The sequence below is a fragment of the Haemorhous mexicanus genome, chromosome 4 (assembly GCF_027477595.1).
Source record: "Haemorhous mexicanus isolate bHaeMex1 chromosome 4, bHaeMex1.pri, whole genome shotgun sequence".
NCBI lineage: Eukaryota > Metazoa > Chordata > Aves > Passeriformes > Fringillidae > Haemorhous > Haemorhous mexicanus.
In genome coordinates this window covers 33,740,256-33,802,767 of record NC_082344.1, presented here as the reverse complement: position 1 = coordinate 33,802,767, position 62,512 = coordinate 33,740,256, and the positions used below count along the sequence as shown (strand labels likewise).

The 62,512-nt window shown below is 44.2% G+C and overlaps 1 protein-coding gene across 2 annotated transcripts; it reads right to left on the bottom strand.

The window, feature by feature from the left end:
• Positions 1–25,651: 25,651 nt before the first annotated feature.
• Positions 25,652–62,312, bottom strand: FHDC1 (FH2 domain containing 1). Of its 2 annotated transcripts, none has more exons than XM_059844393.1 (12): positions 62,216–62,312; positions 57,279–57,910; positions 50,426–50,487; positions 49,812–49,914; positions 41,694–41,779; positions 41,512–41,612; positions 38,801–38,871; positions 38,576–38,683; positions 37,619–37,689; positions 35,213–35,330; positions 32,818–32,982; positions 25,652–29,692 (listed from the first exon to the last, which is right to left on the bottom strand). In XM_059844393.1, exons 2-12 carry the CDS (start codon positions 57,759–57,761, stop codon positions 27,650–27,652), a joined length of 3,411 nt encoding a protein of 1,136 aa, XP_059700376.1. In that variant the 5' UTR covers positions 57,762–57,910; positions 62,216–62,312; the 3' UTR covers positions 25,652–27,649. The 2 variants fall into 2 exon arrangements, with proteins under 2 accessions (XP_059700376.1, XP_059700375.1); XM_059844392.1 differs by lacking the exon at positions 62,216–62,312 and adding an exon at positions 60,456–60,575.
• Between the last annotated feature and the right edge of the window lie 200 nt (positions 62,313–62,512).

Here is a 62,512-nt window from a genome sequence, read left to right as displayed (position 1 = left end):
GCCATGTGAAGGAAAAAAAAAATATAGTAAACCATGGGATGAATCTGCAAACATAGTGTTTCTGTCCAAGTCTAACTGTATTATCCAAAATAAGCCTATTTTTGCATTTACCTAATCAACTGCAAAGACAGAGTGTATCATCTCTTATTTTCTTTATTCCACGTGTGCCATAACTTTTCAGTTTAAGATTAAAATGAATGTTTCCTGCATCCCAGCTCTTTAGGTGGCAAATGTCTGCAGGCAGACACTACTGACATGTTTTAACCTTTCATTATGCCGAGCAGGTCGTACAGCAGTAGGTTTCTCCAATGGGAGCCAAGCAGCTAAGCAGTTGGAAGACCACATGCTAAGGTGCTTTGCAGTCAAGGTGTGTTAAAACCTGCAGGAAAGGGTGTGGTACGCTCACAAAAGTGTGTCCCTGGCCAAGGTGTTCCCAGGAACGTGGGGTGAGTCACCGATGTCACATTGCTTAGCTGCCTGTGACAGGTGACATTTGGTAGCTGCACTATTACTAAACAGAAGTATGAGTGAGCCTTGCTACATGCAGGCACTGAAGTATGATGTGAGCACCTGATCCTTTACAGAAAAACTCATAGAGCAGGACTAAAGCTGTAGCATCATAGCCTGATAGAAAAAATGGGCCCTCTGTGCCTGGTGAGCAGCTGTGAGGAGATTAATAAATTTGAAGAGTCTAGCTATATATTACCCCACTGTAATTAACAGAAATAGCTTTTAAATATTTTCAAAGCTAATTTGATATTTAATTTCAGAAAGCAAATCAGTATCTGCTGTAGTTGAAATTTGATGTTGGGAAGCTGTAAAAATAAAACTTTTTTTTCCTTACCTTTGGCTTTAGGCAAACTTAGATGGCATCCTTGGCCAAGGGTAATTCATCCTTTGACTTCAGCTGTGCTTTGCTGACATGCAAATGGGAGCTGTGATGTGTCACTGTCACATTAAAGCCTCCTTGGCTGTACAGAGGTGCTCCGTTTCCCAGGTCTCACATTGCACCATTCCCTGTGCCACCAAGGAGTTTTCCCCTCCAGACCTGCCAAGGCTCATCAGCCACCCAGCCCGCTTGCACACCGGCCTCCGGTCAGGACTCCCAGTTCTGCTGCGGCACCTTTTGGAGAGGGAAAACTCAGGTACCTTTGTGCAAGCCCAGCCCATCACATCTGTGGTGCTGGGGAAGCTGGACATAGATGGCTCTGAGCCCCATGCACCCTGGCTGGACAGCCCTGGTGACTCTGCAAGAGCAGGTGGGTGACAGGGCTAAGCATGCCAGAGCCTGCCTCAAGCACAGCTGTGGCCTGAGAGGGTTTGCAAGATTTGCCTCTGCCCTGTAAGAAACACGTGGTCACCTTGCACTTTTGGGGGTCCTCTCTGGCTCCTGAATTCCCCAGTTTTATGGGGCCCTGGAGCAGCTAGCACATGGAACCTCACTGCCCAAAAGCCCAGTCCAACTGTGGCTTAGGGTGCATATGGAGAAGACACCCCTTCATCCTCACAGGCACTAGGGGATGGTGGCAGCATGGCACTGACCCAGAAGCAGAGAGCCATGTGAGTGTGTCATCAGAGCATCCCCAGCTCCTATCCCCTCGTATCCTGCACATCCTGGCTGCAGAGGTGACAACAAGCACTTTCAGCCACTGCTGGCCTGCTTGCTTCCCAGTACCATGGACCCCATGTTACTGACATAAATCCAAGCTGAGTAGAGCCTCAGGCTTCAAGTCACATTAATCCTACTACATGTTCATACAGTGTGGTGCAGCCAAGGAGCTCCATGCAAGAAATGAGAAAAGGTGGAGAGAGAAATAAAAAGGGAGTGGGGGCGGGGTTGGCACCTGTGCTAGGGACGTGGCGGAGACCAGTTGGAGGGTTTCTGACGGCAAGTTTCAGACCACCTTTCATTTCAAAGGCAATCCTGTCCATGAGCTGCAGCACCTTACCCTGAGATGTTGCATTTAAAAAAAATCATTAATTAGTTTTGCTGTTCAGGGATCTTGCACCCCTGATGGAGAATGAAAGAGGAGAGATGGTGAATCACAGCATGCAGGGAGAGGTGCAAGGGAACCCGATGTCTCTGTTTCCACCCAGAGCCCCTCACATTACAGCACAGCACAGCGCAGCACAGCACAGCACAGCTGAGTACAAATCTTACTGATAGAGTAAGCTGAATGCAAGTACTTTTTTCTCTGAAAGGCAGTGGTTTGTGTTGTGAGCAAAAGGGAGAGGGTCTCTTTCAGCTGGGAGAAGACTGCTAACGCCACCAAATCCCTGTCATATGGCCATAGTTCACAGCACCTTCCAGTTAGTTACAGAATTGGGAAATAACCAGGCTAAACTTTCCCACTAGCTGGTGTGAGGAGGAAAAAAACTAAAAAAATCCCTTGTCCTCTGACAGGTTTGCACTGGTCCAAACTGATGCATGGGCTCAAGTAGCATCTCTTGAGTCCACCCACTGATGGGGATAACTGGGGCACAGTAACCCTATAACCACTGCCTATACACAGGCAGCTGGGACAGGGTGATATAAAAGCAGTCTCTGCCCCATGGTAGTCACTGGCCAAAACTGTAAGCCCAGCTAGGCACAGGGGTAGCTGTGTGCCAGTGCCAGACTGCTGCCATACCAGTCTTCTTGGATACCAGAGTTCAGCTGGGAAAAGCACTGCTCCCTGGCTGGGAGACAGGAAAATTTGGCTTAAAACTGCTGGCACATGAGAAGGCTCAGCAGGATGAAATGGCAAAGCTTTGCTTTGACTCTGCTGCTGAACTTACAGGTGACACTGAGGAGAGTTGAACAATCTGGAGACAGAATGACTTTTTAGGTCTTTCAGAAACAACAGTTTTGGTCTTAGTTTTTCTCTTTGTCTGCCAAACTCCAAAATCAATTCTTCAGTCAGGAAACATCCAGCCAGGAAAGATGTGAGGTGAGGTGTCTTTTCTCTGCCTCTATATTACCATTGGCACTGTTCACCACAGGTTTAGCACTAAACATGGTGGATTTTTTCATCCCTGCCTCTTCTACTCTGCTTTATAATCCCCACAACCTGTTCCTGCACTTACCAAGGAGCTGTGTGTCCTCCTAGGACAGACAAGAGATTGGTTTAAAGTACAACATCTGCTAGTTATTGTTTACAGTGAAAGCTTCAGCTTTGACCTCAGACCAATGCAATGGCTCTGAGTGTTGGAGAACGATGAATTAACATAAATCTCTCAGTCATTTCCTTGTGTTCATCTGCTGTACATGCAGGCTCCAGGCCACAAGCTCCAGTAAAGCCTTCAGAGACAGACAGCAAAGGGAGACATGGATGACACACACACCCAGTTATGCCAAGCTGCTAAAATTAAAGCTGGTAAGAACAGTGTGAGATGCCCTGCAGGTAGCAGGATGGTGTCTTTTTCCTAGGACCCTTTCGCTGGGTAACAATGAAAAGGCAACAACTGTCAGGGAGGCTTCTTGATGCCCTGCCTTTGCATGTGAAAGCCTCATTTGCTTTGCCAAAACAAAGCTGGTGCCTCTCAACAGCAGAAATACTCATATCTACAAGAGGCCTGCCTGGCCTAGCACAAGGTCTCTGTTGTGGTCACATCCAAAGACCCCGAATCAAGATTGGAGTGGTGGTGCGGTATATGCTGCAAAGCAAAACACTGGTGCAGGAAATCCCACACCCTGCCACAGTTTCCATGCTGGTGTGGAACAGGACAGGGATACCAGCAACTGGCTGCATGGTCACGGCTAATGTCAACTCAATTAGCCAGGAAAGCATGTTCTAGGAACAATTCATAATCACTCGTAATGGAAACCAAACAAACCCTTGTATGAATAAAGCCAGTAAGCTTTAAAGCTATTCCAGTCAGTTCTCACTGTCCCTCATGGGCTCACGCAGGCTGTCACAGCCTTTGTGGCCCCACTCTGTGTGGTCAGGGTGGCACAGACTGCTCTGAGCAGCCAGGAGGGCTGTGAGAGCAGGGCAGGTAACACTGCAGAGCTGCCCCATCCTCTGCCACAGAGCACATGCCTGCTGGTACCTCACACAGGGCTCCTTATGCCTTCAGTAACTCTGCCCCCGCCAAAAATTGGGTGGAGGGAGCCTAACCCCACACAGCTGCAAGGCAGTTACAATGGGAACGCAAATTAAAGCCACCCATTTATGTAAACTACCTCAAAGTACTGAATACAAAAGCAGATGCATGGAAACAGAATTGCAATACCAGTTTCAGGCAGGATCCACTGGAGCACAAGATGAATTATATACATATAGGATTTCAAAGGAGAGCATTAGGACAGACTGAGTTCTGCCCACATCTTAATGACCTGAATAGATTAGCCTCTCCCTCCTCACTACCTTATGCTATCTGGCTGAGGATTGACACTGCAGAGATTTTCACCTTTGCTTCAGGCCTTAAAGCAGAGCTTCAGCTTTGGGGAGAGGGCAGGGGGCAATGGTTTCTTGCTGCATCCCAGGGAGCTCCCACCCCCACAACGGCTTCTGGCTTGCTTGCAGAGACAAACCCTGGGGCCAGTCTCAAAGTAGGAAACAGGCAAAATGAAAGGAGACAGAGCCTAGCTGAGTGCACTTGGGGTGGGCAAGCAAGAACAAGGGTGAATAGTGTCTAAAATGAACCTTTCTCTGGTATTTCTCAGGCATCAGTAGAGGAAAGTGAGAGAAAAGACAATAAACAAAGGAAAGAAACAATAAAGGAAGAAGTATGATGTTAAATGGATGGAGAGTTTAAACCAAAAAAACACCAAACCATCCAAGGGATTAATGAAGAGTATACAAGATGCCTCTGCACCTTGCAATTCCTTCCTTACAAGCTTCTCCCAGTTCTGTGGAAGAAATGCCTGCTGTCTGGTGGGGGAAAGGCTGAGCACAGCTCCTCACAGCCTGTGCAGGGCGCGCTGCCCATCCCTGTGCCGAGCAGCTCTGCCCTTCCGGAACACAGGTAAATAATCCCACGCGCGCACGCCTTGGGCGAGTACATTTCTCCTGGGTGAATACAGTTTTTCCAAGTGATTAAGATAGGATAACCAGGAGTAAAGGACCAGTTTATACAGTAGAGCTCACAAATTTTCATGGAAGGCCAGGAATGCTCTGCCACAGGTAAGCACTGCTGTCACCTCTGTTGTTTTTCTAGACCAGTTTCCAAGGGTAATTTTTGGTTTGCGATAAACAGCCTTGGAGTTGCTCCAGATTTATTCTCTGTAGATCACATCCATTGACTGTCCCCTTGTCAGGGTGGTCGGTGTCCTTATGACCCCAATTAAGGAGGAAGTTTTTCACAGAAAGAGTGGTCGAATACTGGAATCATCTACCCAGGGAAGTGGTGGAGTCACCATCCCTTGATGTGTTTAAAAAAAGACTGGATGTGGAGCTTGGTGCCGTGTTCTAGTTGAGGTGTTGGAGTGTGGGTTGGACTCAATGATCTTAAAGGTCTCTTCCAACCTAGAAATTCTGTGATTCTGTGATTCGGAGGGAGCCCTCCTGCAGCTACAGCAAACACTCCATCAGGTCTCCTATGTCCTGCATGCAGCACAGAGGGTCTGGATGCCTGCATACAAGAGCCCACCCCAAACCTCCTTGCAAAGCAGCAGAGGCTTTTGGGTAGGGCAGACCTAGGGCAATGTTAGCATCGCTTAACCCAAGCAGGCAGGTTCAGATGAGGCAACCTGACACAATCTGTGTTTTACCTCTCTCTATGCCAAGAAAAAAGTGCAGCTGTTTGGGTTCCCATGGCATTTATTTTATACCCTTTTATCCTAAGCTCTGTGTTCTTTCATGTAATAAACAAATCACAAGCCTTGTTTTACATATCTTCGCACATGAAATCTCTTTCCAATTCTTCTTATGCTTGTCTGAAAAGTGCCTAGCAAACAGCTGCATTAAACAAAAATTAAGTCAAGGTTGGGGCTCCTGTACCCAGAGCCCTGAGGTTTTATAGAGCTTTCTTTGTGCAGCTTCTATTTCTGTCTGATTAAGCTAATTCTCAGAGGTTAAGCTATCTGAACTGACTGGGTACTGAAGCATTTAAAATGTAAATGCACTGAGCTTTAATCACAGTCTGCAGACTACACCTCTCTCTCCATCTGTATATATGTGGAAGCTTTTTCCTTGCAATATCTTGATGTTACACCTGCATCTAGTAGCATCTCACATGCAACAACTGCAATGCAAGAGTGTGCTGGAGTGAAGGACAATGTGTCCAGGTGTATGGAAGTGAAGCTAAACATGCAGCTACAGCAGCTAAGTTGACCATGTCTCCTCTCTGTGTCCTGCTCCCCTCACAGCATCTTCTGTGTCGGTACCCACACCACTGACTTGGTAAGGAAACACTGCTGCCAGCATGAAAGTCAGAGAGGGGGACAAAGGCAAAGACACAGCTCCCACAGTAATGCATTTCAGACAAGTGAGAGCTGCCAAGCTCTCCTCCCTCCCTCCCTGTACCCCACTGTGATATTTAGAAGTCCTTTGATTTTTACATTTGAGAAAAATCCTTACAGAGGGAGTATTTCCAGTCTGGCATGGTGTGCCCTGGGAAAAGAAGACACACTAGAGCTGTTCTGCAGCTCTGGCCCATAGGGGTTATCAGGGAAGAGTGCAGTGAGCCTGATGCAACCCTCCAAATCCCAGCACTAGGCAGCCCAGGGACTTCCCAGGCCACAGGCAGCATCTGCAGCAGCAGCAGCTCTAACAGGCCTCCATAGCCTGCTTTCCCATTAATTTGCCTAATTGCTTTTTGAACCAATGTATAGTTTCAGCACCTGAAGCATCCTATGACAACGAGTTCCACCAATTAATTATGGTTGAGTGAAAAAAAGACTTCCTTCTCCATGCTTTAAAAAAAATATCTGCCTGATGATTGCATTTAGCATCCCTTGGTTCTTGCTTACGAGCAACTGCAGCCATTCCTCCTGCTGTTCATCACGTTGCAGACCTGTCGCAGCCCTGAGTCCTCCCTTTTCTAGGCATTTCTAAATCTGACATTCAGTCTCTTTTCATACTGATAGCATTGTGCATCTCTGATCTTTCCTGTCATACATCTCTCTGCCTTTTCCCATTCAAGTACAGCCTGATTTTCAAGAGTGCCACATGCCCACAATCCCGAGGTTGCTCAGTAGGAACCAAAGGCACTGTGCCCTGCATCCTTTAAAAAATCGTATTTGCTTCTGTGGGTTGTGCTTCAAAACTGACTGCAGCCCTCTCAGCAGATGTCCTGGAGGCATTCATCACTAACCCTGTGTTTGGTGGAAAGGTGGTAGCACCATGCCTGGCTTCCAGGGCTTCTGCAGAGATCAGCTCCAAAGCACCAGCCATGGCCAGCTCTGGCATTTGCTTCTTGGTGCCTCTGTCACTAAGTCCACAAACAAGAGGTGATTGCCACAACATTTGTATTTGAGATCACAGGGACAATAGAGGTAATATGTTCATTGAGCAATTGTGTCACCTCAATGAAACGTTTATAGGCACTTGCAATAGAAATATTGCAGATAGGATGAAGAAATTACTTCAGACAGGATCAAATATGCAAAGCTAACTGTAGCTGTGGACTTCTCCCACAAGATAAACAAGTGGCTAAGGCCTCGAGGGAAATAGCAGGAAGGGGAATCCCAGCAAGCTATTCTTGTGCCAGGTATTTTTTTGCAGGGCTTTAGTAGGAACTGTGTCTGGGAGTCCCAGGATGGCCTTGCCCCTGCCTGCCTGCCTGCAGGAGCCCTGCCTGAGGACAATGCTGCAGGATCCCCACTTCCCCAGAGCCCCTCTCCCCAAGCCCTGCACACCACAGGCAGAGCAGGATTGCACTTTGTGTCAGCAGTTGTTTGGAAACTGGACAGGACACAAATATAGGCACAGGTTTTGAAAGGAGAAGGGGAACGTTTACAAGAGCCTAACACTTAGGATGACTTCCTCTTGCTCCTGAGATGCAAAGGTGATTAGAGTGTTCCATCCCCTCCAAGACAACCACAAGGAAGAAAGACAAAATGTGGGGCAGAGAAAAAGCTATGATTCAAAGCACTATGCACACTTCTTTGCATCTCTTGGAATAACAACCCACCAACCTCTTCTCCAGGCACTACAATTCCCAGGGGGCTGCAGTGGGCCAGCTCAGAGATTATCTTTGCATATCTTGGCATTTTACTGGCTCAGTGTATAATCCATTTTTCTTTAAGTACTCTGTTTTTCTCAAACAGCGTTGCTATTCCCTTCAAAACATAACTCTGTTTATCCAAAACAAACAAGGGCTGGTATCACACCCTGCCAAATGGCAACCGTGTTTGTTACTGCTGGGTGGCGCTTGACAGTGCTGAGCTACAGGTGACAACTCCTTTTTCCACTCACTGAAACAGGCAAGGGTATGCCCATATTGAACCACCACTTATCTGTTGAGGCAGAGATTTTTTTTCCTCTGGTTGCCAACATGGATTACAGTCTGAATCTTCCTTTTCTTTATCAAAAAGCATTTACAGACATTTCCACCATTCCTTCTCTGAAGTTATTCTGCAAAAGATGAGCAAAACAATTAAATCACTGGCTTAACAGGAGTGAGACAGCTCTTCTTTTAAACAGGGGATTTTGATTGCACCCTGTTACTTCATCTCTTTAGAATATTCACTAGACAAAGTAATTTTCCTGTCTCTGAACAGTGCTAAGCTGTCAGACTCCTTTTCTCTGAGCAAAAGGTAGTGCAGCATCTTCTCCTGACAAGAGTGCTTTTTTGGAGAACAGAAAAGAAAAGGAGAAAGAAAAACACCCCCACCTCCCCAGTGGTCACTTTGAGGCAAGAGGAAACCATGTCTGATCATGTAAAGCCCCTGCTAGGGCTTCTGCTAGGAATCCCTCCTAGCAGAATTGCTACCCCAGGAGAGCCAGCCCCACCTGCAAGCATCATATTGGGAGGCTCATTTAGCAGCTAAAATAACCCACCCTGCAAACATTCTTCCATGTAGTTTTAAACAGCAGTGGGGGCTGAAATTCAACCTCAAACAGGATGGAGGCATGTGGAGGATGAGAGATTGGGGCAGGGCAAAAAGGGACTACCCAGAGCCCTCCCTTGCAACCAGCACAGACACTGCCCATGTTGTTTGGTCAATTGGGGAAACAATGTCCTCTTTCAGGGGCTGCAGGTGGCTCGGGGCATTGCAGAAAAGGGACATTATAGCTTTCTATCATAGCGTGGTTGAAAGGTTTGGAGCCTATGTACAAAAAAGCCTTTGCTGAGGGTATTGCTGCTGCATCAAGTATCAATGAAAGCTGCATCTCTGCTGCTATGAATCCAATCACCACAGCAAATGAATGGGAAGCATTACAAGTGGCAAAATAGTATTTCAAGCTGCAATGAACAGCACCCAATTCATCAGTGAATAGCAGGCTTGGGTCAGTGAAAGAATAGCTCTGATTGAAAGAAATATGGAAGAGCCTTGAGCGGTCTGCAGGAGCAGATGTGTGAAAGAAGTACCAAAACTACAGGCACTTCTGAGGTCTCATGTATAGCCAACTCCAAGCCAGGCAGTCTGATTGGGCGTAGGGTCTGCAGCTCCCCACATGAACCAGTTTACAGGGCCTTTAACATCACCACTCCCTTGTCTTTGGAAATAAGCTTCTCTAGAGAAGAAAAACAACCTGTATGTGCAACAGGATTTTATCCCTGCAGTTTACCTCCAAATATCATGGCCAATCTTTCAGAAGCCAAACTGGCATGAAAAACATGAAGGCATTAAGAACATTTTCACAGTTAGGCAAAGTAAGGGCATGTAGTAAAGCAAGAAGCAGAACTTGGATGTTCCAGTTTCCCATCCCTAATCCTGACCATGCTGCTCCACCAGCCCCTGCTCATTTCTAGGATGCTGCAGTGATGAGGGCTCCAAAACCCAAAAGCAAGCCCTGCTTTTTTCCCACCACTGCAGCAAGACAGCCCAGCCTCAGGCTGTTACTGGGGGGTGCCAAGCACCCCTTGTAGGACTGAACATCTGCTTGCCAGCAGCCTCAGCCCAGCTTTCCCCCTTGCCAGGGCTCAGCAGCCCATGTGCAGTCTTTTCCTAGGTGAGTGGCATAAACCTGATGCTGGTGAGACCCTGCTGATGGCATCCTGCCCACATCTACTGCAAACTAAAGGGAGGCCTGAAAGGCCATGTTTTTGGCAGGGAGTTAATAGAGACTTGGGCTCCTGGCCCAGTGACTACTAGTCCCTGACCTGCTGGGATGCCATGGGGCACTAATGCCAGGACATGTCCCTCCAGTTTTGTACTGCTTTGGTGTGCACACTGGACTTTTACCCAGAGGTTGCTCTGGCTGACCTCTCTGTGGCAGATGCTGTCTTCAAAGAGTGGTGACACAGGCATAGCAAGACAGCTGATAAGGTTTGATGGCTCTTTATTTAGGGGAAATCCTCCTAATGATTGCCCAGGGCAAATAAGGCTCAGAGGCTTGAATTCCCAGAGGAGGCATTGATGCACCAGATCAAAGCCTACTTCCCAGCTGTCACCACAGAGGCATCACCTCCAGCCATAACAGGAGGTTATAAAAACAAGGTCTCTCCCTGACACAGCCCAGGCTGCTCAAAGAAACCACCTCCATAGAGAGGAAGGTGAGAGAGACCCATCTGCAAGTGCTTTGTGGATTTTGAGAGCAAGGGGCAGGCTCCCAGAAACGCTGTGATGGGGGTTCCAGCCCCAGGGATGCACCAGGGCCATGCAGGAGCTGGGGCAGGGCAGCGTGTGTTGCTGGGCTCTGCCTGTTTCTTGCCTTACCTCCTGTAGGCAGGGATGCATCTGTTTGCTTTTATTGGTGCATTCTCATGTAAGGGAACTTAAATCCAGAGCAGTGGGAGAGTTTTTGTTCATTTTCCAGGAGATAGTTTTTAAACCCATGGGGCCACAGATGATTTCTCTAAGGTGGAGGCTTTCCAAAAAGCCTTGTCACTGCTGATACCTCATAAGGAGCCTGACTCCAGGCACGGGCTACATCAGCCCACTTGTTGTAACAGACTTCCAGGGCACTGTGTGTTCTCATGATGGTGGCTGCCTCTTGGGGATGGGCTGCCGGTGCTGCTGGCACAAATCATGCCAGCCTGGTGTCAGGAACAGCTGGCTGCCCTGTAGAAAACTTGCCTAGTGCAGAAAAGGCCAAAGAGTTGTGTTAGTTGACATTGCTTTAACAATTCATATCACATTTTATAGCTGTTGAAGTTACAACTCCTTCAAGGTACTTCAACATGAAAGACAGCAAGGTCCCTGCCTGGGAGACCTTACAGTCTAGTACAGACAGGTAAACATAACAAGTAGAAACATTAAACTCTAGGTAGGAGTGGGGACAGGTTGAGGGAGTATGTACAGAAATTATCTTTGGCACATCAAAGAGCTGGAAGAAGTCCATCAGAGGAACCTTTAGGCTATTTATGTATTTCAGGTAGCAAGATAAAATCATGAATAATTAGTTCCTGCAACCTCTTTGCAGAACCAGGACTGAAGCAAGGCTTACAGAGACACTTCCCTGCAAAATGTATGGCTTATGGAAGGGGAACACTGAATCCTCCCCATATTTATTATACATTGCTCTCTTTTAACCAGTAATGAGAAAAGAAGTAACACGCAGCACAAGCACACCAGCATCCTTCCAGGTGTTGATCTCTGTCTGTGACTATAAGATCACATTGTTTATTAGCCCAGCAACATTCTTAGCATCTTTCTTTTTTTCTTTCTTTTCACCACAAACTGCATTTTCTGAACTTCCAAGCTACCTACCTCCCCAAAACACCCTATTTTGAAGCCAAAGTTCCCGCTCTTTAATCCTGCCCTCCCTCATCATACCCAAGCCACGTTGTCTTCACTGAATCATTGCTGAAAGAAGGAAGTTACACATCAAAGAGTGGAACAACTAGACCCAGCTTCAGCAGAGCTCACTGTCACCTCAGCTCCTGCAGCCTGACAGTCAACACAGGGGCCGCCCCACCAGTGCCTCCCTGCTCAGCTTCTCTGGACAGGGCAAAGGACTCAGACCCTTCCCTTATGGGCTTTCAAAATTCAAAAATATTTCAGAAACCAGGTTTTCCTGTCCGGAGCACAAAGGCAAATAACCCACTCATGCTACTCTGTCAGGCAGTGGGAGACTCGGGCCTCCAAGCACCAGAGACAGCTTGAGCATAGACCAGGAGGTGTTTCTATGTGTGGGCTCCCTTGAGCAGACACAGGACATGAGCTGTTTCCATTTCAATGCAAAAATGTATCATCCAAAAACCTACAAATATATCTAGCAGCACTGCAGCTGTTCCACTGCCAAGCAGATCCAGCCAAGACATTTGATCAAATCAGAGAGGAAACCTGTGGTTCCAGAGCTGGAGACCCTTGTCACCAGGCTGATACAAAGCCCCAGAGCCATGGTGGGGAGTGCAGGAACAGAAAAAAAACCAGCTCCTGCCCACCCTGCAGCTCCCAACTCCTGTGCTGTCTCTCTCTCCCTGCCAGCCCCAGCACCTCAGCAAAGAGCTAAGTGAAAAAAGTGTTCGCTATTTTTTTTAGAAGTGTTTTTTAAAAAAGTGTTAAAAAAGAAAGTGTTTTTAAAAAGTGTTAATCAGCTGAAAAACGACCTGGTGAAAAGCATTGTTTCTCAGACAGATAAATCCAGTTCATCCCATAGCAACTCCTGTGAGCGACTTGTCAGGTTCCTTTCTTAATCAGCCCCTGGGCAGCTAAGTTAGGACTCTTCTACTTGGTGGCAAATAATTGCAAGTGATTGCCACCGTTTGGGGTTTTTTCTCTTCTTGTTGGCTTTCTCCTGCCCAGTTTATTGGTAGCCATCCCAGTTGTGGTCGCCATGAGTCAAGGAGCTTGGTGGCATCATGGTATTTTTGGCTGGAGAAGGCTCTTCCCAGATAACTCTGCTTTCCCACAGCCTGACCTCAGGGCACACAGAGACACGTAGGCAGAGCCATGCAAGACAACAGAATCCAGCCACAACAAGGCTGGGGTGGTGAAGGGCCAGACAGGGCATTTGCCTTTGCCGGGCTGGGGGCACACAGGGCTATTGGGGAGCTACCTCTGCCTTAGCTGCCTGATAAACTCTGAAATAGCCATCAAATTTCTTTTTCCCACCTTTCTCTGCTTGTGCTCCCTCCAGTCAGGACTGTCAGAGACCTGCTCTCCTGAACCAGCTAGGTAGCACCTCCCTGTCCTTGCAGCTGTCCTGACATCTCTCCCCACCACGGTACCACCCACTGGTTACACAAGCCAGGATACCTCTCCCCCACCATTCCTCCCCCTCACCTACAGCAAACACCCCCCTGTTTCTCTTCTGTTGTGAAGACTCATTGAACTGCTGTGGCAAAGCAGAGGCAGATCTCCCACACCTCCTCCTCAGGCATGTGGAGAACAGAGACAGCAGCAGGGACAGGGCACAGCCTCCTCAGCCCCTGTGAGCAGCTGCTGCTGTCTACAGAGGGCATACAGATTACCAGACACAAAGTACTCCACAGTATATCTCACAAGGAGTTACAAAAGGCTTTTAAGTTACCAAATGTTCTCTTTCCCACTTATTTGGCAGTGGACACCATAAATCCATGGTACACTGTAGACTGAAGCTCTCTGAGGATGGGGTCATCTGCTTGCCCTGCTGGGCACAGAGCCAAGTGCTTTATGCACAGCCATCCCCATCCCTTCCAGGCTCCTCTGATAATTAAAAAAAGAATTAAAAAGCACCATATAAATGAGAGGAATCACCAGCCTCTTAAAGGCAAAATAAACAACCAGAGAGAGAAAAAGGTTTGTAAGTGGGTTGGCCAAGAGAAAAGGATGTTTATTGCACAAATAAGGTGAGCGGGAGCAAGACTTTCCAGCCTGACTGGTGAAGAGATCTGTAAATCGAGACTGGAGTTCCCAGCCATGTGTATGAATCAATTAAAGCACTCAATGAATAATTTCTTTTTGACATAGGCAATCAGAAACAATGGTTTGATGTTCAATTGATTCCTCATTTGTCTTGCTCCCCTGAGTAATGATGAACAACTCATCACTTACATGGTTCATGCCTCAACCCGACTGCTCCTGGAGCAGCTTCTTCTTCAAGGAATCACACTGGGCACCTGCTCCTACCTGCTGACATTTCACACCTCTTGGTCACTACCTGTTGATGCCTTTGGCTCTGCTTGTCTCTCTCATCTCATCCCCTATGCTCTGCCCACCATCTTCCTCCTTCTTTTTCTCTTAAAAAAAAATTAATTAGCAAAGCTTTGTTTCCAACATGTGGCAGTAGAGCCAGATTCTTCACTAGGAAGCATCAGGATTCTACTTCTCAAAAGCTCAGTATATCAAAAACTGCCAGAAAAGCAGCACAGGTCTGTGATGTTAAACAGTCTAAAGAAAGGAGGGAGTCTTGAGTGTATTTTCTATTAAATACCATATCCACACACATTTCCTTCATCCAAAGTGCCTTTAGATAAAGTACTTTGTGTAGACCTCTGCCTTGTGTTCTGGATGCCTCGTGGTACATTTAGTTAGACCCAGGTGCATCCCAGAAGGAAGCCCTCAGTTCCCAATCCGGGCTATGCTGCAATCTCAAGCAATTAAGACATCATCTGGCAGTGAGGAGTCCTGCAGTCACACAGTTAACTGCAGGGTGTGCCATTCACACAGCCCCAGCTGGCCATCCTGAAACAAGACAGCTTGGCTGTGGCTGCTGACTATTCCTAGCGGATACAAGGCACCTCTGGGACTGGGCCAAGAGGAACACAAGCATAATCCTATTATGATGAATAAACTGATAAAAGACAGGGGAGAAAAGAAATATTTGGGGCACACTGAGCTTTCTCATCTGTGAAAACAAGGTGCCTGCATTCAGCTTGCAGAGCTGAGCACGAGGATTGATTTAGGGGCACTGGGAATAAGTTTCCTGGAGTTCCAAGGCCCCCACTGTGCTCACCCATGTGCTTCTCTGTGGGGAGGGTGGAAGGCAGAGGTGGGAGCTACACTGCCTCCTACACCTGGCAGGACTGTAGCTTTGGCTTGGTCACTGCTGAATATCAGGGCTATACAGAGTGTGCTTCACCTCTGTCTGCCTACACTCACCCTAGAGCATCCCCTCCCCAAGGGATTTGCTCCCTGGCATGAGGCTCTGGGGCTCCTTTTCCCCTCCAGCAATCCAGGCAACCGACCAAGAGATCTTGCTTCTTTGTCTTTGCCCAGCCCTGTGTATCTCTTCAGAAATGATTTTTGGCCATATTTGTGCATAAAGCAGGCCTGAGAGAGCTGCAGGATCATAAACAATTTGTTTCCTCTGTGCTCAGAACATTCTCAAAGACTTCGGCTTTTCAGCCACTTCAGTGGAGAACATCTCAAACCATCCCCCCCTCCCCTTCCATTTATAGCCACAATTCAAAGATTTTAGCTCCTTTGCCCACCTTCTCACCTCTAAAGCTTCCAGAGAGCAGGGACCACCTCGGGGAACCAGCTGCCAGTGTTACCTTTCCAGCTCCCATAGGAGTGAGATGTGGAAGGCCTCAACTACCCCATAACCCTTCTCATGCACACACACTCTGACTTTTTAAAGAAAAATATCAGCATTTTCAAGATTACCCAACATGCTGCAGGGAAAGCTGTTGAGACACCTCTTCCAAAGTGTGAGCCTCGTGTCATTTGCTGCACTTGGGCAGCACCGCGCACGCTGTGGTTATGACTCAAAAGAGCGAGCACAGCAGCTAAGGAAAGCGCCTTCAAAAGGCTCCAGATGCATCTCCATGGAGCAGGCACGTTCAGAGTTCACCAAGCCTGAATTTGATGTTAGTTGCCTGATGTCATCACAATTGCAGCTCACTTCCTTAAAACGCTGCAAGCCAGAACAGAGAGCTGGTATTCACAGAGGCTGTGCAAATCGTGCCCTTGGTGCTCCAGCTCTGGCTTGGGCCATACTCACTTGCACCCTTCCCCAGCAAAGTAGCTCTCCTGGGAAAGGTAAAGAGCCTTTTACCTGATAACTTCAATCTTGCCTACAAAATCATTAGAGAGCTTCCCAGGTCATGCAGTGCATCCCCCAGGCTTCTTTGTTCTCATATAGAAGCTCATCCCTTTTACCAGCTAAGCTATCAGGCTGCTGTGAGGTCAACAAAAGCTGAAACCAGAAGCTGAACAGAAGAGGAAAACATAGCAGGCCAATTTTCACAAGTATTTCAGCTGTGGTGCTTGGCACCATTGGACCAACCTGCTGCTGAGAACAACCACATTTATCCTCAGCTGAGATTTTTACAAGGCTTTTCCATGACACAAGACAACATCAGGCCTGGGGAAGGGAAAATTAATGGAAGTGAGCTGGGTGGTGCTGTTTGATGGTCGACAGTGAGGGAGTCCCTTCTGGGATCATTTTCTTCAGTCCTATCAGTGCTTACCCCAATGATTTCATTATCTAACCCGTGCTCTTACATGTGGTTAGCCACCAACATACACCTAACAGAGTCAAGGAATGGAAAGCAGCTGCCAAAATATTACTTTGGTGATTGTCAGCACCATCCAATTAGCACCAACACGTGGGCATGCCTTGCCCAGGAAGAGGGATGATGGCCAACACTCACAGTTCAAGGAGCAAATATGTGCAGGAGTTGAGCCCTTCTGACTGCTTCTTGCTGGCTTCCCACGCATGCTTTAGAGCCAGCAGATGTGGCACCTTGAAACCCCAGGGATCTCTGGGAATAAATTTCCTCCACTTTCTCCTGAAATCTGAACTCCAGCTGACAGCAACAGAGGCAAGAAGCAGCTTTGAGCTGCCTCATTGTCATAGATGCAAATTCCAACTTCATCAAATCCACCCCTCAACCTTTCTTAACCAAGAAAAAGAGTTGATTTTAAATTTTTGTAAAATTATCAGCCTTTTACAATTTCAAGATGATTTTAAAAAGCTTACCAATTTTCTGCATTGGTTTTGAATTTAGAAGTCCATGCATTTAAAATAACTAGCACTTTTCATAGCATTTAAAGATTTGCAAATCCCTTCCCTTTGCAAGGAGGAGCAAAGGGTTATTATCTTTTATATTTGAAATCAGTAAAGACCACTTGATTCCCGCTCAGAAATCAGCAATTTCTAAGAAATAACAACAAATCCAATTGAAATGGAAAACTGCCACAAATTAATTTTTCAGAAGAGGCAAAAGCACTTTATTTCAGCTGGAGAAAAGCTTGACTAAATCCTTCAGCTGGGTTTGGCAAGTGAGTTTGAGCCGGTATCACAGTAACTCAGCTCCATGGGCTGGACACAGTGTGCAAAGATTAGATCATCAGACTTCACGTTGTGATCACCTGGAATAGGCAATACCACTTGGAGAATCAAAAAAGGAGACAAAAACAGTCAATGCAAAGAGAATTGCTTAAAGCCAAGTCCTTTAGAGACCTTGTGCCTTATCATTCCTTCTTGCCTTACAAGTTTTGTTATGAAAGTCACCTCAAATGAATTCTTTGTATATTGCAGTACCTTCCTTCCTTCCTTCCTTCCCTGTGAGAGGATCTTTGCCCTGTTTGGTCCTGTAATGCTGAATCACATGCCCGATTAGGTCACCTGAAAGCTCTTTGCTGGGATGCCATGTTCCTGGCTCTGGGAGCAGAGTTCCACGTGACTTTATCCTTATTCCACTCAGCAGGCAATGAGATCATCCTTCTGGTGGCCCAGGAATTGTTGCAAGTCCTCTCAGGCTGCAGTGATTCATGGGGAGGCTGCTGGAGGTGGCTTTGGTGGAGCATGGCACCCGTGACTCACCGCAGTGCTGGATAAACACCCGCTCTGGCAGGGCCCCAGCTGCAGCAGGGCTGGTCCCTAACAGCAGCCGTGGAGTCCTTTGTCCCTCTGCCCCACTCCAGCTCCAGAGGGTGCAACTCCTTTGGTTGCCATAGCACAGGACTCTGCAATAACACCAATAAAGGAGAACGACCCGAGATGAGGCCACCTATTTTATAGTCACCTTGAGGCACACAGCAAATGTGATGTGCTCAACTGAGAGACGTTTCATTTCCATTGCACGGGGAACAGGAGTGATCAGGGAGCAGCACAGCTCAGGTCTGCTCAAAACAAAAAAAAGTAAAAAGACTGGGGAGAAAATGAAAAGAAAGGGGGAAAAGAGTCCTCTCTTCCTAAATGCAACCTTAAAATGAAGAAAATAGTCAACATTCAAAAACTGGTCAGTTGAGAAGGAAGTGGCATAGCTGCCATTTAATCTGTAGGATAGTTCAAGGTTTCTCATCAGCTTCAGTAGAAGGGAAGGAGGGAAGGAAACCCAGGAGAAGGGGGGACAGAGTCAGAGTTCCCTTTTTAAAGGATGTCAGTAAATGAGTAATTAGACGTTATCACTGTCTCCTTAATTACGGAATGCTCAACACAGTCCCAAGGGAAAGGGAGAGAGGTTTACTGAAAAATACATATTTCTCACTTAGGGACAGGAGGATCAGGCCGAAGAGCTGCAGGTCAGCTGCAGAAGACAACAGAGGGGAAAGTCATAGGGTTTATCAGCATCCACATTATCCCCATCAGGGAGAAAGGAACAGAAAGTACAACAGGGCCAGCCAAAGACAGCCCTGGTGATTTCCAGAAGCATGAGTACTCTAACTGGCCAGATAATGGATGCCTGGTTAAATAATCTTTTAAACACAACTGTAATGTATTTCTGAAACAAGTCCCTTTTGTTAGGCACATTTGTAGGGTAACAGAGACTGAGCTTGGGTTACCTAGAGTGGTTTTGGGAAACCACTGCAGGAAACACAGATCCAACCTCCCAGAGCTTCCACTTAACTTTGCTGTCAAGCTTAACTCTGCTAAACAGGTTTCTAAATTGTTCCTGTGGGTCTCCCCGAGGCCAGCAGGCAGGCAGCACCCTGGCAGCCAGAGCCGCTATCCCATGGCATCCCATGTGGAGCTGAGGGGGACCAGCCAAGGCCAAGAGCCAGCAACAATGCCCCCAGTGCCAAAAGCCACCACAGCCTGCTGAGAACAAGGTTCCCCCATCCCAGCTTGGCAGCAGAAGCACGTTGGGACTCCATCTCCCAAGTGTTTTCACACCCCGCTCTGTCCCTGGAGCATGGGCTGGCCCCAGAGCCGCTGTGGACCCTCAGTGGGGAAAATCACAACTCCTTTTCTGCAAAGGCTTAATCAAGCAGAAATATGATAATAAGACCTTGCCAGTTTGGCACACAACATTGTAACAGATCCAGTTACCAGCAATTAGACACTCCACCCCGATTAATTTGTGCTAGAAATCCTATGACAGTTTTAAACAGAGAGTGTGATTATGTGTTCTAACTATTTACCAAAGGTTGGGGTGATTTCTCTGTCATTTAAAATGTTGTATATTAAGGCTGGACATTTTATTCAGAGATATTTACTGTACTTTCAATGAGACTTATTCAAAGAAGTATTTTCATTAAACAAGAGTTTAAACTCAATCATACAATAGACCTCTGTGATTAGTCATGGACCGCACTGCCAATTCATGCTGAATTTTTAAGCTACACATTCTTGCAAATCTCTGCTTTATGATCTTTTTTAACATTGTTGGTCGCCTCTACGATTAGAAAACGTCTCCGGCTGTATTTCCATATGCCCTTCACCCATGGGTTGCTTATGCCACATTTCACATTTTTTCAGACACTGTCTTTGTGCAGCGCTGGGGACACCACAACCTCTGGGACCCCATGGCCACAGGGCTGTGCCCAGGGACCTTGCTTCTCTGCTAGTTGCACAGATGAGGAACAGACCAAGATTTCACGGATATTTCTCACAACTGTTTAAAGAGCTCCCCTTGCAAACACCCCACCCACAACCTCTGTGCCATCTGTGCCTCTTCAGTTGACAACTCATCTGTAGATTGTCTTGCAGGGTCTGATATTGTTTAGTAGATCCAAGTAGTCAGTGAAAATTGGTTACATTCCTACTGCAAGGTACACACAGAGAGGGCAGGGATTAAGATTTGGCTTGTGAGATTCACATTCTCCCTACTGCCATCTCATTTGCTGCCTAACTCAATATGAGATCCTTCAGAGTGTGAATTCTGATCTGGGGCCATCTCCACTGGGGTATGAACCAGTCTCATATTTTGCAGAGGCCACTAAATGCAGGAGCAGCTAGATGATCCAGCCCATGCTCCATCTAGTTGAGTTTCAAGTCTCTGGCAACAGATTGCATCAAATCCCTCACAGTAATTCGGGCAGTACTTTGCAGCAATGTAAAAATACTTCCTAGATTTCTAGCCTTCCTGGTTAGCTGCTGTTTTGCACACTCCATATGAGCATTTGTACTACTTGGGATGACCACAGCAGCTCTACTATAAGTATGAGGGTGCTGGTTTCCTTCATAAAGACACACTGCAAGAAAAAACAAGCATCAGAAGCATTGTTTTAGTCAGGAAACTTGCTGCTTAACAGTGCATGCATAAAGAGGCATCCCATCCTGCAGAACACAAGTTAGTAATTGGGAACACTTACTGTAACTTACTATTCTATTTAGTCCTTAATTCCTTTAAGAAGAGGGTAAGCAAACCTCTGCCAGGAAAGGTTGAGCTGTTGAGCTCACAAGGGTCATTCCTCAGTTTCCCACAGATTGATTTTGGAGCTGCCAGCACCTGTCCACTTTATCTGTGCTCAGGTTAACACTGCTGGACCAATCCTCAGCCTGGCTAGTGAGCATCTTTCACCTCTCCTGCTCTTTCTTCATCTAAACTGCAAATATCCACTGTTCCCACAAGCCTTTGCAATTTCTAGTGTTCTTTCTTTACCTCTGGTGTCCCTTAAGCCACAAACTTCTTTCTTCCTTGCATTCAGTAGATTGTCTGCTGCTTTTGAGTTTTCTCCCGCATTTCTTGCCAAGCTCCTGTCTTTTACTTGCTTTACTGACTTTACTTCACCATCAGCCACCTCAGACTGGCTAGCATTAAAAACTGCAATATATTCCCAGCTTTCAAGCCATAGCCTGCACAAGACCAGCATTTTCCTTAGGGTTTTCCCATCTCCAGAACCCTTTTTCCATAGCAAAATCCTATTCCTCCCTCTTACTTTGTGCTAAGAACAACGCCCTGTGGCCCTCAGCAAAGTGACCTATGTGTGAAGTTAGCTCTTCTTGGAGCAGGAGGCTGGGCTGGATGATGCAGATGCCTTCTCAGCTCAATTATTCAATTGCTTAGGCTATAACCTCCTGGGAGAAAAGACTATCTAAACAGGATTCTGTTCTTTTTAGAAAGAACACATGTGAACACCAAGTACTTGCAGCAATAAGCAGTGCTTACAGTATGAATATACTATGTATGTGTTCCAAGTGCTCTCCCTTTCCTGTAGTGATTACTTACTTTCAGCAGAAGTGAAATTGAGTTCTTCAAGAGCTATCTTTGGCCTTTCATGTGCTCTTATGAAAAAGTTGTTATCCTTACCCTATCAGAGAAACTCAAAATATCCTGGAGCCTCAGTCCATACCAAGAAAAGCTACGTGCAAATTTAAGAAACAGTAATACAATTATTTTGCTCTGGTGCACAGGGAAGCAGCACCAAACTGACAGCACAAGTGTATTTGCTTTCAGTACCAAGACTATGGGTGGGGTTGGAAATCACTTCACCAAATGGCTTTTGAAGCTGTCGTCGACAGTCTTTCATTAGGGCTTTTTAGACACCGCAGAGCTAAATTAGTCACACCTTTATTTGAACAGACTTTCCTCACCCACCTCTGCAAAATCACCCCATCTGCTCAGATTCTCAGCTCCCTCCTAAGCTGCTCGGCGTAGGGGGTGAGCGACGTTTGCACGGAAAAGAGGCAAAGATGCACTTCTCAGTAATGGCCTCCCCCAGCGACTTGCTTGCAGTAACAAGGCAAAGATGCAAAATACAGACATGCAAGCCTTAAAAGCCTGAGTTCATTTTGTTCCTCTATTCCCACACCTTACTGGAAGCTGGCAGCAAAAGGTCTCAGTTTGCAGATTTTGCAGACAGACGTTTGAGAAGGACTCACATTGGCAGAAAGAAGAAAGGGATGGAGCAAAACAGCCACTGGAATCAAGAAACAGAGAGAAAGCAGGATGAAGCAAATGGAAGAGTACAGAAAGCCTGCCACGTGAAAATAAGATTAAGAGAGGGATGAGTTATTAATGATGATGGAAAACTTAAGAGGAAGATGGAAGATTATAACAGAGGAAATAGAAGTGGGAGGAAGCAGTCATGGGACATATAGGGGTAAATACAGCTGTAAAAGGGTGGGGAAAAAATCAAAACCACATTTACACCCATTTTTCTTTCTAACAACAGGGATTAAAGATTTGCATAGGGAATACGTCTGAAGCAGTTTAAAATGCTGCGTGAGAAACACCAGAAACCAAAACATGAAGTGAGCAATGTGTCCTATTTTCAGCCCCAGAACTCAAGTGACTCTAGCAGTTCTCAGGCAATTGCTTTCTGCAGCAATTCAGTGGAGTCAGGCACAGGGAAGTCCTGGTTTCTCCTGGAGACTGTGGCTTAAACCCAGAGTTGCCAGAAACAGCAGACAGAAAGGGACCTGTAAGGGCTCTGAACACTTGTCTCCGTTTGTGCCTATGTGTTGTTGTCACTTTCTTCCTTGTGCACTTTTCTCTACAAAGCAAACCAGTTACTGGGCTTCAGTAATTCCTAACACCAAGTGAGCACATATCCACCTTAGATATCTATTTACTTCCTTCCCACAACTTGTGCTAGCCCACCTGAAAGATGAAAAACCTTCTCTTTTGAAGAAACTACCAAAGTGCACACAGAGAGTCAATGAATCTGTTTCCCCAAACCTACAGAAAAGGACCATGAGGAGCAAGCACCAGAGAAGTGAAGGTGATAGTAGCTTTGTATCCCTCGGCCCTGCTTTACTGCTCTCTCTTGAAGGTCACCTTTTTACTTCTAATGACAAAGAAATTGAAAAATAAAGGGAAATAAAATGAATTGTAAACAATTATTTAGAAGGGGAATCAAGTATTTTCTAGCCAGCTCCTCTTGGGTACCCAAATGACCATTGTCTGGGTTCAGTTGCTAGGGTTTGTTTTCAGAGAAGAGGAAACAATCACTGGGATGTACTCTGGAAGTAAACAGAGTTCTTGCTTTTATGCTCATTTTGCTGCTGGATGACTGCAGCCTCTGTGCAGTTATTTGAAGCCAACAGCTCTATTTTTGAGTCAAAGTCCTATTGTCTAAAAAAGACAAAAACCAAAGTAGGTAGAGTTTGTATCTTTGCTCCAGTTGACCCAGGAGGAAGCATCAAAGTTTCTTGCTTTTTTCCATTCCTCTTCCCAACAAGTAAGGATAGAATAGGACGAACAAGGAGCTATTGTTCAGACCTGATCAAAAGCAGAAGAGGCACATCTCTGTTCAAAGGGAGTCTGTCTGCTTCAGATGGTGTGAACAGTCTCAGAAACTCATGTAACTCTCTCCCCTCCCTGCATACAAGGCCACCCTCGCTGAGCACTTGCTCAGCCACTGCCAACCTCACCCTGAATAACAGGACTAAACTCAACCTGCTCGTATCTCCAGTGCATCCATGCTGAAAGTCAGGACATCAGCAGCTGCAGATTGAGAATTTTTGTTTTCTTTTTTTTAAATCAGAGCTAGTTGCCAGCTGAGGCAATGAATGCCTATCCTGCAACCTCAGCCTTCAGGCTGAAAAGGCATGGAAACCAATTATATGGCAAGGAACAACTACTGGCTTGAAACAATTTTCTCTGAGTGGAAGTATTTGATGCTGATGGTGCCAATCACACACCTTGCAGCAAGTACCTTCACATGTCCTTCGCCCCAGCATCACTTTCTTTTAAGCTTGCACAGATACTTCTTCAGCTGCCAGCTTTAACAGCAGACAAGATTTCCAGAATGCATCTTTCAACCAGGGGAACACAACAGAGTTTTTAATATCAGCTTGCAAGTAATAAAAAAGTAACGTATTTTTGGCTATTGAGATAGTGACGTGGCTAGAACAAACTCCTTTGTTTCCAGCAGCTGTTAACAATACCTGTAGGGAGCTGTTCCCAAGGTAGTTATCTCTGGCACTAGCAGCAGGAGGATGTAAACAGCATGTATCAAGTTAATGGAAAACATTGTGCAGCCAAATCTGAAAGGAGCAGTGTTTAGCTGGGCCTCTCTCACAGGGATTACGTTCTCACATGCAGCAGCAGGCAGGCCTTGCCGGGGCTGGGCAGCCAGGGCTCTGGGCTGGCCGAGCTGGAGGCGCTGAGCTGGGAGGATGTGCAGTGACAGCCCCGGGCTGGGAGCTCGGGGTCAGCACCCAGGGAACATCTCCAGCACGGAGCTGCCTTGGGAAGGGTTAGGCAGCAGCCAGTGTGGGGCTGTCTGCACCCATCCACACAGACGGACCCTAAGATTAGAAAGATACTGACGGGTTATTTAGAATGACATAGTCCAGGCTTGTACACTGTGGGAGGTGTGATGGGAACCCTTTCTGTCTTTCTTGATAATTTAATGAGCTGTTGTAATGAGGGATCCACCGAGCCCCTCATTTGTATGCAGTTCCCACATGAGATGTGAATATTAAATTCCTCCAAGTATGAATCAGCACCTCTTACTCCCACAGCTTCCCTCTATCTCTCAATCTTCACCAGCGCCACAGCTCCAGATTACCCTCATGGTCCTCTGGGCTCCCCCACTTCACTGCCACCTCAGAAGTGACCAGAGGAGATTGATGGACCCAGGTCCCAGTCAGAAGCATCAGCCACTTAGCAGAACCAAGCAGGAGACAAGGTCTCGGTCCTCTCCTGAAAGCCAACTGCAACCAGGCGAGTGCTGTGCCCTGCGAGCCTTTGGGAAAATTGTATGGCATGGGAAATTTAACCTACAGGGCATCGCTGTCTCTGACACCTGGTAGTTTAAATAATGAATTGGTAATTATAAACCCTTTTGACACAAAAATGAAGTTTAAAAAAACAAACTTTTGAGACACACCTTTTGATGGGGAAAGGCTTTCCCATGTAGATTCCACCAGCAGCAGTCACTCAGCACTGGTAGACAGCAGGTGCTTGCCACTCCAAACGGGGAGAGACACTCACCAAACTAGAAAAGTCAGGGGCTAAACAAGTTTGCAAAAAGCAGCAATTCCAGTCCAGAAATGATTTCCATAGCAGAGAAGAGGAAGTGTTCCCTGAGGACAAGGAGGCTGGCTGGATTTCGCTTTTTTTCTGCTGAATAGATGTTCTTTCATATGCAATAAAGAAGGAAAAATAATGGGAGAATGGGACAAAACTGAAAAATTCACAATTGCAGTGCAAAAGTCACCACATGCTCCTGCAAAACAGGCTGTTCTGTATTTCCACAGTCCTGGGAGTTGTAGACCAGAATTTCTCAATAAAGTGTGCTAAGCTCAAAGGCATGAAGATAGCGACAGATCCAGACTTGTCAGTGACATGAACATTTGTCTTGGCCACAACATACAGTGTGTACACGAAGTGCTGCATCTACCATCTAATGCCTTCTATGTTGTACCCAAACCTGTGCAGGAAGTCCCAGCCCAGAAATGTTCAGAAACTGCAGTTCAACTGCTTGTCTCAATACAAAAACCAAGGATTTCAAACACCATGATTTCTGCTGTAGAGTCCTTCCCACAGTCACCCACCCAGACTCAGTTGTTTGAGATCTCCAGGACCAAAGCCAAGAGTGAAATAGGAAGGAGAAAGTACAAACCTCATACCCAGTAAATGGGAACTTTATTAAACTAGCGAGTTACTCCGAAATGTATAAATGTTCCATTAAATACAGTTGGGTTTCTTTTACACAGAAAAGAAATTATAGAAATTTATTTACATGTTCCAAACACATTTAAATTATTTTTCAGGCTTGCTACCAATAAAATTTGTTGCTTTCTTTAAAAAAAAAAAGGAAAAATGTCAATCATCTGCTCTTGCAGATGTGCATACATCCACACAGATACAAGTAAGAAGGGAGATGCTTTTGTATCTAACCCACAATGGAGGCAGTATCCAAAAAGCTTATCCAAAAAGCAAAATATTTTCCCTTGCAGAAAAGTGGGCTCTATAAATTCTTCCCGTGGGACAGACTCAAACAAGAGGCCCTGTGCAATACTTTATGGTGTTTGGGTATGATGTCTGCATCAAGATTGGCTGGTATGTGGGAGGAGCCAAAGGCCCCTTGCCAGATTCAAACCTCAGAGTTAGCTGTCCCTGATACCAGCCCGTGAGAAGCATGTGACCTCATTCTCAATGAATTACACTCTCCCAGCACGGAGGGATAGAGCAGACAAACAGATCTAGCACTAGTATGTCAATGCCACTTGTCCAAAGAGATTTCCCTTTTGTTTTTATTTTATTCTTAAATGAGGCTTCATTTGTAAGTGAATAAAAGGCAATTCTTTAAATAAAATGCTCAGGAGAACAGCACTTTCCCCACCTAAATACATTTCTCTTGGGAAGATGCACAGCATGCTGAATGAGTTTTCCCTCATTCTCCGTATCTTAGTCTGACAGAAGTTAAAATTTGTATCTGCAGGTAAAAAGGGATGGTTTTAATTTGCAAAAAGCTTATCAAATGCTAGTTGAATTCCTTTAGAGTCTTTAAACATTAAAAACCACATTTGAAGCAACCAAAGAACTCTACAAAAACATTGTCATGCGTAAGCTCTGTGTTTCATGCTAAATATTCTTGTTGACAAGGAGAAGGAGTGGAGGAGGAGGAGGAGGCAGGGAAACTAATGGCTCAATCAGAGCCATTGCAACATTCAAGTAGTTTGGTAGTATACAAACCAGTGGAAACATGGAATGGTAAGAAAGTGCTCGGCACTACATTGCAGCCTTCAAGAGCTGAACTGCAAACATCCTGATATGTATCATAAATATATGGCACTTCTGTATGACCAAAAGCTGGCAAGTTTGCTTGAGATCAAAACAAGTCAGGAGTAGTCGTCATGCCAATGGCCCTTCCAACAGGCACAGCCTCCAGCTGTGCTATCCAATGCAGCACCAGCCATATCCACTTGTGCATGCAAGACAATGCATTCTTGGAGAACAAGCCTCCTGCCCAGCAGAAAGCCTTCCCCAGACACACATACACATTCATAAAACATGCTATAAATTCTTCAGGGAGGTTAAAGACAGCCATAAACAGCAAACGTCTTGTTTTACAGTTTTTTGGCCAGCAGTTCCCAGTCTGTCCAATTGCCAGCAATGGACTTTGCAACAGGCAAAAAGAGCTCCCGAATCCAAGAAACTGAAAGCAATGGAAAGCACAATCACCTAAGTTCATTTCAGTACTGTTCCACAGGATTCATTTTGACATCAAATAAGAAACCAACAAGCACAAGGGCTTGAGTCCTAGGAAGAAACTTATATACACAAAAAAACTGGCCTTAATCCACGTTTTCTGTCACAAAGTGTTTCATCTCGTAGTTAAAAATTCTTAAAACTTTTTGGCTTTTGGTAACTTTTTTTATCACAAATGCGAAGATTTGCTGTTCTGCTCACATTCCATCACAGTAGCTTTAAATACATTCAAATTCATAAAAAAGGATTTAGACCAGAACACAGCTACTTGCCCTTTTCCAATAGTGTGCCGTTCTTCAATAAGCACATGATGCCATGTATTGGCAAGGTTAGTGTTTTAAGGAATTTCACTACACAGACATCCAGTGCTTGGACAAGAGTTCACATTCCAAAGTTAAAAAACCCCTCTCCCTTATTTCAATAATGGCTTCAGGATTTTACCAATTGTGGTTCTGTTTGCATCCTTCAGTTTAAGAGATGCCTTTTCCACTGTTCCCTGTTCCTTTGGTGCAGGCTCTGCTTTCGTGCTGACAGCTTCTCCCTGCAGAATGCTTCTTCCAACCACTCTGGCACTATTTGCTCTCTTTAAAGTACTCACACTGTTCTCCTTTGGATTTGGATCATCAGAGGTCGCTGCTGGCTTCACTTTAGGCAGCCTTTGGGACACAGACCTTGTGATGGGTGGAGGTCTGGATGAGCTGGATAGATCCACTTTTGCACGCTTTGAAGAAGAGGCCACTGTATTCCTTGCAAAGTTTGGGACAGCAGGTGGTGCTTTGGGAATACTGACTGTGGCAACCTTGGTGTCATCTGCAGGGGTCTGGGGTTTCACACTGGAGCGACACATCTTTGTTTCATCTGTCTTTGATTTGACATTACTCCTAATGGGTTTAGAGACTGGCTTCTTGAGAGCGACTCTGTCCCTCTCGAAATGAGCACTGCTTGAGGTGACAGTGCCCCTTCGTAACTTTGGCTCTTCTAGTGACATGCTGTGCCTGTAGGGACTTCTTGGCAGCGTGTCTGTTGTGCCTCGGACAGAGCTGCGATGAGACAGCCGACTCTCCACTGTACTGCTTTCACGAAGGGCTGGCTTGGCTTCTGGCTTTTTCACACTGCTGGGTGCCCTGCTTGACCGAGAAATAGGCACCACTTTCCTCATACTTTCATTCTCAGAGGCATTCAAAGTTCTGACAGGTCTGGAAGGAGCTGTGTGGCTAGGGCGAGTGCCACTGGATTTTGTGGAGCTTGGAGATCGATCTTTTAGAGAGTTTGTCTTTGGTCCTACTAGATCTTTATTTTTTATGGGTTTTTCTTTAGGAAGGGTGTGCTTGCTATCAGTATCATCCTTATTGGCAGAAGTGTGAAGAGACAGGTCCTTGTCAGAGGTGGAATTCAAGTTTGAGAAGAAAGATCTAGCCTTGTGTTGAGCATCATTGCCAGAAGAGCACGCTTTGCCAGCCTCACTTCTTATTTCGTTGCCTGCCAATTTAAAATCGTTTCCCTCTTCAGAGTCCAATGTCAAAGAACAATCAGTCGTGGTATCTGACATGTAGCACACTGGCCCATCTTCCCTACTTCCTGAAACACTTGTATCCACAGACATAGGGCTGCTGCTGCTGGGCTCTAAAGCTTCATTCTTGCAACCCACTGCCTTGGCTTGATGGTCACGGGCCTCTCTGGAACTCCTGCAAGCTGGAGGCAGCTCATCATCGGCAGTGCTCAGGGAATGGAAGCTCAGATCATCCAGAGTCTCCAGGTCTGTCCCGCCAGCATCCTCTAAATATATTAAAGGTGCATCTTCTGCAGGCTTTGCTCCTTGAATATCAAACTTACGTAACCCTTTAACAAGTTCACGCTCCTCAATTGCAAGGGCCAGAGCATTTATATCTGTGGACTCCTCACAGGACACGTTGGAAGTGTGCAAGTTGTAGTCGGTGCTCCTCTGTGAGTAATGGGCACCAGGACCACCTGAGCCGCTGAGGTGACTGGGCTGAGCTGGAGGCACCTGCACGGGGCCACCACTTCTCACTTCCATTTCAGACTGTTGGTGTAAGTGCAAGGTATTTAAGTTGAGATCTCTTGTTTCTTTGGATTCCGTCCAGGCTACGTTAGGTTTTGCTTGTCGGGTGTTTGCACGGGGAAGGCTGTTAAACTTGTTTGGATCCTCGTCTTTGGAGATTTCCAGGAAACTCTGCAACTCCCTGTCTGCAGTCATCCCCAAAGAAAGTCGAGAGCGTCTGGAATTTGTGTTTCTGTACAAAGGGCTTTGAGGCCTCTGCTGCAAGAAGGGAAGAAATTCTCCGAGTCCGTTTTTAGCCAACATCTCTACATCATTTTCACTGCTGCTCCGCCCAAAGCTCCCAAGCTCTCCAGCTGCCCAGGATCGGCGCTTCTCCTCCAGCTCCTTTCGCCTTTGCAGACTATGGAGTTCCTGGATCTCTCGTTCCCTATTCTCCTGAAGGAGGAAAATCACAAATACATGTCTCAGAGGACAGTGTCCTATGCATAAGAACAAGACACACTCCTTCCTCTCTCCCTTTATTTCTTCCCATTGAAGTTAGCTCCTACTGCTATCACCCACTCCCAACCTCCAACACATACACACACATCAAATCACCATGGCAACCACAGCCTGCAACCATTAACCCTATGGAGAGCAGCTCCCTGCATAACTAATGGGATGACACATCCATCTGGTAAGTGTACACAAAAAAAATGCACCAGACCTTGCAAAGACCAACAAATTGACCCATCAAACCCAAGCAGATATCTTAGAATTATGGAATATGCTGAGTTGGAAGGGACCACAGGGATCACTGAATTCAACCCCTGGCCCTGGAGAGGACCATCCCCAAGAGTCACACTATGTGCCTGAGAGCATCGTCCAAACACTTGAATTATTCTGTCAGGCTTGGCGCCATGACCTCTTCCCTGGGCAGCCTGTTCCAGTGCCCAACCTCTCTTTGGGGAGCCAAAGAGCTCCAGATGTAAGATGGAGAGCACCAAGTCCTCACTAAGTTTAAAGGTGGAAGTCTTACCAGCTGAGTAAACCTCTATCTAATCTTTACATCCGTATTTTAAGACAAACTTGTCTGACCAGCACACAGCCAACGCATTATTTTCCAACCGACCTTACTAGAACTGCAATTGCTCCTCAGCAAGACCAATTTCTGCACAGTGATACTTTCCTCTACTATTACAGACTGGAAATTTTGTGAAAAGGCATTGCTTAACTGCATATGAAAGCATACAGAAAAGTTAACACAATGCCTCGCAATAGTTAGACATCAACTGACACCACTCAAAGACCATCAATCAAGGTGTCACTTCAATTTTGGATCTCATAATCACTGTCGGTTTCAAAAACTGCCAACTGTAATACAGAGATTGCCCACTGTAGGATGAAAATTTTGGCAGCTCAACTGAGGGATTTTGGTTCAGGAAGCCATAGAAGAGGTAGTTTGAGTTTGAAAGACAACACAGTAAACACCTTTTTACTAAAATAATTAGCAGTGATTTACTGTGAATATCAGCATTTTAACTGTTACCTCTAGGCTTCAGATTTAATCTAACTGCACCTTTGGTTGAACTTTCTGGGTTACCTTCTGAAATGAAGAACTTGGCTTGCTGCAGCCAGCACAGCTGTAGCAAAAGAAAGAGGCTAGTCTTGACAGAGGACTCAAAAATTACATGACTTTCCAGCATGTTGTTAAATCTGGTCTAATCAATGACACACTGTTTAAAAAAATCACACCTTTATTTGTCTAACGCTTTGTGTAGTTTAATCTTCCCATTGTTGTGACAACAGAAGAGCTGCACCACTAGGAAAAGTCACCTGAAAGCTTTCAGTAAACAAAAGCCTAATGCTTTGGGATGAATGGATTAATCTACACCTCTTAAAGCGGATTTGAGACTACATTGGGCTCTGAAAGATAGGATGCATTAGAGACCTAAGAAACCTGAACATCTAAGAAAGGAAAAAGAAAAACTTGCATTTCAGGAAAAATGTTTGGCAGGAAGCTTTCTTTCACAGGTATGGAATTACAGAATGAATTCTTGCCAAATGCTAAAGTTCAACTTCAAATATACCATTGTCAAGAGAAAGGGTTAAAAATAGTTGCAGATACTAATACTATATTCCATATTTCAAAAAGAGTATTTTAACCTCACCCAGAACACGTTTTAGGAGATTTTATTCAGATGAAAAACCTATTTTAAGCACATAGTTAGACATGCCAAAAAATTGCAAAAACTGTTTAAGCATTTGAAACATGTGCACATGGCGGAACAAGCCATCTTTTTAGACTGTTGGACATACTGTCTAAACATCACATTCTTTTGTCACAACTGCCATTTTTATTCTAAATTTTTCTGTAAATGTTGTAGGAACAATGGTCAATCCACAGTTAGCAAGCAAATCTCAAAATTTGCAAGCAAGAGTCTAATTTGCCATTTTTAAGAGTGTAGCTGCTTACTACAAAGAGGGGACCTCAAAAGTCATAGCTATCCATCCACCACTTGCAATATGTGACTATGAATGAAATCCTCTATCCCCAATATTTGAACATATCTGGATGATGTCACCTCTTACTACACTGACTGCAACAGCCATCACCATTTGGTTTTAGACATTTGTGCAATGTTCACCTTCCTGTAACTACGTGCTGCCCTGGGTGGTAAAGGGTAGGAAAACCAATGGTACAACAGGCACATGAGCTGAACCTCCTGTCAGCTCGCTCCAAATCGACTCTGTTCTCTTCTTTCTGAACCAAAGCTTTTATCCAAAGTGCTGCCAAATGCAGACTGCAAAAGGGCACTGATCCGACTAATTAATTCTATTTATAAAGACCTAAGAAATACCTGTAACAATAGACAGACTTTGCTGAACCAAAACTAACCAACACCAATACTGCTCCTCCGTCCTAGTACATTTCCTGAATTATTTAGGACCAATTCCATACTCACCAAATGAATGCTCACACTGGGGATAAGGTATCTTGCTGCCATAGGCCTGTTTCATGTTTTCACCCAAAAAATCCTTTGAAAGGACAAAGTAGAATACACAGCCCTTTACTTGGTGAAGTGCCTCTAGCCATGTAAAGGAAGGCAGTGGAGAACCTGAGCTAGTGGGGATTCAGGCAGGTACATCCAAGGAATGGCATGCAACACCTCAAGGCCTTTCCAATGATCCAACACTACCAGGCCAACACCTGAACAGTGACCCATAGTCAGGAAATCTGTGCAATCTGTCTCACAGCTCAGCTTAGCAGTCACCACCCTCCTCACCAATACAGAAGGGAGGTGCCCACTTACAAGCAGGCCAAGGAACAACCCTGACGTATCATCCCAGTGGTCTTGCCTGCCTGAAACAGAAGATGCAGAGCAGCAGGGCTGCTCACAATGGCCATTCCCACCTGGCTTCTGGCAAGGAATGCTTCCAGGAGTGCAGTTTTCTGTAGCCATTTGAGCAAATAGATCAAATACTCAAGATACAAAATGCTCCTTAAGCAGAAAAACCAACTTAATTCATGTGAGCCATACACATTTCAAAAGTGTGAGAATCTCATTCAGCACTCTTACCTTAACAGATGTGTTGAATCTTATGCAGAAGTCCCTAAATATCTGGAAACATTCATCCAACTTCATCGTTTCTTTGTCTTCACAGAAAAAGTCAATGAGAGCATTTCCCTCCTTTTGCAGTTCTCGTTTCTGGTGTTCAAGCTCCTTTAGATGCCTTACAGCAAACTGTAGCACACACACATGAACCAGACAGAAAAATTAAAGTCACAACAGGTCATGCATATATTAGGAACTTATGAAATTCATGTTCCAAGCTAGAAGCTGTTACAAAGCCCAGGAAATTAAAATTTTGGTGGAGATCTCGTACTAACAAAAGGACACATGCCATTTCAGCAAACTGACTAAAGAAGGTCAGGAAAAATGGATCAATCAAAATGTACATTCTAGTGACTAGGATGGAAACCAGGAAAAAGCTCAAAAGCCCTTGAACAAACTTACTGCCTAAAGTTTTAGATGAGTAAAATCAAAGACTGTTCTAGAACACTGACAGACCTCTTGGAAGCTCCTTAAAAGCTCCTCATTCCTTATTTTCCCATGTCCCCTTCAACCTTCAACTAAGCACGAAGGATTAATTCCTCTTCCCCACTTTTCCAAAAACACACATTAACTGATCATGGATATACACCACAAAATCAATTCCTTCCTAAGGTGACCCTAGACCACAAAAAAAAAAGATCTTCATACTTGAAAGGTAAGGAACCACTGAAAACACATACATTTTAAGACATCCAGAAAATGGTCCCCTAAAGTAGCACATTGAATCATAAGTATAGAGCAATACAGACAGGATGGGAGTAGTTTAGTGGAAGAAGATTCAGGAGGAAGAGAATAAGGCTGTGATTAGACTTTGAGCAGCAGAACTCCTTAAAACACTTTGATCAGGTGCCCTATCTCCTCTATCTGCATCACCAGCTATCCCCTTCTATTCTTGCACAATCCCCCATCTGACACCACCCATAGCTCAAAGTGACCTGAGAAGAAAAAGTTAATTTTTCAGACGAATCTCTTCTCTAACTCATAACCACCTAAATATTTTTCATAATGTAGCACTGGGGTGGGAAAATGCAGCTGGAGGCATTGGTGACCACTTAATCCAAACCTGCTTTCAGGAATTACTTGGAAAATTATGCCACTAGGATAGGAACAAATATGACTTGCAAGTCTTAAGAAAAAAAAGAAAAAAGGGGGGAAAAAAGCCCGCAATAAAACCTGAAGATAAACTGGACAACCGATAAAAGCATACATCAAAAAATAGTTCCTCCCACATATTTCAGGAATTCATTCACAAGGGTGAAATAATCAAAGCTGACTTTTAGATCAGCTTGGTTATCACCTGTAATTTAGAAACAAAATCCGGAAGTGTTTATGCAAGGTATGCATTTGTAAAATCATTTTTTCCCCAACATTTCTTTTGGAATGTGGCCTAAACAAGGTTGTAGTGTTACATAAAACCACCTATTAAATTTTTAAAAATCCCAAACATGTTAAAACATAACATTAAAGAGTCTGGGTGCAATGGATAAAAGCCAACAATTCAGAGTGAATGAGGACAGGTATTTCAATCTTAACCTGCCCCTTTCTTCATCAGCTTTTCATCTCCTGAAAAACGACAGGGACTATTAACTACATTTGCAAGTTGAAAATCAGGGTGGGTTAAGTTCCAGATCAACACCTGCCTTCTTACTTTTAATAATTACCTGTAGTGTGAAACAGAAAAAATAATTTAATTGAAGTAGAATATGTATTTCTCGAGGCATCACCACATACTCAGAAAATACCAAGAACTCTGCTTCCAAGGTTAAGTGCTATATACATCCAGGCCTGTAAAGTCACTGCAGTACTCAATAAAATAAAAAAAAAAGGAGAGCCCACATGGACATAATTGTATGGCTCTGAATAAGAGACTCTGTGTTAAGGGTAAATTAGTAGAGAAAAGAGTCCCTTAACCTTCCAGCTTCCAGCAATACCTCTTCAGTCACCCAGCCATCAAGATACATCCCTCAGCAGACCCTCAGCTACAACTGATGTGCTCCAGAATAACATAACATGCAGACATTATATTTTGGGCAGCTGCAAAGAACAAAACCAGAGACCACTTCAAATTGCCTTATATTTTAACTACTGATCTTCATCAGTAACTTTGCACGCACTAAACACGCTTGTCTAACAAGTCTTGGGCAATGTACACTCAATATCCCTCCCTGTAAAAACACTGCCCTTCCAACAATCTAACTTGACAAACAGCAGGAGGCTGGAACACCTTTGTACAACTGACAGGCTAGGCATATTAAAACAGTGCTTCTGTTTATTGACAGGTCCACACAAATTACTTTCAGCTGAGGTATGCTGCTGTATTCAGGCAACAGTAACACATTAACACAGATATCCTACAAACCTGGAGAAAGCTTTCCATCTGGTGAAAGAGTTTTGGGTCTCGTCGGATGCTGTCTTTAACAGATCTTGTCTTGACAGACAGCGAGTGCAGCTCTGCTTCTACACTATCAATGGATAACCTAAAAACAGCAGGTACAGAGAACGTTTATCAAGAGAGAAGGAGTGGCCCACAGGTTAGCCACAACTGCAAAAGTGGATGCTTTACATGAGGTGCAAACAGGCTATCAAACAAGACCTGCCTGTTCAGGAAATCTTTCCAGAGTAGACACTGAAAATTAGGAGAGAGATAAGCACATTTCTTCTTATTTGCAACCTGAAAAGATTCCCATGGGGTGTGGTTTCATGATTAACTCCAGCCAGTCCTACCCACCTAACCTTAAAAAGGTTACTGCTGCCCTGCCTCTGTCCAGGTGTTCCTTTTCTCTCCTGGTGCCTAGCATTCATTTTCAAGATGGCCAGCCATCTCTGTGAACTGAAAATTAACCTAGGAAAAGGAAAAACCCAATTTGTTCCAGATGGATCCTTTGCTTGGTCCAATTGACCATGACTGTTTGAGCACAGGAGCTACCACAAAAAGGGGGCCACAAGAGACCATCAGCCAGGACTCTGATTTTGGCAGCAGCATCTGGCATCGTGAAATTGCACATCACACTCTTCTAAGCAGTCACAGCAATGCAACCCACACAGTCTCAACCCCGCAGTTACAATATTTCATCCTTCTACTAAACACCAGCAGTGAAACTGCTGCTGTGAAAAGGGAACTCAGAAGCTGAAGCTCATAGGAAAGACCTCTGATCTGATGTGATCTAAGTGCTCTCCTGGGGGACCCACATTCCATACAACAGGAGCTCCAACCTAAACCTCCCAGTCACTTCTGAGGGTAAATGCTTCTAAACCTACGGCATTTCCTTCACAAGAGAACTAAACTTTGCCTAGGAGTTGAAGCAGTATAGTTAGCCAAGTGATAAGAACTAACAACTGTACACATGCTCCTCCTAAGGTTGTCTCAGCATGACTTTCAAACACTAAAACTGAAGAACCTGTGGCAGCCTGACTGAAATGCACATGGCAGCAGATGCTGACACATGTGTAACTTTGTCAGTACACACACAAATTAATATCGTGTATGCTGGTTTTTCTCTGTGTACTTCATCTGCAAAGTTTAGTTCCCTGTTTTGGGAAAACATGGTGGTTTTGCAACTAAGAAAAGCAGTAAAAAATACAGGCTACATTTTTCTGCCTGTGGAGAAGGAAGAGGATGACCTACAAGTAAAGACGGAAAGACAACAAAAAATAAAGAACGTAATGGTAGTTGTTTTAACATGCTCTAGCTGGGTGGATTTATGAGCAACTTGTACATGACAATTCTCTCTAAAGACCTTCCTCATGCCCAGTGGTGAGGTACATATTTAATTTTGTTTCATTTTCATGTACAAAGTGCACTCCCTGAATAGACTTCAGCATGAGTTACAACAGAAGGTTTTCAGTGTTAACAAATGTGATCAAAGAACAAAGTGGTTAGAAAATAAATATCACCGAATTTGGGACTCTGCCTGTTTCTCTCCTGTTTGCCAGGGGGCTTGGATGCTGAGGAAAGCTACATTCCCCAGCAGGCCACATGGCAAACTGCCAAAAAGGTGTGTGGGTTGGATGGCAGAGAGCCACACAGGTGGTCGCTCAAAAATTTTCTGATTAACTCCATGGCCACTCCTTTCCTCAGAAGATTTCAGTCTTTTGCAGACATTACTTAACCCTCCATCAGATCTAAGAAACTGGATCCATTTTGCAGCTGGGAAAAGAATGTAAATAGATTGCCCTAAGCTTAAGAGTAAGGAACTAGCAAAACTGGGAACAGGACTTCAGCATTGCTAGCTTCCAGGTCTCAGATTTAGATCACACTGTCTCACTAAAGCAAGCACAGTTACTGAGGTATGAATCAGCTTCAGTTTAAAGCTATGCAGCTTCAAGCTTTAAGCTGAAAAAATGCAGAGCCACAAACCCTTCAGATTTTCCAACCAAGACAGCAAATGAAACCTCAAAAAGCATCTAAGTGAAGCCAGAGCCAGCACCTGCCCCTCGTACCAGATTTGGAAAAGTATTGTAGCCTGCTCAGAAACTGATGGAAATTGGTTTAAGGAAAAAGAGTACCATGCTTTTAGCTCAATCCCTTGAAAGTAATGAACAGGCACATGTATTTGACAGAGACAGAATTACCAAAAACCTATGGAGATCATGTAATTAAAAAACCTCATACCTGAAGGCACATTGCAGGCATACTTCTGCTAGTAAATGGAAATGAAGACCTCAAAGCTACAGTAAACATTTGTAAAGATCTGTTTTTGTGCCAAGACTTTCCTGAATTCCCATTTCACTCTAACCATAAGTTTTCAGTTTTCTTTTAACTCACCTGGCGGCATCATGAACACTCCTAATTTTTTCTGAAAAGTTGAGAAGAGCAGCATCTTTCTTTTGGGCTTCCTGAAACAAACAGAACAAAACCAAAACACACAATCCATTAACATTCCACCACCATGCCAAAATCCCTAAGTCTGGCAGTTCTAAAGCTTCTGGGAGGGCACTTAAAGGTTTCTCTCCCGCACTGTTTTTCTTCCCATTCAATCCCAACACAATTGAGTGGAGGACATCCCTTAAAGAAAGGCAGAGATCAGAAGTGGAGATTTTAAACAACAGCCTCCATTTTGCAGTGTAAAATAATAGTTGCTTCTGCCAGTGAACACAAGGCAGATGTATTAATAAGGGATGTCAGGGAAAGAACAATTTACTGATTCCATTGTTTGAGCAGATACGATGTTCCTGCACAAACATCAATTTATACCCTATTAAATCTCTTAAGCCAGTTTGTACACAGATAACCAAAATCAAATAGATGCATTTAAATTCTCTCCCTTTTAAAATCAAAAAGTTTGAAAGGAAGGAAAAATAGCTTGAAAGTGTCTGCAGCAGCTTTAAAAAACACACATCAGTCATTGAGGGAGGAAGAAAAAGCTATCAAGAAGGCTGCTCAAAAGATTCAATGGGAAGATTGAGAGAATTTTTATCAAAATAAACCACTTCCACAGTGTAAGAATTTGGGACAATAAGAGAAAATCTACAGTGAAGAAGTTTGATGAAGGTAAGTTTCTACATGATATAAAAACTTGAGCTTTCCATGGGGTTCCCAATAGGATGACCGGGTAGAGGTAATTTTTGGTGAATTTTGTGGCAGGAGAAAAAAAGTGAAGATTAGATCAAAGCTGTGAGACAGTTGTTTTTTTTGGAGGCACGTGGCCCCTTATACTGTCTATCAATCAATGGACCTATATTTCTAGAATTTGCTTATACCAGCAAAATAGATTTTCTATACCAGAGCAACAAAATGCAGCAGACTCATCCCAGGTTTGTTTGCTTTCGTGTCTGCCAGCTTGAGCAGCGACGACAGCTTGAATCCAACAGCATTGCCAGCATAACCTCCCTAAAAAGAAACAATTTGTAGAAGAGCAAGTGAGAGGCTGAGGCACGACATCAGAGCACTGCAGCACTAACAAGGAAGCACAGCCCACCAGCCATCTCCCTTTGGGATGTCACTTACCGCATTCATAATATTCCCAGCCTGAAGGACCAAGTGCAATATGGAATGCAGCTCCTCACAAGTCATTAGTTCTGTAAGGAACAAGGAAATTGCTGTCTAACAATTGTTTGCTTAGAAATATAGTCAGTTACCAAGCTCCTCTTCATCTCAAGCCTTTTTTTTTTTTTTTTAATTTGACAAGAAACTCCAATAAACTGAAGAGGTCATGGGAAATACAATAGTACTATATAATTCCAATTCACAAGCACAACTGACAAACCTCAAGTGTATTTTCAGACTTTTAACTTAGCAAGCGTAGTATTTCCAAGGCAACCTCCAGCAGCTAAGGAAACATTTGGGGCCTAATCCTGCAATGTGCAAAGTGTTGCATGCAAGTGGTTAAGTATCCTCACCACCTACTAATTATTCCAACGTGAGGCAAGTGTTCTTCACCCTGCAGGATCCATTTGCCATCTGCCAGGATTGGGCTTTTGAAAACCTACTCTTTTTTTAGGAGATTTGGCCATAAGGCCTGAAAAGATAACAGGCAATGTTTAAATTTTCCTTGCTTATCCCACTCCCACTATGAATCATCATTTTATTTCTGTATGATCATCAACTCCGAGCAGCATTTGTTTTACTTGTCATATCAAAGATGATTTAGCACGAAGTTATATTTAGTGTGACAAGGAGTCACATGAAATAAAACAGCCTTTTAAAGTTTTCCCATCACACAAGCCTGGTTTGTATGTATGTATGTTCATTTCTCTGCAAAATGCACAGTAGCGTTCTATCTGAATTCATACACCTGTTCACCCAGCCACATATGAGCAAAAAACAACACATGTACAAAAAACAGTGTATGTGCACCAGAGGGATTGCCTTAGAAATAGAATGTGGAAATTCAAAACTGTAAAGAGTTAATAAATGTGGCACAGCAAATCAAGCAACTCCAAATTTGCAATTACCCATACGGCAAGAAAATCACTACGAGCTGGTTGCAATGTGAGGTACTATATTTTATACTAATGAAGAAAATAAAAGGTGGAATCCTTTTGATTGTAGCGTAAATACTTTTAAAAACTATTTTGATTCCAAGTCCACATTCTATAATTTATCCTGCATTCAGCTGCTCAACACAATACAGTAATGAATCATTTTGGAAGCCCATAGCCCTTACACTTTTGTATTTCAATACTGGCAACCTAAAAACATAGAAATAGTTAAATAACCTTTGATCTAACAAGACTGATCCAAGGTGAGGACACAAGGATGAAGAGAGAGGAGAGAATAAATAAGAGAATAGCAAATTTCACAAGGCCATGAGGAGAAGGCAACTCCTAAAGGCTTCACACAGTAAGAGCCCGCTCTGTGTCACTGTGACATCCATCCATCTGCAGGCTAGATGAGAATCCACCAGGCTGTTTAGACCATCCTAACCCTTAGTGATTATCAGCATTAAATATTCTCTCCGTTTAATTACAGGAAAGAAACCTAGGAGACAGCAATAGAAAAGGAGACGCAATTCCTAAACAACTTCAGGCTATCAACAAACCCTGAAGTGAAAAGACCAAAAGGAGAAGAGCACATGACAAAGTGGACTGAACACAGGGAAGGCCCAGTCAGTGATTTGTGTGACTGGCCTGATGCAGGAGCTGCAGACCAAAGTGTCTCCTCTAGGGAGGGAATTAATTCACCAGTTTACATATGTCTTGGGTGAAGGACACGAAGGACATAAAGGTGTGGCTACTTTTATACATAACATATTCTCTCACAGATGTCTGTTGCTCAAAACACAAAGAACAATGATTTAAAAGAGATTCTAATAAAAGGCCAAACTCAGACCTAATCCTAAGTACTGCACACTTTTCCTGGTGGGAAAATGCTTTTTCTCCCTTTGCTTTCACTTAAAAGGACTATTCTAATCAACAGTGCCCATAACTGAATATTTTAATTAGTGCACCATTTTATACCACTACAAGCAATCTAAGCAATGATCTAGCAGTCTGTCAAAAAATTTCCAACATGAAATATGAATTTCATATTGAGGAACAGGACAAAGAGGCACTCAAGATACTGTAAAGGGTCAGTCTTAATGTTTAACTGGAGCCAGGAAATCAACTATTTTTCCTGCAGAGTAGAAGACACTACATTACCCAACAAATAGCCATCTGCAGCAGTTCAAAACTTGAGAAGTGTACAGAGCAGAACAGGTATGTAGAGAAACAGAGAACAAAAACAGAAAACCAAGGAATAGCAAAGGTATTCTTTACAATAAAGATTTTAACCTATCAATACTGCCGCCTCAAAAGGAAGTGGCCTATAGAGAAATTTAGAAAATAGTAATTTTTTTCTATGGATCACTGAAAGAATAAGCAGAGAGGTGTAACAACCACATTCCATCAGAGGGATTGCAGTGCAGAAATGAGCAATATGTACTCAAAAGATTACATCCTAATTTGGTCACAGACACTTTTACTTCTGTCAGTTTAGGATATATTATTTTTAGGCTTTGAACATGAATTTGCTGCTAGTGTACCCAAAGTCTCCAGATTTTTGATTTTGGAAGCAAAGATCCACCAGACACACCCTGATGGCATTTGTCAGAGGGGAGTTAGCTTCCTTTTAATAGCCAAGGTACCTGAAATTCAAGCTCTGGTCTTCGTAATGCAGACTAATTAACATGCTAACAAAAACAAGAGTATTAGGCATGTCCCAACATATTTAATTACCTTTTGTTGCCCGTCTTATAATTTTCATGTCATCCTGTAGAGAAGCACAGGAGGGTGAGAACTCCCTCTCCAACACCATGGCTTCAATCCTAAGAGCATAGCTGGAGTACACGAACAGGTTTAGAACTGACAGCCAAAAAAGAACACTTATCATCAACAGAACAAACCAACTATCTCCTTACTTTGGCACCTGGATTAGTAAGTACATGAAGGAATCAGCTTGAGACAGTTTTGATACATCTCCATCAAAGGCTTTTAATTTCTTTACCTAGAAAAGAGAAAAAAACACTAGCAAAGAATTTCATGAAAGATCAAGATTAACCTGACTTTGGAAGGCAACACCTTGAAAAGCAGTAAATTTAAACGAAGGCATTGGAAAATCCACCCAGCAACTGAATGGCTTCACTGTCCCAAGATCCTGTAATTTGCACACACCCCAACCACAACAAAAAAATTTTAAAAAATAGCATCACTCTTCTCCCAGAAAACGAGCTACACAGTCCTGCAGCAGAAACCAGGATGCCACCATTCTGATTGCTGATTTTGATTTCTGATCAATGATTGCTTTCATCACTATGTTTAGGATACTGATGATGATCTGAAAAATGACCCTCAACTCTTCAACAAGTGTGATGTGCACTTGGGCATAGCATAACTGTGTTCAGAATATCCAGCATAGGACTGCCTAGATCTTATAGGCACAATGCAACTAAACTTTAAGTGACAGGGCTTTTTCAAGATACTTGCTTCAACCATTTCCCCTAAACTGCTCTTAAGGGGTAAACTTCATGATCTTGAGTTTGTATTTTTTTTTCATTAATATGAAATATTTTAAAGATAAATGCAATCTTGCATTTTAAGTAATTTGTTGTCAGTACTCTCAGTACTCTGAGGACACCATTTACATGCAAAGGAAATACCCTGCATTAATTTTGTCGATCTTCCTTCCCAGCTCCACCAAAATCCATATATTTGCATGATCTGGAAGCCACTGATCCACCCACATGCTCACTATTTGTTTATATAGAAGAACTGAAAAATACATGCACATATGTTTAAGCGTAACTGGAATTTCTTCCACATCTTCCAACACAGCAACTGTGTCCAAAAGCAGAGCTCACCTCAATTAGACTATTTCTTCATTCAACTAACAAGTTCTCACCCAGCAGCAGCTGCATGTTTCCACTGATTTACACACCAGCCCATCATCCTTCCTGTGTGCAACATCACACTTAAAGCCCATTCACAACCACATCTACACAGACGGTCTTTAGTTTTAGAAAGAATATTCAGCTATTGGAGAGAAGGACACTACATCAGGGCCTCAACAGTTACCCCACTGCCATGACTTAGCAAGACATCCACAGGTTCTGTTAAAGAATCAGCCTACAAATTATTCACTTCAGTTACTTTTCTGCTTTGACAGTAAAAAAGTAGCTGATCTGTAGTGGCAGACAAATATGCTATGCTAAATCAGGGTTCTGAACTAACTGAAGGAAAGGATTCTTTGAACAGCTTTTTTCTGCTTTATTCCCATTTTTTTCCACACCAGAAAAAATAGAAATGTTGCAAATACATTAGGAAAGTTAAAAATAAAAATTAAACACAGAATAGAAAATAATTTCTTTTCAAATTGAAAACCTCATCAACAAACAAATGAACAGGGGAAAAAACTTAACAAAAATTTATGACCAAGAAACAGACCTCTTATCAGAGAGCAATTTTTATTCAGGCTATCTAGCTTCATTTCCTAACACCACCCCCCACCCCTCATTTAACTAAAGACACTCAGACAGCAGCTCCCCTTCTAAAGATAAACAGCATACCCATTTTTTTTAGGCCTGAGAAAACTCCTAATTTACTGAGTAATTTAAGAAGTCTGCCAACAAAAAAACAGGAAAGACCAGACTTGACATTCCTGATAATTTTAAGGTGTTAAATGAGCAAGAAACAAACCCAAAATAAACACTTTTTCTACATCATTAAGTGGGGAGTGAGAGATAGTATACTATCCCAGTCTTTAAAGGTGTTTTTTAACCTAGCTTTCCAAAACTAGTGGACTGCAACCTTAAAAAAAAAATCTGCAAATTCTCCAACCTCATTTTACTATCTTGCAAATATCAGTGTTTGCCTGAAAAGGATACAGGCATTCCGATATGGGAGAGAGGGAGGAAAGACAGAAAAGCAGCCCACCAAGAAAACCCACACCACCTCACCAAAATCAGATCATAGAAGCCACAAGTAAATTATAGGAAGATGCAATTTGAAGACTTAAATGCACAAAAAGTGAACAACAAGAGATCCTGAGACAGGAATATTAACTTGTTCATGCCACCAGTACTATATTTAAATACACTTTCAACAGTAAGTAGAAATCAATGTTTTCTATGTGGAATTTTAGTTTTACATGCACTGGATGAAATCCTCTTCTATCCTACTAGCAAAAACACCTGGAGTCATATGAGTGAGTACTAAATCACAGAATTAATTCAGAGGAGGAACATTCCTAAACATGCACAACAGAAGACATTGACAATGCTGCTTTCTGGTGGGTAGGATGGGGTGTGAATGTCACCATGCAAAAAGCTTTGGGCAATGGTCAGCCCAGAAGAAAGTCTGAAATCAGACTTGAAACAAAGGTGTGCTCATCACCCCACTTGTCCCAGACTACATCAACCACCTTAACCTCCACTGTCTTCTCCTCAGATATCCCAAGCTACCTTTGTAAGAAGCATCAAGGCAGCTCACGCAAGAAGCCCAAAACCCAAGGATGGTGGAGAACAGTGACCCATTCCACAAGCAGACAAAACAGGAACACGACAGAGTTACAAGGTCCTTTTCACCCCAGAATTCAGCAAACACAGCCTGGTTCTCCATACATGTCTGAAGTTTTTCACATAGAAGACTAAATCACCTGTTAACTTGGCCTTAAAATAGTAAATAGTCTGGGAAATATGTAAGGTAAAGATAGGACAGCAATTATTCTGTGTTCTCTTTTTTATTAAGAATTTCATAATTTAAAAATTCTCACCATGAAGAGAAAAAAAAAGTTATTTGACTTTATTAATACTGCCAATAAACCAAAATAAACAGCTTCTGAATGCCAAAGCTAAAAAATTACTGGAACACATTTTGGATGTCTGTCGTTACACATTCCAAGGGAGACTATTCAAAATCCCATGGAACTGCTTCTACTCTCTGCTGCCATGTTGTCCAAGTATTCTGGAAGAAAACAGATTCTGTGATGGCTCCCAGAAGTGGGGGTCAAATTCAAATACCAACTGCAGCCAGGAGCTGCAAAGAAACCATGGGGCTTGACAACAATGCTCACTATTAATCGTGTTAACAGATACAGCAGATGGCTTCAGAACACAAGAGAGCTAAAAATGCAGCTTATTATAAAATCATAATGAATAACCCTATCAGTTCTGGCCTTGACCTCCTCTCTTGAAGCACAACAAAACTTTTCCACAAGAGTAGGCAGCCATGTACTGAGATATGGCAGTGTAATGTGTATATGCAAGAGTTCATAATTACATTGTATGCTCACTTCTGTATTACTCAAATTGGGTGCCGAGCTACTAATTTAATTTTTCATTATATTTGTATATGGAATATGCATTTGCACTGTCCATGCATGCCCATGCACACTCAATCTGATTTTAGATATACAAGGTTCTCACATATATAATTTGCTTAATTTTAAGAACAGTTATGAAACATAGAAAGCCTGATCTTTGATTTGATTTGTGAACAATTGCAGTAGAGATGCCCATTGCAAGTATGTCATTATACCTGGCAGACACGAAAGCTACTGTATTCAAGTTCTTGGTAACTTTTAACCTACCAGCAGCACTTCTAGTGGGATTTTATTTTAAGGCATTAAAACAGGCACCTTGCACGATCTTATGCAGGATCTTTGAAGAGGAATAAACATTTTTTTGTACAGTGAGGCACGATGTGGCACAAGCTGGGGCAGTGGCAAACCACTACCAGCAAATGATAAAAAGAAAGGGAGAAAAACCTGCAGGCAACCATAAAGGGGGAAAAAAGGAAAAGGAGATGTATGCTCTGAAGGATGGTCAACCCTATAAAGCCCTGGCTGAGGAAAGGAGGGGACATTTAACTACAGACATGGTTTGAAAAGGGTAGAGCTGACAGAAACAGTTCCCATAAAGCAGGTGACAGACAGCCAGGGTTTGAAATCAGAGTACAAGAGCAAAGGACAGGCTTGAGACATTATAAAGGAAGTTAAGACACTGTGTGGATAACCTGGGAGTGCATGTGTGTGGGTGAGCTGATTACCAGTGTGATATGCTCCCTTCTGTATGTATTTAAAGTACAAATACTGGCTATTCTAGCTCATTAAACACTGGACTTTCTCAACTTTTGCCAGTCTGGGCCTGTTGGAGAGTGCAGTAATATGCACATAAAAGCAGCTAAAAGCTTCTCTCTGCTCTAGTCAGGATGCCAGTAAATAAAAGCTGTCAGCCATTCCAACAGGGTATCATTCAGAAACAACCAGGAATCTTTTCAGAAGAGCTATAGCAGAGAAGACCACTGCTTCAGTCAAGGTTCCCAGGAAAAAAACAAACTGAAAAAAGGGAGGAAGCAGAGGAGATTCCAAAGAGGTGTTTCTTTCTCCTTACAAAACTGCTTAGCACAGTATGGTACAAACAGCAGGACTTCTAAGAAGGCTTTAACAAAACCAGTGATCTTATCCTAGTTGTTAACGTATTGAGAATTTTTATAACTTTGCTTGGCCTTTTTTCTAACCACTGTATAGTGGCCAGGCCACACACCCAGACCAGCCCTGGACAAAACACTGAGTGGTGCCTTGCAGCAAGCTCCATCATGGCCAGCTTCAAGGATTTGTAAAGTTTTTCAAAATAAACATTTGAAAATACCCAAACTTTTTAAATTGTAGGAAAGACTTCACAGCAGTGCCAATATTTCAATAATAGTCTTATTAACTAATAGCCTTAATAGTTTGAGAAAAATATTCAGTGAGGAGCCTGTATTTGCCATTTACATGCAAAAATCTCCACAACATTGATAGCTGCTGGGATTTTTCATAGAAAACAGCTAGAAAATTAGTAGTACTGACTGCATGCAAACAGAGTTGCCACATTACAACAGTGCAAATAGAATAATTTTAAAGACAACTGATGTTAAATGTATTTGTTAGCCCAAGGATCTAGCCTCCTTTGTCAAAAAGCTGGAATACCAACAGGTGCTTGAGATACAATGAACTGAAACGATCTGAAATATGTCACAAAAGTCAAACAGGAGACATGGAGCACATTCAGGTAATGTGACTGGATACCACAACACTTCTAGATAAGGTACAATTGGAGTACAAAGCTGGTGCTTATTCACACCAGGTAAACTGTAAACTTAAGCTTCTTGGTAAAAAAGAAGAAACAAAATAGTCCAGAGTTGCCCTTTCTACAGCTATGAGGAGGAAAGGCACTCCCCTCCCTCCTTTCACTTCTACAGACTAAGGATCTATGTAGGTAAAATAGAAAAGAAAAAGCAGAAGACATCTCAAAGTGACCAGGGCAGAGCCTACAGAAGGCACTTGGCCCTCACTGCAGCTTGCAAGAAGCCTGTGCATAGAGGGAAATGGATCTGCAAATACCTGGGAAAAGCACAGAAAGAGGAAGAGCAGAAGCCCACCCATGGCTGCAGCAGGACAGTCTGCCCTGGTGACTGAATAGCTGCTAACCTTTCAGGACCTGAGTGCTCAAGTCTCTGCTCAGAGCAATTCTCAACTCTTACAACAAAGCAGGTCCTTAGGAGAAGTATGGGAAGGGCAATCCCAGGGAATCCCTGCTGAGGATGGGTGCAACACTGTGCAAGGACAGGCCAATGTGATGGCAGCTTGCTAAAGCCATCTCATGGGATATGACAAAGAAGGAATTAGGGAGTATTAAACAGAAGAGGGAACAGCAGAACAAATAACACCACTTCACCTGGTGTCTCTAGTGGTTCTGGATTATTTGTATGTGGGGCTGTAAGCTTCTGATGCCTTTCCCTTAGCAAATGGTGAATCACTATTCTAGGAGACAGGGATTCAGTCTAGGAGGCAAAACTAAGAAAAACTACATTAAACTAAACTATGAACTAAGAAAAAGAAAGAGGATATAGCAGAAGAAAAATGAACATACATTTAGAGAAAAAAATGTTTAAAAAAAAAAAGCTCTGAGGCTCCTAAAAAGAACACATTTTTAACTGCCTACACTAAAATTTCAGAAGCTACTGTAGTAAATGAGTTACTGGACCCATTTACCCTTAGACCACACCAAAGACGATGACATGAAGGCATGGAAACATTTTTCCATACCAGCAGAAGCATCAGGCCCTTACATTCAGGATTTTCTCCCTGTCTTGCCTGCCACCACCCATCCACCTCTCAAGGGGAAAAACCCAAAACAGTTTGACAATTATGAGAAGAGTAACAGAGTCTTTCCTGTTTCTGATGAAAGCAATTAATTAAATACACACAAACACCTGCACACTGGAAAGCAGCCTCTTTCCAGCCTTCCCTTGGGAATAGCAACAAATCTCATGTCTAATGCCCCTTTACTTCTAATACCCTCCTGTATCATAGAATATCTTCTATTAAATTCTCAAGTGACTCCTTAAAAGCACTTCTTAAATCCTCTGGCTCCACTATCTTGAGTGACAGGCCTGTCGTCAAATAAATAAACAAAGATATTTTTTCACTCTTAGCAGCACCTATTGGATAGCTAATGCACCTAGTTGAACACTGCAGACAAAACTGATAAAATTCCACAACTTACATTACAATTCTAGCTGAATGACAACATTTATATCACATAGACTACATTAGGTGAAAGATTTCCTACTTGTCATAAAATAACAACCAAGATCTAAGCCAGAAAGAGGAAAAAAAGAAAAAGTACTTTTCTTTCAGTCTAATTGTCTGACTATATACAAAGTTAACTAGGAGTCACTCTCTTTCAAGTTAGTACTCCACTGTTCTCCTCTGTCTGACTTTCAGAGGAAGGAGATAAATTCTGTTTATATAATGGAATATGTACTAAAATGCAAACAAAGAGAGAAGAGGGAATGGTTTTGAGGTCCCAGAACTACTGTCACCTATTTTTTTTTTGATTGATTACATTTCAACTTGTTGATATCCTCCCAACTCTAAGAGATACATTAATCAAGTACACTAACCTAACACAACAACAATTGTTACAATTTTTAACATAATTTTTACAAGATTGTCTGCAAAGGCAGCTCAATTTAGGGTCATAAAATTGAGAGCAAAAGACTGCAACATGTTCTACTGATGACTGGATCCGATTTGCTGCTGCCCAGAGGAAACAAAGTGCTCTGACAGTATGACCTTGAAGTGGTAAAGCATGAGAGTTGAGGTTGATCTGTACGTGGACCTTAACTTAGCCATTTCCCAAATTTCAGCCACTCACTTTGATGTGAAGCACCCAAGCAATCCTAATGCTAATTTGGTCAGGTTTGTGGTTTACACTTCTCTCAAGTACCTACAAATGGGTCAGTGCCAACAGGGAGCAGGCAAGGAACTGTACATCATTAAGCACGGCTCCCAAGTCAGTTGATGAAGCTTCACCTCTTTAATCATGTGAATAGACCTGAAGTTTGGGACTAGGAGGGGAGATGGATGTTGGTCATGTGGTGATCACAGGAACATTGAGAGGGTACTGCTGGTAATTCTGTGCCTTCTAACACGTCTCCTTTGAGCACTAAGCCATGTTAGCAAATTCCATGGGTGCTGAACGCTGGAGCTGCCTTTCTGCCCTACTGAAACCCAGTCACCAGGCCCAGGAACAGAGCCAGATGAACCAAGCAGGCAGTGAACCAGAAGGCAAAAAGGCAGTAGCACAGGGCTACCAATATTCAACTCACAGAAACTGCAATGGGAAGGCAATAGGCAGGTGCCAAAGAAGTGAAATTTGTTTGCTTAGAATACACTTCAGTTCTGAATTTTCTAACTCCCTAGAGCAGTTATCTGCACACAGGAAGGCTCCAGGTCTTGCTGTTTATGGAACAAAGGGATCTCATAAAAACAAAAGATGTCACCTCCTTAAAAGCAGGTGAAATTACTTGAAGGGAATGACTATATTGTGACCTCAATACCACAAGTCAAACAAAGATTAAACATTTGCACTCAGTGGTTCCCTCTTCCCTAGCCTCAGGAAGGTGTTGAGATTCCTCTTTTACAGAACTTCATGTTGGAATCCCAGTCAGCAGAACTCTACAAAAAATAAGTTCCATGTAAAACCATTCTTTACCTCCTCTGCTTCCGGTAATAATTTAAGAAATTCGTGTAGCAGTTCAGAACCATAGGGCTGACTTCTTCCATGATAAATATCTTCAATGATGGATTCGGCAGACCTTGAAAAAACAATTGAGCACACAGATTTCTAACACTTGCAGGGCGAACACTTACACAGATTGAAAAAACCACGCCTGGGCTACTCAACAGAGTTACAAAGAGGCTGTGGATGCATCAGTGTCCACAGCAGCACTGCTGTGACACCATTTTCAGTGATGCCTTTACCAAAGGGCAACTTTATCAGTGAATACAGACAGCAATGGAACAGCTCCCTCTTGAAAACGTTGCTCCCATCGCCCCGAATTGTTTACAAAGAGAGGAAACCAGCAAAAGGCAGCTCACAGGCACTGTTACATGAGGTAAAACCATTAACCATACCTGAAAACTCACCTCACTGGTTAACATCAGCAAACTCTGTTTGATGCTAAGTCACAAACGCACTCACAACTGAACATATTAGAAAAAACAAATTATGCCAAATTACTTTTGAGAAAACTGCGTAAAAATGCAAACTCCACAAGGAACAGAGCACAATGTATATATTTTATGAGAACTACAAAGAATTCTTACTTTTTGAATTGTTTGAGAAATATCCCAATGTTCATACTTCGTTTTGCATCCAAAATGGACACCTGAGAGAGAAAGCAAGAGATTAATCTAACAATACCTAAGAAAATAGCATATAACGCAGATATAATTTCTTAAATTGCTACAGATTACTGTTTGCACCAAATCCCAGGCCAAATAAATAGAGTCACTTCTTATCAACAAAGCTCATAGACTAAAAAACTAGTTTTTACCAGGGATATATAGAGCACACTCACATCACCTTTCTCCAAGTGAAGCAAAAAATTCCACAGCAGCATATAATGAAGGAAAGAACCAATGTTTCTATTTCATTACAAAGTAAAAACACTCTTCTTGCTTATTTCATAACCCTGAGTCTGCAAAATGTTGCTTATCAGGTAATACACTATATTGCACTTGAGGGCCCCAAGGGTAGTGAACACCACACTCCAAAACCCATGTAAATTCACAGGTAAATTCACAGGTTTTGGGACAAATATGAGGATGGGATTTCTAAGCAGAGGTCAGGTGCATTACTGATTTAATTCATGCCAACTAACAGCCACGCTGACTCAGGGGAAGATAAGTAAGTCGATCTTGAATCAAACCCTGAAACACGTAATGCTCAAATCTGTTTGCTTACCTAGAAGCAAACAGAAATCCATAATAAAATAAGCTCTCCCAGCTTTGTATTTCAAAGTTGGTTTGCTGCATCATCTTACATATATAGTTCTGAGGATTAGGCAGACAGAAAAAAAACCCAAACCCACCCCACAATATTTCCCCTAATTTTGTAAAGAATTTTAAAATCAAATTGCCTCTTTTATTTTTCTTCTTGTAACAGCATACAAGCTTAAACCTGAGAGGTTTGCCCCGTTTTAGCAAATTGTGTCCTTAAGGTTAAAATTTTACCACGGCTATTTTGGTGATAACAGCTACAGAAGTCATGAGATTTACAAGGACAAGAGAATTGTTTCACCTTAGCAGTTCCAGCTGACGGCTACAATAAAAGAGCTCAGTGCACATAGATGTTCAAGACTACTGTTGGACTCGCATGTGGTTGTGGTTTTGACAACTGGAAAGGCATTTTGACCTTTGTGACAGTGCTCAGATTAGAAGTAGATATATAAATGCAACATTGGCATTATCACGAAATTGAATTAGCCTGCAGTCAGCTGGTGACAGTGGAAATACAGGGATGATTAATGGGCTATCCTCGACGTACACCCAGGAGACAGCCTCCTCGTCTGCTGAAAATAGTGAGTCATACTGAAAAGTTTTCTGAAATTCTGGAATTTCCTCTCTTCTGAAAACAGTGAAGACTAGAAAACACAGGAAATATCAGCATATTAGTTTTAATTAGATGATTGGTAGCCCGAAGCCCTTCAGTTTTAGCGTATGCAGAGATAAGGGGACAGATTGTGGTTTATTCTCCTGTTATCTTAAGAGTTGAGAGGCCCCGAACAGATCATTAAGGAAAAGCTCCTTAATGCAGGACAGGTTCAACTATCTCTCCCCCTGCAGTATCTAATCTTTTTCAAATGTTTTACTGCAAGGACCTCTCACTGACCCCTCTAACTGCAGCTCCAGTCTCCAGTTGCTCCAGTCACCCCTAGTTCTCTGGTTTCTCTGTACTAGTTTAAGCCTATAAGCTCTACCAACATACAGCTTTTGGTTTGTTTGGGGTTTTTTAAGCATATTCAGAGTTAATCTTGTGAACATTTTTTAAATCACAGTCAGTGACTCTTACAAGGAGACTGATCATCAGATGAGTAAACCTTTGTTTTCCATGGCACAGCTCAAATTTACACTACAACCTCAAACAAATTACATAATTTTTTTTTAATATCTTCCCTCGAAGTAAAACAACAAAGGAGAACATATACAGCTGTATTTGTCTTATCAGCACAACAAAAAATGTCACAGCTGTTCTTAAGTACCAGATTTTACATACACTTCTTGCTCTGTATATGACTGTACTCTATTTTTTCTCTGATTTCTTGTTTAACCACACAATCAGAATAAGTCTCACTTCTTGGTCACTCTTTGCTTGGTGTCTACTCCAAGCTTATCAGAAGTGTTTGAAACTGCTGTCATTACATAACTACCTTCAAGGAGTTCCTAGATGAAAGCACAAGGAGGAGAAAAGGGGAACCTGGCAGACACTCCATAAATACAAGTTCCTACTCCTTGCACACAAGTGCACTATCTTCCATCCCACATTCAGCTGCATACTAGATTCATAACCTTAGCCTGAACATCTGTTCACAATGCCTACTCTTCTCCACTGAGATTTCATTCGATTTTGTTCATGCAGAGCACTGTCTGCTGTTGCTTTTTACCCTTTGAACATGACCACAGCTTTTTCTAATTTCTGCTCAGTCTGCTCCTGTCTTCTGCTCACACACACCATCAACGCTGCTGCCGGCACAGCAAGTTTCAGGTCTTGCCACCCAAAGAGGTTTCGAAGCGCTGCCCACCAGTAGCACCCCTGGGCTTCTTGACTCAAAAAGTTACACTGGACTGTAATTGAGAATTGGGAACAGGCATTCCTAGTCCCACTGGGATTCTCCATAGCAAAATCACCTCTCTTATGGTTTCTTATGATCTACTTTAGATAAATTCAGGAGAGGTTTCTCCACTCTCATCCTCTACTCTCTGAAACTGGAAACAGTACAATTCCCTTAGATCCTTTCCACCATCTCCACACCTGCACTTTGCAAGCCCATGTAAAACATCACAGGTCACTTGCCATCACATGCCACATCTACTTTATAAACAGTGCAATCTCTAAACCGAGGACAGCAATTCACTCATTAATCCACTTCTTATCACCAGAATCTTCAACCCAGCATATTTCCAAAATCTGCAGCAGGCACAGATCACACAGTAACAGGCCTCAGTTTGACAAATGTTAATCCACCACAGAAATACTCAGTTATCAAGGTACTGTGAGAAGGGGAAAGTTAGCCTGAGTACCCCGGTGAAGTTGTGTTGATGGTAAGAGGGTATCTCTACTCTGGGACCCCAACACAAATTTGCAATCAATAAAAGAAAGATTCAGAGGAGTGTTCTGGGAGACACAAAAAGACCCACATCAAAACTGACTTTGTAGTGACTGGAGAGATGCAAAAGGAGTTTCTTGCCATGAAATCATCAATGAGGAAGAGAAACACAACAAAGTGGATTTATAACAGATCAATAAAACAAAACATTATAGGTTTTCTTTGCTTAAGAATAGTGGGGTTTCACATGGTGGGACACATGACAGCAAGCATGGAACAGCCTGGTGGCTCAGGCTGGCTGCTGAAGGTTAGGAAGGACATAAATAACTTCCTGTTCCAGCTTCCACTTCACATTACAACACAGTAACCATCACTCCATGCCTGCGGTCACGGCGCAGCAGAGTGAACCTAGCAGCTTACTAAAGGGCTGTCCCCACTCTGTGTCATCCTCCCCTGTCACGTTCCTAGCCTGCTTTTTCCCTTAGGCAGGCACTGGTACTCATCTCATTTGGTTCTTGCTGATAGTTCTTCTCTGGATTAACAGGTTGAATCAGCTCTCAAGAAGGTGGAATAAGCATCAGAGCCAGCACAGGGAAAGCAGAGAAGGCATGTCTAGAAGAGGGGGCAAGAGACATCCTGTTCACTCCTTCCATCTTCCTCCTCTCTCCTCCTCTGACTGTCCCTTTGCAGGGAATTCACTGCATCCTTCCTCAAAGCCATCAAACCTCACTCGAAGAGCAGAAACTGCTCCAGCAGAAAACAAACGAGGGGCCCCACAGCACCCTGCTGAGCTGCTTACTTAAATATGTTTACAGAGGGTGTAATATGTGTGTTACAAGATCCAGTATCTGTCCAGAGGCAGCGGACAGGTGGGGTGAGGTGAGAGACAGGAGCAGAGGCACGGTCTGAAGGAGAAAGCACGACCAGTTCCTCTGGCTGACAAGAAGCTGTTCTGCCCACTGCGCTGCCAGGCTAACTACAGCCTGGCTGAGTGCCTGCTGTGCCACACTGGGACACCACTGAAGGATGGGGAAAGTAAATTGGCGTGTAAACTTAACCTTGCACCCCCTATTTTTCAGAGCCTCAAATTACATGGAACCATAGGGCAAATTAAGCCTTTAGTCAAGGAAATATGTTAATTAATCTCCTAAGGGTTTGGTGAGGGCTTGTTTACAAAAAGGAAAGCATTTGCTGTAGGAGTTTGACTCAAGCCTCAAAAGGGACTTCTGTTATAATGATGATGCTACATATAAATTCCCTGTATAAATCACGGTCGAGTGAGGAATTCAAAGGCCATGCAGTGTTGTAAGCTCCTACATGCATAGAACTTTTACTAAAACTGCTCATCATTTCATAATCAACAGTGATCTCTGGCAAAGGTTTGAAACTCCAAATCTCCTCCACAGTCTGTAGGGCAGTGCCCTAAACACTGGCTGAAGAGTAACTCTTCCCTGCTTCCACGGAAGCTACACCACTGCGCCAAGAGGGAGGCCACAGGGACAACAGAGCACTCTCCAGCCCTGCCCTTCTGTACAGCACTTCGGACACATGCTGCTTTTTTCAGATTTGGATCTAAGTAAAAGTTGAGTTTATGCACTTGAAGTAGTCTTGAAAATTCATTGCTGATATATGATGCCAACTGGGCTAATTCCACTACGTAAACTTCTAAGAACATTTTTCTTTGCCGGACCATAAAGCACTGTCTAAAATCAACTGTGTTGTACACACACAAAAGGAACAGAGGTACAGAAACACAAAATGCCTGGTCCACTTGGCCTTGCTGGTTTATGAAACAGCCACAAGCAGAACTCGAGCTCCCTCAGCCCCACAGCAGCACCCTCTCCACCAGGTCACACAGATTCTGCACACCTCAGCCTGCCCCCAGCTCCTGTCAGCCTCTGCAGGCTGTACCAGAGCGAGCTGAGGACAGCCATCCACACTGAAACAACCGAGGGCAGCTGACAATCCATGGAGCCACAAACCTGCCCAGTGCTCCCATCTCCAGCCCCGGCTGAGCCAGGCCTGCAGCAGGGCGAAGCACGTGAGCTGCTGCCCATCTGTACCTCCAGTAACACACGGCTCCTCAGGATTATCTCCTTCCCTCCTTGCTAAGCAGCTAGGACTGCAAAGTCCATTAACACATGAGGAATTGCTCACCACTGACACACCGCCGCAGCGTGCTTGACAAAGCTTAGCGAGCGAGTGGAACATTTTGTCACTGAAGTGGCATCCCTCAGAGGCCAGTCCTGCTGCCTCACCACTGCCACGTGCAAAGTCACCACGGGAGCCCTGAACCAGGGTGCACAGGCATCGAGCAGTGCAAATGCACTGCACCACCATATCAGCTCCAGACAGAAGCACGAAAACCATAACTTTCAGCAAGGCAGGGTTTTGTTTCCAAGGCATAGTATCTTGGAGAATCCCTGGTTTTGCAGGCCTCTGATTTTAATCTCTACCACTGCACAAGTTCTAGAGCACACTGGGGTTTTCTCTGACCAACCTATTGCACACTATGGGCCACATTCAGTTTATCAAACTTATTGTAGTATTTACTGGAACTAGATCTCTATCACGCAGCAGTCCTGAGAGGGGGAGCCTCTGAGGAAACGCAGGAGGCCAGAGCTCTGTACATCTGTTCTCAGCACAGGAAGTGCACTCACTACACTCCTGATTCAAAGATGAACATAGCCTGAAAACAGCGCACAGCCTAATGACTACCTCTGATGATGGCCCCAATTACTACCTCCCGACGTCAGGCTTTCAGAGCCTACGATACACATGCCCTCTCAAGCCTTAAATGTCAATATGCACAACATGCATACTATCAGTGCATTGGTTCCTCATCTTGTCCCTTCTGATCTTATTTTGGCACCTCCTGAATCCTGCAAGATATCAGCAACTCCACGTCCCTGTTTTCTCACTAAAAATGATGCACTGTAACATCTCTTAACCCCATGCCCTCTGTATTTTGTTTACAAGCCAACATGTATGTAGACACACACTAGTGATTAAATCTGCATTTCAGCCCTCCAATTACTTCAGAGAAAGATCATTTGAGACAATTCAATCCAGGCTTCACAAAGAGGCTGTCTATAAATGAGGACTTAAGAACTACTACTTAAGCTACTTATCACTTCCCTGGAGACTGTCTAAACCTGAGAGTACTCCTCGCCACCAGAACAGAAATCAGTGGCAATCTTGGGACCTCCTTGCAAGGTTATCTTCATGTCCAGAAAAAGCAGGGAAGATGAAGTAAAGTTTTTCTTAGCAGGAAAGTCATGTTTATGAAAGTGGAAACTTTAAATTTATCAAATAACAAATACCCTTAATCACTATATTATGTTCTATATCCTTGCTGCCATACTGGCACTTCCGTTCCTGATGTCTCTAGGATACTGTGGGCAAATACAGCATTAACCCTTGCAAATAGGACCCTCTTCTCTCCTGCCTGGTACATGTTTGCATGTGCAACATCTTGCTTGCATCACAGACACAGAGCAGGAGTTGAAGAGACAATACAATTGTGTTCCACACTGGAAACTCAAGGGCTATCCAACATGAGTAAATACAGATGCTTTCAGCTCCCTCCGCTTATTCATATTTATTTTAACAGGTGATCAAATCACAGCACTTAGCAAGTAAAAATAATAAAACACAGTTAGCTCTTTGAAAAACAAATATGTGCCACTAAGAACAAAGAGTTTATGTTTCCCATCATTCCCCTCTCCTTTGAATCAAGACAAATTTGCCGTAAGGACGAAACATGACAGAGAAAGAGAAAAAGGCGAGGCAGAATTCACATCAACTCCTACAGCATTATGTAAAAAGAGAGGTTTTACTTTAATTCTTACCTCCTCTTTAGTCTCTTTAAACGAAGACTTCAAAGATCGGCTTCGGGAGTCCTGGGGTTTGGCTTCCTCCTGCTGCCCAAAAAGTTCCTCAATTGTCTTTGTATCGATTTGATACTGTGGTCTTGCAGCAATTGTCCAGATATTGTTTTTACCACGAACTTGTTCTTCAGGGATAGTTTTCCAGAAAAAGCTCCGCATTCGCTTTTTTTTGCCGTGGCTGTCGTGCCCATTTACCAGCTGTGGAGGCAGAGGTATGTTGGGGCCAGGCAGTGGAGGAGGGGGTGGTGGTGGGGGCGGCATTCCCGGGGGGAGCGGAGGGGCTGCGGGAGCCCCTGCGAGGGGACATGGCGCGGGGGGCGGCGATGCTCCAGGCTGAGAAATTTGAGGCGCTGTCGCTGTATCCTCGCTCATTAATCCCGTTGCAACTGGAATTGCCCCATTTTCTTTATCATTGACCAAGGAGAGACAATTCATAACATGCATTTTACAGCCTCCCCGAAGGGGAGAGTGTTACTTCCTTGGATGGGTTTGGAACATTGAACAGTCAGCGCGGCAGCCGCTGGGATCACGCCCTCTCAAACCCTATCTGCCAGCAGCGGCAGCACAAGAGGGGACTGCACCATCTCCGCAACCTGCGACAGAGGACAATAGGGACACTCAGATCACAGACACTGGACACTGTCCCTCGCGCTGAAAAGACACTAAAGGCACAACAGCTATCAAGTTTTCAACCCAGAAGGGAAATTTAGTGAATCAAAAGCCTTTCACAGAGCAGTAGTTTAACATTTGTCCATGCCAAGATTTCGAACAGCTTCAGGTGCCTAGATTTCAAGAACATATATAAACACAAGAATGCCTCTAAATCACCCACAGTGGGCATCAAAACCATCTATTAATCTCCATTCAGTGCCATTTCATAAAAGAGTATAGTTATCTCAAATTATTAAAACAAATATTATTCCACTGCTAATTTCAGGTATGCTTTTAAAGCTGACTGCACACAGTACTAACTATGGTTCTGGATTAACTGCATCAAACAGACCCTGTTTGAATCTTCTAAACCCACAGTTCAAACCCAAACTGCGTAAAAATAGCTAAAAATTTGCTGATGATTAAACAGTCTAGCCTAGTGTACTACTTTTTTTGCCTTTGTATTTTTCACACAAATGTCAATAAGGGCAAAAACAGTGTACAGTCCCTAAAGTCTCTGTGTTCACTGAGCATGAACTTAAAAGTATGACTGGTCTGGCTGCACTACCTCCCAAAACACACTCACAGAAGAAAGACCACAGTATGATCAAGCTGTCCTTGATAATTTACTTCAGCACCCAGGTTAACAGTGCCAGCTCAATAACAGAGAGAGAAAAAGGACAGAGAAGCTGGTAGGAGGAACAGGACCCTACACATCCTAAGCATTACACATATGCAAAGCTTTAAATACTTTGGGACGTTTTAACCTCTGGATTATCTCATAAAACAACAGGAATCACAATGGGTTTTAGCACTTCTCTTATACTGCTACCTTCTAAATAAAAACGCTGTTATTAGCAGCAAACCTTCAGGTAAGAGCATGACTTCCACAAACCCCACACTTTTAACAAGCCAAATCTATTGAAACAGACTTAACTCATAAGTCTTAGAGAAAAACAAAAGTGTTTCAAATACATACCAAAGAGGAATCTCATGATTTTATGGAGATTTGGAAGCTATCTCAAAAAAAAAAAAGATTTAGGAATTTACAAGAAAAAAATTTAAAAATTCAAAGATGCCACACAATACAAACTTAGGAGGAGACAAACAGCCCCTGAGCACAACTCAGTCTCAGGAAACCTCACCAGAAAAAGCTCAAATAATGCACTGGCACAAGAACAACATCAAATCAGAAATTTGGCACTGACTTAGCGGTATGCCTCCTCAGCAGGGTTCACACGGAGCTAATAGCAACCCAGATCAATTTGACATTGTTTAATAGTGATGAAAAACTTCGCTATTTTTGCCAGAGATCCATCACTAGACCGTACATGAACAAACAGACCCAAGTCACAGAAACAAGCCTTAGGGCAAATTCTCTCTTGGACTGCAAGGACTCAGCCACTCACAGCTTCACTGAAATCAATGGAAAACACCACAAAATCTTCCACTGTACCTTTTCTTCTCAAAACCTTGCTCAGGTAGCAATGAACTCCTCTCTCCTGCTTCAGATTTTCCGATCTCATACCTTACGTTATCCGGGCGTTTACAAGAATAGAAAACATATATAAAAAAACCTGTCTGAGGTTTAAATCACAGGCATGATGGAAAATATTTTAATGGCATGGTAAAAGGGAGAGAAGCTACAAAGAAAGTGGATCAGGATAGAGCGTTTCAAATTTAAGTCAGCACTAATACCAGCTGCTATTACAGGGCTCTGCATGTTCACGCCTCTCCTCCCAAATTCATGATCATAGAAGCAGAGAGGCATAAAAAAGCAGGTGCAAGGTGGTGGAAGGAGATTAACCACTCAAAGCAATTAAGTGTTGCATTAATTTAAAGAAATACTCAACTAGGAAAAACACTTTTCCTCCCTACTACTTATTTAAAAATGAAAAATGTATTAGCTAGTTTTCCACCATCATACAAAGCAGAATTCAACATTATTATCTTCCAACTTGGGTTCCCACACATTCACCAAAAAAAATTTGAAAAAAGACACAGACTGACCAACCATGCCCCAGGCAACATTCAAGAACCTCATTTTGAGACTTTCAATAAATCCATATGCTTTAGGAAAAACAGGATCAAATCCTAATGGAACAGAGTTGTAGGAGATGAATCATCAGAGTCCTAGCACTAACACACAGGAGTGGAAAACGACTGATCTCAGACCTGAGCGCTCCTGCGCTAGACAAGGGACACTCCTAGTGAAAGGAGTGGAGAAGGCACGGGGAAGAAAACATCCCAACCTAGATGTAAAGATAGATAGAACAGGAAAAACTGTTTTCAATCCAACGAGCCCTGTACTGCTTTAGATGAGGTAACAGCCAGAACCAGGAAAGGGGAGGAATCAGCATTTGGAAGGAAGGCACGAAAGGAAAGGCGCAGCATAAAGGCTGGCATTCAGCTTTGTTTTCTGACAGATAAGCACGATCCAGGTGACAGAGGTCACCTGCTTGTAAGAGGATGGCGGTCTCGAGTTACCAGATACCAGGAGACTGGTCAAAATTCCCTTCTCATGCTGCCTCTCCGGAGGTAGGCTCAAAGCTCTTCCCAGCGGAGGCTCCCACCACTACCGTGGGTGGGAGAGGAGAGAAGCTGGCAGCCAGGACAGGTTCTGGGCTGCTTGCTGGTATCAGCAGGTGCCTCTGAGCAGGAAGTACAGCAAGAGGAGGTGGGGAACAACGCAGCCGTTCCAACTGTGAGCTACAGATTACCAAGACACGCTGGGACTGGGATGCGTAACAGAAGCCAAGCAAAATTTTAACTCCTAAGAAGCCTCTCCACACTTTTCAGAGGATTAAAGGGACAAAAAAAAAAAAAAAAGAACCAAAGAACAAACGTTTAAGACGTTGCAATTATGCCTCATTGTTGCATGTTTGTTATCCAAAATAGCCGGAGAAGCACCAAAGCTCTAACATCTTTGCTGCACGTTTTAATTGTGTCCATATTTGGCATAAAAGAAATATTTTATTTCTTTGTCTCATTCATTGTTTTAGCCAAGCTAATCTAACTTGGAAATGTAATTTAAAAGTTAGAGGGTGGGGACAACTTTCTCTCCAGGTAGGAGAAGCACTCTAAAGCAATTTGTTTCTTGCAAAAAAGGCAGTTGCCACTGAGACGGACACAGATTGTGTTTGCATACACAAATTAACAGGTGAGGTGCACAACGCACTGAAGGGCATTTCATAATTCATACTGCAAGACGTGACTGACTCCCTTTAACTCACACCTTATGCTCTCCCCTGCCCACGTTTCTGTATCAGGCGCCCTCCAAGTTCTCATGAGAACAACGCAGAGCCCAACCACAGCATTTGGGTGTCTATGTCTCAACAACAGCCCTAGAAAAGGCAAAGGGAGCAACTAGTTGCAGACTGCAGACAGAGAAGCTGCAAACGCCAATAACCATCCCTTAATCCTGCCAAAATCTGCGGGTTACAAAGAACACGCACCTCACGCTATTCAGCGATTTCGCACTTCCCCGCTCAATGCATCCCACAAAAGCGCCGGGCGGCACCGCGTCCCTGCCAGCCGGCCCGGCCCGGGCCGGGACCTGACGGGGCTTGGCCGGGGGGCTCGACTCCGGCTATTTTTTGTTCGGGCTCCCAGGCGCCGCGCTCGCCCCGCCGCAGGGACAGGGCTCCCACAGGAGGAGCCCCAGCCCCACCGCTGTGTTCTCCGCCCGGACCAGGTGCCAGGCTGCGGCGCCCTGCGGGGGCCCTGCCGCCGGGAGCACTCGAGGGGCCGCGACAGATCCTTACTCCGTAATTCCCTTCCACCGCCGCCGCAGGCCACGGGGCACCGCGGAGGGCGCTGGCGGCTCGGCGGCACCCGGGGTAACACCGCGCCCGCTGCCCTCCGGTTCCCCCGGACCCGGCGCCCGAGACGCGCCCTGGCCCGGTGGGAGCGCCCCGACCCCGCTGTCCCCCGCAGGACGTGGCGGGGGCAGCGCTCGCCCCACCGGAGAAAGCCGGGGCGCCCGGGACAGCGCCCGGGACAGCACCCGCCCCGCCGTGCCAGCGGAGCGGCGGCAGCGGCTCTCCCGCCGTGCCAGGGGCCGGCCGGGCCCGGGGTCCCTCGGGAAGGGGGGCCCGTCTGCCCGGGAGCGCTCCCTCCTCCTACGCCTCGGGAAGGCGGCGAAGGACCCAGGCAGGAAGGCGGCGACCCCCCCGTGCACTGCCCGGCCGCGCTCCCCGGCAGCGCGGAGCCTCCTCCCGGCCCGGGGGTCCCCGCGCCCCGCTCACCTCGGTGCCCGCGGGAGCACGCGGCGCAGCCCGGTCCGGTGCCGCCGCCGCCGCTTCCTCCCATCGCGCCCGGCCCGGCCGCGCCGCCGGAGCGCGGGGCGGGGCAGCGCAGGCGCGCCCGGGCGGGGCCGCGGCAGGTGACGGTGGCGGCGGTGGCCCCGGGAGGGGCCTCGACCCCCCCTGCCCTGCCCGTGCTACCGAAAAGCCCGTGCGGGAGGAGAGCGACCCGCGACGCAGCGCCGGTGCCGCCGCCGCGGCGAACGGAGATGCGCAGTGGCGCCTCTGGGGGCACTGGGT

Coding starts and splice junctions, on each gene's coding strand:
- FHDC1 (XM_059844393.1), bottom strand. CDS start 57,761: ATGCATGTTATGAATTGTCTCTCCTTGGTCAATGATAAAGAAAATGGG. Junction 50,488..57,278: donor TTAAAGAGACTAAAGAGGAG/GTAAGAATTAAA, acceptor TTTCTCTCTCAG/GTGTCCATTTTGGATGCAAA. Junction 32,983..35,212: donor AGATGGAAAGCTTTCTCCAG/GTTTGTAGGATA, acceptor TGTGTGCTACAG/TTTGCTGTAAGGCATCTAAA.